The sequence below is a fragment of the Suricata suricatta genome, chromosome 7 (genome assembly GCF_006229205.1).
Source record: "Suricata suricatta isolate VVHF042 chromosome 7, meerkat_22Aug2017_6uvM2_HiC, whole genome shotgun sequence".
In the NCBI taxonomy this organism is placed as follows: Eukaryota; Metazoa; Chordata; class Mammalia; order Carnivora; family Herpestidae; genus Suricata; species Suricata suricatta.
The window spans coordinates 38512558-38582295 of NC_043706.1; the positions used below are offsets into that span (position 1 = coordinate 38512558).

The 69738-nt window shown below is 53.8% G+C and overlaps 1 protein-coding gene across 4 annotated transcripts; it reads left to right on the top strand.

Moving 5' to 3' along the window:
* The first annotated feature begins 17044 nt into the window (after positions 1-17044).
* Positions 17045-50613, top strand: FOXP4 (forkhead box P4). Of its 4 annotated transcripts, none has more exons than XM_029944426.1 (16): positions 17045-17270; positions 29874-29969; positions 35981-36103; positions 36695-36781; positions 38096-38243; positions 38396-38609; positions 38886-38990; positions 39790-39877; positions 40816-40899; positions 41000-41207; positions 41301-41377; positions 42335-42436; positions 45905-46026; positions 47543-47609; positions 48091-48260; positions 48707-50613. In XM_029944426.1, the coding sequence occupies exons 1-16, from the start codon at positions 17058-17060 to the stop codon at positions 48852-48854; spliced, it is 2052 nt and encodes a 683-aa protein (XP_029800286.1). In that variant the 5' UTR covers positions 17045-17057; the 3' UTR covers positions 48855-50613. The 4 variants fall into 4 exon arrangements, with proteins under 4 accessions (XP_029800286.1, XP_029800288.1, XP_029800287.1 ...); XM_029944428.1 differs by having other exon boundaries at positions 41036-41207; XM_029944427.1 differs by having other exon boundaries at positions 38399-38609.
* Positions 50614-69738: the final 19125 nt, after the last annotated feature.

Sequence of the window (69738 nt, forward strand, 5' to 3'; positions counted from 1 at the left end):
AGGACGATGTGATTTCGCGGGACGCGGATTCTGAAACAGAGGCCCTAACGGCTGCGGATTCCTTCTCTACAATTGGGGCACCTCGTGAACACGGCCGCGTCTCACCCAGACTCTATAGGTTGGGGGAAGATGATAGGGGAATGCGGAGCCCCCGAGCCTGCAGAGCGCCCAGCTCCATCCCTTTGCACCCCTGCTTCTCTTGCCAACCCCTGCCTGGTGTATCTCTTCGCTCATCGGGCGCTTGGGGTTTAAGGAATCTGGGGATCACCGCGTGCCTCGCACCCTGGCACCGGGTCTCCCTGCGGATTGGCCTTGGAGCCTGGAGCAGGGGTTCTGGTGGGGAGCCTGAAAGAGCAAACCGAGTCTGAAGCTGTCATGCAGGCGGGTGGGGGGTTCCTGAGAAGGCCCAGGAGCATTTTGGCCAATGCGGGTTTTTACTTGAACTTCACATCATCCCCCATTTTAAGGCATCACCTGGATTGTCCCAGGATGAACTCTGTTGGGTCTGGGATTAAGGCCTCAGGAGTGAAGTTTGCAGGGCAACCTTGGCTGAGAATGGCCAGGGTGCTGCCATCACTCACTCGGGAAGAAGAAGGGGCAGCGGACAGTCTATATAGCCTATAGCTGTTGGAGGGTCTGACCAGTCCCACTGGGCAAACGTAATGAGTGACCCAGGCTTGAACCCAGAAACTCACTTTCAGCAGAGTCCCGGGACTGAATGCTTCCGGTGCTGGGTATTTCAATCCCCTGACTCTCCTGGTGAGCTAGCGGGTGGTTGTAGGAGCCAGAAGACAGGCAAGGATGACAGTGTCTCCGATGCCCCCCACAGAGAAACACTGGCTTCAGACAGCCCCTACCCCAGACAAGCCTCGCGTGCAACCCGGCAGAAAATTGCTTTGGCGAAGGGGGAGGTCTTCAGGCTTGCTTTGTTTTGTTTTAAACTTGAGAAACTTTGTCTTGCCGAGGATTCTGGGGCTCTTTGTCACCTGGCAGGGTGGAGGGAGGGTCCTGGGACTGTTGTAGGCACTAGGACAGCTTATTTGCTCTGGCTACCTTAGATCTGAGTCTCTCAAAAGCAGAAATGTGCTGGGGGGGTTGGGGGGGCGTGCAATTCCTTATGGGTGTTGCTCCCACTCTTGTCAACGGGGCAAGGTTGCATGGGGAAGAAGGGGTGCTGTGGGTCCCCTGTCCCCCAGACATACTCAGGATCCAAGAGGATCTGAATCTCTTTTTCCAGACCCTCTGGCCACTACCTTACTCTGGTCCCAGACTTAGCACTAACTTAAGGGAGACCACAGGAACCTTCTCTTTTGGCAGTAAGCCATTGGGTCTGGGTGGGATTTTCTATCCTTCTTCCAGTCCTGGGCAGGTTTCCCAGGAGTTCTAGAATTGGGGAGCCCCTGAGCCCTGGGGAGAAAAAAGTCTGACCCAGTGCTGCAGGACCTGCCCCTGTCCCTTTCAGTGGGGTGCCCTTCTCACACCTAGACACCAGCACCCCCGCCCCCTTCCCTCTGCCTTTGGCCAGAAACTTCCTTTCTGGCTGCTGGCAGGTAGGTCCCTTCTTGCCAGGAATGTGCATATCCTGCTGGGCCCCTACTCCAAACACACCTCTTCCTTAGGGGGAAGAAAGAGGGAGGATGTAGGGGTGGGGGGCTTCCTTTGATGCAGTAATTCCCTAAGTATTTGCTGAGTCCCTACTCTGTCTGGGCAGGCCCCAGGCTGGGCACTAGAGTGCCCAAGCAGTGAAGGGCTGAGGTCTGCTCTCTGATCCTCATACTGCCAGGGTAGGAGAGACAGGTAAGATATCACATCAGGGAGAGGAGAACGGGAGTAGGGTGTCTGTTTCAGAGCAGAGGTGTGAGTGGTGGGGGAAGGACGGGTCCTTTCCTCAAGAAGATTCCCTGCATCCTCCTTTCCTACATCCTAACCCATCTCTGCGCCACAACCACCGCCTTGGTGGTTTGCCTGTCTGCCCACCTGAAATCCAGACCCTTCCACGCCTATCACAAGCACAGTGTCTTTACTTCCCTACTAGCCCAGACTGTGCAAAAGACCAATTTCTTCTACCCGAGGAGCTCCACGCACCGTCCCTCCATGATCTTACAACTCTCCCAGTTTCCCTAGACCAAGGTCAGGCAGATGCCACTTTTGACTGAAATGGTTTCCTTGGACTTGGTTCCAAAACTCCGGAGCCCAGGGCAAGGAACTTGGGGCCAGCCCAGGGCAGACTATGGGTAGAAAAGGCTTTGGAACTCGCCAGCAGTGGCGGGACTATGGGGAACTCAGTTAAGCTCTTAGAACCTCAGTTTGCTTATGTGTAAAGTGGGTCAATAACACCCACCTTAGAGGATCCTTTTGGGAGTTGAGTGGGAGAGTGTATGTAAACTATCTAGCACGGTGCTTGGCACATGGTAGTGCTGACCAATGGGTGGCTTTTATTATTATTATTATTATTATTATTATTATTAGATTTCCAGCACTGCCAGCCTGCAACGTTGGACAGAATGCTGGAAATCCTTGGCTTTTAACCTCCATTCCTTTTTTAAAAATTTTTAAAAAAGTTTTTATTTATTATTTTGAGAAAGAGAGACAGAGTATGAGCAGGGAAGGAGCAGAGAGAGAGGGAGACACAGATCTGAAGCAGGCTCCAGGCTCTGAGCTGTCAGCCCAGAGCCTAATGCAGGGCTTGAACTCCCAGACAGAGAGATCATGACCTGAGCCGAAGTTGGACGCTTAACTGACTGAGCTACCCAGGCGCCCCTTAACTTCCATTTCATGGGCTGGGAAAATGAAGCCCAGAGAGAAGCAGCAACTTGTCTGGTGTTCTCTCATCAGAAGGGAGGAAGGAGGGGATGCAGAGGGCCTATCAATGCCCCCCCCCACCCTCCCTCCTTTACAAACTCGGGCCTGGGCCGCCCCTCAGCCCTCCAGTGCAAGGCTGTGTTCTCTTCTCCTGCCTTTCCTTTAAGTGGGGAGGGTCTAGGTTCAGAACCTGGTATTTCCCATCCGTACACTACCCTGGAACAGTCCAGTCATACATTACTCACCCCCCCCCCACCATGCCCTTTTAAGGTGCTCATAGAGACCAAAAAAAAAAAAAAATGGGCAGGATAATTCCCCTCGGTGTAGAGGAGGAAAAATGGCTGTCACCATCTCTCTCCAAAAAGGGAGATGTGTGGGGCTTATGGAAGGCAAGTTTGGCCACCCATCCAAGATCAATTTGTGACCTACTATGGATGGGTCATTTCGAAGAAGCCAAAAGAAACTTCAGTCTAAAGCTTCTGGCTTTTTGTACCACCTTTCTGGATTCTGCATGGAAATGCACACCTTCTTCACCCATTGCCAGTCCCACCATGCCAGGATCACAGCCGGAAGGAGCCCTCCAAACCTTGTGACTGCCAATGCAGTGGTCTGAGCAGGCCCCTCACGGAGCCTGAACTCAGGGCATGCCTGCTGGAGCTAGAAATCCAGAGCTCCCAGCACACAAAGTGCACATGTAGACGGGCCACGGGATGTTGGGCTGTGGAGAGAAAGTGTCCTGTACCTTGAGGGGGCCATCCTGGCCTGGGTCTCATGGGTGGCCTTCCTTCCCTTGGTCCTTGTCCCAAGACTCCTCCTTTCCAGGCCTTTGCCAGGCTCTCCCTCATTCCAGTGCCTCCTGGCACCTTCTCCCCACCCTTACCAGAGCCATGCAGCCTGGGCCCAGATTCTCAGTAGCTCTGCTGACCTCACCAGTTACCATCCCCTGCCCAGCTGGAGCCTCTAGAGCTGGGACCTGAGGGCCATTGGGCTCACTGGTAGTGCTGGACAGAAGTGAATAATGTTTTTTCTCCTACTCAGAACTGATTCCAATGGCACCTGACCTGGGCTACATTGCAAATGGGGCGAGGTGGGGCAAGACGGTGGGTTTTTCCTCATACAGTAAAGGTGGAGTCTCCATTCCCCAAACATTGTGGAGAGCTTACTGTGTGCAGCTGCAAGCTAGAGGGTCAAAGGGAAGAGGGTTAATGAGAGGTGACCCCGTGGCAACTTGGAAAATCAGAAATGGAGCAAGTGCCCCAGGGCTGATCTTTCAGATAGGGACTGGCGAGCTCTGGTCCCCTATGCTCCCCAGAGACAGCAAGATGCCTACGTTGGCCTTCAAGAGCCCTTACTTAGGAGGGCTGCACCGTGTGAGGGGAAACTGGAGTGGGGGTGGGTGGGAGGGGGCGCTCCCAGTCTTATTTCCTCAACCCAGTGAGCGGCCTCCAATTGGGTTTCCCAGCTCTGGAGCCCACACTTCCGGGAGACACAGACTGAAAGAAATGGGTCCAAAAAAGGGTAGCGGTGTACTTCCTCTTTTCCTACAAAAGTTCCCCGGGCAGACGTGCGTCCGCACCCTGCGAGGAAGGGCATGCGCAGCTGGGGAGAATTTGGGAGAGAGATTGAATGGCAGGATTTTCGGGACACCCAGGGAGTGGCTGCAGCTGTAAACGCTTAGGGAGCAAAGCGGGAGGGAGGAGAAGCTCCCTATCTTCTCAAGGTTCCCCCATCACTGGATGGGAGCAGGAAGCGCTGGCGAAGATCGGGTCTTGTTAAGGACGTAGAGTTGGTCCTGTTGGGAAAATCCTTAAGAAGCCTCTGGGACATCCCCCTCCACCCCCGAGAGTCTGGGCTACTGGTCTCCCCAGCTCAGCGCTCGTGCTTTTTTGGGCTGCTTGCCTCTCCAGCCTTTTCCTGAGCGTCTGCGAGCGCATCCGTGCAAGTTGCAGGAAGCTTCTTAATCTCAGACCTGAGCTCCGGGATGCAGGGCGGAGAAGGAGCCTGCGGCGCGGGACCGCTCCGCCCGGTGCCTGGGAGTCTAGGGAATGTTGGAAGCGGGGCTGCTTGTCTGTTAGCCACTGGGAGGGCCGCCTGTGCCCCGCGTGCTGCACTCCGCTCTTTTGGAGATGACTTCGCAGGTCTGGGTGGTAAACAAGGTCTGGATTCACCAGTAGGCACGCTGTTACCAGCTTTCTCATTCCCTGTAGGACCTTAGGCATGGCCAACTTCTCTGTGGGTCTCGGCTTTCCTAACGGCAGAGACTACGAGGGAACACCGAAGTCTCCTCTCCCGGGCCTCCGCAGGCCAAAACTGCGGGTTGGGCATCAAGCAGAGATGAGACCGGAAGGTCTCAGTGCACTCCCCCTTTGTTCCCCGCGTCCGGAGCCTACTGCCTCTGGCGCTCTTTCCCGAAAGGGGCGCTGTGGAGCGCGGGGCAGGCGACCTGCGACCCAGCCAGGTCTCCTCCTTCCCAATTAGGCAGCGGAGCCTGATTAAAAGGGGGTGCTGCCCGCCCCCTCCTGCCTGATCTCCATCACTGAGATTTCCCTTCATCAGAATCTCACATCCTCCAGAAATTAATTTGATGCCTCTTGTTATCAATTAATTGAATCTCGTTGGGAGAGAGAGCTCAGCAAGGCAGGCTGCGGCTTGGCCCTTGTGCGCCGCCGTTCTGCCCTCCCCCTCACATCAGGACAGCCTCACCCACTCCCCATTTCTCTGTTCCTACCTTGCTTTTATTCCACTTATTTTTAAAAATAAAACCACCGCTGGGAACCCTTTCGTCCAGTTTGGCTTGGATGGGTACCCATGGACTAGGCTTCACCCTTTCTGAGCTGGGGAGGGGGGTAGCTCCTCTCCCCTGGGCCCTGTTCCATTCCTCCTTCAGTCAGCAGACCCTCACCCTTTGGGAATTTGGCCCTGACCCTGTACACTCAAGGGGCTGCTGGTAAGAAACTTGGAGAGGAGGACTCAGGGAGGGAGAGCTAGGGACAGACTCCAAGGAGCCCCTCCCACTAGACACACACACCCTAGATGGGGGAGAGGACACTGGAGGACCAGGCTAGGGACATGTCAGCCATCAGGATTTTGTTCCTTCATCTTTTTTTAGAAGAGGCATTTAGGAGCTATTGCCCCTGCCAGGGCTGATCTGTCCACTGTAGGGGCAGAGGGCACAGATGTGTGCTACCTCCTAACTGCCCCAAAGCTAAGTCAGGCAGCTGCAGGAACAAAAAAGTAAATGGAAGATGAAGGAGGAAGGCTCTAGAAGACATCCCAATCTGGGAGGGGGTTGTAGCAGGTAGAGGGTACAACTAGGTGGCCAGTAGACCCTGAAGGAGGAGCTGTGCCTTGCCATTTCACACACCTTGTTCTGATCCACATAACAAGCCTGAGAGATTCCCCAGGTATTGATACGTCTTCCTCTCAATTGACAAGTGAGGGACCCAGGGCTAGAGAGGAAATGTAACTTGCCCAGAGCCACATAGTTACGTGGAAGCTGCCTTTCTGGAATGCTGACCATAAGGGCTGAGGTCACAAATTGACTAACTTTACCTCCTATGAGTTTTTTGTTGGCCCACACAAAGTTTATTACAACGGCGCGTTTCACATAAATATCCCCACTTTGGCTTCTTTTGAAAAACCCAAACCCTGTCAACAGTCAGTTTGCATTTCTGTGTGTGTAAGGACAGACTGGGATTGAGTGCTCCGCACTTTTCACCTGCCCTCCTAGGTGACCAGCCCAAGCCCCCCCAAGGCATTTTGGTTAGTGGTTCTGTCTTGGAGATTTCACCTGTCTTGAGTATTCTTCAGGGAAGAGCTGGGGGAAGGGGGCTGGTCTCAGAGACTCTGCAAGCTCTTTACTAGATAGAGCTCAGAGAAGACCTTTAAGGACACCCTGACCCCACTCGGATTCCCACACAGCTGTTAAAAACTGATGGTGGTGGGTAATTTTCCTGTTTTCTACCATGGTGGGAATTCTAGGGTCTTGTGTCTCCAGGAGCCTGTTCCAAGCTAAAACCAGCCCATCCCTGCCCAGGTGAGCCTGTCTGTGAAGGTCATCATCACCCTCTTACCTGTCCCCCAAACTTTTTTTAGTTTTTGTTAGGGAAGAGGGGACCCTTTCTTCCAAGAATGGAATCTCAGGGGGGGACTAGAGAAGAACTAGGCATGAGTCACCTTTCTGGAACTCGTTTGGAACAGAGAAAGAGATGAGGAAGGATGCTGAATCTTACATATTTGGATGTGGATGTGTTTTTTTTTTATTTTTTTAATGTTTTATTTATTTTTGATACAGAGAGAGACAGAGCATGAGAGGGGGAGGGTCAGAGAGAGAAGGAGACACAGAACCGGAAGCAGGCTTCAGGCTCCGAGCTAGCTGTCAGCACAGAGCCCAACGCGGGGCTCGAACCCACCAACATGAGATCTGACCTGAGCTGAAGTCGGAGGCCCAGCCGACTGAGCCACCCAGGTGCCCCGATGTGGATGTGTTTTGGATGCCCCTTGAGTTGGTACCCAAGATCCCTGTAACTGCCACACCTAAATATCTTAGGGAGAGACAGAGAGAGGGCCCAGGGCATGTCAGGGGCAGGTTGGGCATGAAGCAGTCAAAGCCCCAGGAAGGGCCAGACCAGCGAACTGTCCTAGGCTGGCTAGAGCCCCTCCTTTGCTCACGGGAGCCCCCTGGTGCCAAGGGCACTACCAGAACCAGGCTCCAGATGGCCACTCAGGCCCTGGATGAGTCGCCCCCACCCCTTAACCAGCAGGGCCCCCCACGTAAGACGTCACTATTTAATTAGCCATCTCTGATTAACCAAACTTGGCATTCGGCTTCTCTTGCCCTCATCTTTCCCAGCTCCGAATCAATGGCTTTGATATGCTAATTAGGGAGTAATTTAATTTCAAAAGGCCGCAATTAACAAGGGTGTTGTGGACATGCTGTAGTTAAGCGGAGTAATCTAATTTGCATTAGTAACAAGCAGGGACTAATTAGAAGCTTAATTAGACACTTAGATGGCTCTTATGTTTACTTTCTTAATGAGATGGAGTGGGATCTTTGGTTCGCTTTCTTTTTTTCTTTCTTTCTTTTTTTTTTTTTTAATTGTTAATGCTTCCTCGTGGTCTGGTTCTAGGATGGACTGTTGAATGAGGCCACCTTGCTAGGGGTTGGTGGGAGCATTTTAGGGCCAGAGCCAGGGGAAATAGTTCACTGTGCAGGGAGGCAGGTGGCAGTGTCCAGGAAAGGTTCAGATTCCAGGGAGATTGTAGAGTGACTGCCCTCTGGGGCTTGCCGCTTCTGGGGTGGGAGTCAGGAGAAGAGCCCTGATTTGGGAGTCAGAAGAGCTATAGGGTTTCAGTTTGGCTCAGACTTCTAGCAGCCAGGTGATCTTGTCAAGTCACTAGGCAGTCTTCAAAGAATAGTTCCTTCATCTGTCAAATGCTTGCCAGATTGTATGCAGAAGAGGGGAGACAACAGGGGTATGGGAAAGGGCTTTCAAGGACTCTGTGAGTGGAATGGTAGTTATTAAAATAAAACAGAGTCACAAATTGTGTGCCCAGGCTTCACTTCCTTGTGACTCCGCTCAGAAGTCACCTCCCACCCGGAAAGCCTTCCCAGAGTATCCCCATTCCCTCCAGGCACCCATAGCCAGCCCCCAGTGTCAATTTAACATAGCATTTTAAAGTTGAGTGTGGTATAGAGCAGAGGTTCTCAACCCTGGCTGCAGTTGAAATTTAGAATACTTGGAAAAGATTTTAAAATTATCCATGCCTGGGTCCTACACCCCAGAGTCCAATGTAATTGATCCAGAGTGGACCTTGGTACTGTTTTCCTTCTTTCTTTTTTTTAAAACTCTGTTTGCCTGCATGGCTCCTGCATGGCTTCCACCAAATTGTAAGCCCCCCAAAAGCAAGGGCTATGTTTTATCCCCTCCATATGTCCAGACCCCACCCAGTACCTACTGTGTTCAGAGGGCCACCAGCTAGCTGTACCTTATAAACTCACCCCGACTTGACAGTCTTGCGTTTTGAGTGCTTTATGCAGGATCTGAGAGTCTTCTGGAGACAGACCTGAGGAGAGTGGAGGGAAAATGTTAAAAAGGGCTTATAAATCCTCCAGGATATGGATGCATTGCTGAAGGGAGGATAAAATTGGTACACATGTTTTGGACATCAAGTAGGGAGTACATGTATTAACAGCCGTAAAAAGAGGCAGTTCTGCCTAAACATGTATCGTAAGCAAATAGTTAGAAATGTAGAGTATTATGTTCACAGAAGGGTGTTTATTGCAGATGCATAGTAAAAAAAAAATTGGTAACGGTCTGGACGTCCAACTCTGGGCGATTGGCTAACTACGTTCTGGAACACGCAGCCCATTCGAGCAACTACGTGGCCACTAAAAACTGTTGCTTAAAATATTTGATGTCATGTGGAAATGGTTATGATAGTAAGTGGTGAATGGAAAAATAGGAAAATTCAAACCATGTACAGATTATGACCCCAATTTCACTTTTTCAATGTTTATGTGCCGAAGAGGGTGAACACGAATCCCTACAGGCCAGCTCTCCGGGTGGCAGAATTATGGGTACGGCTTTTTTTTCTTTGTACTCTTTTTTCGTGTGTTTTGTCTTTGGTTTCCCACCTTAAAAATTTTCTACCAAGGTGTCTGTTACTTTCACGATTGGAAACAAAGTTATTTGAAACTTGGGGGAGAACTTGGAACTGCACAGGACAGCGGCTCACTTTCCAAATCACAGAGGCTCCTTGTCACCTTTTTAGAGAGGCATGCCCTCACCCTGCCACCTGCATGAAGTTCCTCAGGCCCTGAAGTTTTGTGCTGAGAGGTCTTGAATGGTCCCTAACATCGGGGCCGGTGGCTGCTAGTATATTTAGGGCAAAGCTTGGACAGAAATTGGAGTGTTGCTTAGGGTGCCTGCCTCTGACCCACACAGGGAGGTCCCAAACTACAGGCAGGACATGGGCTTGGCGAGGGATTAAGCCTTTTCTGGAACCCAGGAGAGCCCCATCTTCTTGGGGGGGATTGGCCGAATCAGAAAGCCATGCAGGGATGAGACTCACATCATCCTTCTCTGGTTTGGGGACCTACTTTGGAACTGTAGAGACATTCTGACCCCTGGGCCCTACCTCCCTTTCCTCAAATGCTGAGCCAGGAGTTGTGGTAAGGGGATGGGCTCATAATGCATACATAGCCCACTTGGAGTTGAGTTGTAGCAGGTCCTTCTGGGCCCCCATAATTATACTAACTACTCTCTCTGAATGCCTTCTCCATGCAGTGTATTTTATTTGATATCAGAGCAACCCTGAAAGGAAGATTTAGTGGTATTAGCCCCAAATCAGGAAACCAGGGCTCAGACTGGTGACCTCACTGCTCAGTGCTCTCATTACAGAGATCCTGAGAGACCAGAAAAGGGTCAGCAGGTAGGATGGCGAATGAATTAGTGGCTGGCGAAGGAGGGCCAAGGCCAAAAGTGGCTGCTGCCTGAACCCTCAGGTCTTCTGGCTGCCCGAGCCAGAACACCTTGGGGGCCTGAGCTGAATGAGGGAGGGGGATCCCGGGGCCTCTGTGGATAACAAATTGAGAAGCATCCTTCAGTTACTTGTAAGGTCAGTGCTTATGGCTCTGAAAAGCCCTCTGCTTTTTATGTCCCTGACACAAGTAAGATCTGATAGTAGGACAGCTAGAAAAAAAGGGAAAGAAGGAAATATAAGGCGTCTTCATGCCCTGTTCCGTGTGGTACCCACGTCTTTTTATGTAATCTAGCAGTGTGTCCATTTCAAGGACTTTGACCTCTGGAGAAGTCTGAAACTGGCAACCTCTCTTATAAAATAAGGGCCTTTGCATATATGCCGTTTCGCCTGCATTCAGTGTACACTTCGCCTGGCCAACACCTACTCATCTTTCATTTCTGAGCATAAATGCCATTTCCTTAAAAAGAAGGCCTTCCCTGTGCCACCCCCGCCCCGTTTAAATTAGATTCCCCTGTTTATTCCCTGTACCCAACATTTGATAGAACCTACTTTATTTGAGCTTATCTATTTATCTGTGTCCTTACTTATCATCTGCGTCCCCTCATGGGAACCATAAACCCAGCGTGGCAGGGCCTGTGCCTGGTTTTGTGCAGGTTCGCATCCTCAGAGCACACTGTAGGTGCTTATGTATGTGTTGAACCAGGGAATGGATGGAGGGTCATTGCTGGTGAAATATGCTCCGGGCCATCCACTGGTGGAGAGTGAAGAAGAACGTCGTTCATGGCCAAAAGTCTACTAGTGGCTAAACGTTCAAAAAGACAAATGCATGGGGCACCTGAGTCCCTCAGTCAGTTAAGTGTCCAACTCTTACTTTTGGCTCAGGTCATGGTCTCATGCATGCGTGCTCTCTCTCAAACTTAATTTTAAAGTTAATTTTAAAAATAAGGGGAAATTTTGTGAAAAAAAGACAGATGTCAGATTTAAGGAGCATGAGGGGGGCAGTAGGACCCCTGTTATTACAAGTTGCCCTCAAAGCATCTAGGACACTACTGCACTGGCTTGTTCAAGATTTTTAAACCCGCAAAGGGCAGGGGCCAAATTCCAGGTTCCTTCCTGCAGGATAGATCCTCATTGTTTGTCTTTTCTTCTTCTTCTTCTTCTTTCTTCCTTTTTTTTTTTGAAAGTAAGCTCTACACCTATTTTGGGGCTCGAACTCACCACCCTGAGATCAAGACTCATGTGCTCTACCAACTGAGCCAGCCAGGTGCTGCCCTCAGTGTCTGAATCAGGCACTTAAATCCATATTGAATGAATAAATGGCCTTGGAGATAGAGCATCTTTTTGGCCACCAGGCAGCTCATAAACTAAAGTCAGTGGCCATCATCGGGGATGCCTGTCATCTTGGATGAGCAGCCTCAACATTAAGTGGGAACTTTTTATTTTTTTATTTTTATTTTTTGATGTTTTATTTATTTTTGAAAGAGAGAGAGAGAGACAGACAGAGCATGATGAGCAGGGGAGGGGCAGAGAGAGAGAGAGGGAGACACAGAATCCGAAGCAGGCTCCAGGCTCCAAGTTGTCAGTAACAGCCCAGTACGGGGCTCTTACTCATGAACAGTGAGATCATGACCTGAGCTGAAGTCGGTCTCTTAACCCACGGAGCCACCAGGCGCCCCAAGTGGCAACTTTTTAGAAATGAAAAATTTCAGGCCCACTCCAGACCTACTGAATAAGAAACTCTGGGCCTGAGGTCCAGTAATATGTGTTCTAACAAGCCCTCCAAGGTAATTCTGATGTGTTCAAGTTTGAGATCCTCTGGCTTAAGGTTTGGTCCATTTGTTCTCCCTTTTCTACTACCTCATGATGTTATATTTTAAGAAGCTTCCTCCGTCTTTTATTGCAGTCTGTTTCCTGATCTTTCTTGGAAGCTGATAGGAGTGTACATTGTAAGTAGATAGCTGTTCTAGCCTAGTTTTCCCCATTATACAGAGGAAAAAAGAGGGGAATGAACTTGATCCAAGTCACACAGCAAGTTGGTGATAGAGACTTGGGGCTAGACGCCAGGTTTCCCAACTAACAGTCTCAGGTTTTCAGCTATCTCCCTGACTAGATTACGGGTTTGCCGAGCGCTGGAAACCCTGTCTACTTATTTCAACTCAAACCGCCACCATTGCTATGGGTACAGGTTACCTGTGGTCACGCCCCCACTGTCTTTGCTCTGGTTAGAGCCCGAAGTGCCTCCACCAGCTGTCCAGCTGCGCACAAGCACGTGTGCGCTGAGGGCCGCCCCGCCCCTTCCCTCCCTCCCTCCCTCGCGGGTAAACTCCGGGCATCCATCAGTCTGTTAATTGCACTAATTAGAGATCGTGGAGGTGTTAATTGGAAAACCCTGGTATTGTGCCTGTTTGGGGAAGAAAACGTCAATAAAAATTAATTGATGAGTTGGCAGGGCGGGCGGCGCGGGTTCACGGTGAGGCGCAGGGTGTCATGGCAAATGTTACCGCTCAGATTAAGCGATTGTTAATTAAAAAGCTACGGTAATTAATACTCCCTTCACCATATGTGCCCGCGGGAAAGGCACAAAGGTTTCTCCACATGGGGGGCTCCCTGTCCCTCTTCCTCTCACCCAAAAGCACCCTAGTCCTCTGGTTCTCCTTTTAGCCGCAAGGCGGGTAGAACTCGTCACTTCCGGCCTGGGAGGGGACCAGGCGGACCATGAAAGTTACAAGGATGCGCCCCTTGTTGAATGCCCTCTCGGGTTCTTCGAAGGCAGGAGCCTCAGGGGAAGTGGGAGCCCCCAGCAGCCTGCAGCCTCCCCCAGAGAGGAAGAGGAGGCTGCCGCTTTGACCCAGTTTCCTTCCTTCCTTCCTTCTACAGTGTCTGGGGGAGCCTTGGGGCCTGGCCAAAGGCGGAAGTGCCCGGGTTCCCCAAGGGGTTCCCTGAGAGATAGGAGACTGGGAGCTGTCTAAGGGTGGGACTAGATCCCCAGAGAGAAATCCTAGATCACCTAAAACAGCCCGGCCTTAGTCACTTTCCCCTGTCCCCTACATGTGGTAGAAGAGGGGTCAGGGAAGTGGGGGGGGGGAAGGCCTCAAGTTTAGGGAATCCTCGAAAGATCTCATCTCCCCCTCACTTGCTGTAGGAAGGAAGAAAGACCAACCCAGTGACTCCCGGCAAGGGGCAGTGACTTGTCCATGGTCACAGATCTGGCCTTTGAAACCAGATGGTCTGCTTCCCAGAGCTTCTCTCCTCATTTGTGGGTATCAGCTGCTCTTTGTTGAGGAAATGGGTGACTGGGGGAGGTGTGGAGAGAGGGGAAGGGCCAGAGTGAAAGGAGGGGGGGCCTTGGAGGGGGCCCCCTACCCCCACCCCAGTACCAGAGGAGGAAGCTCAGGTCGACACTGGGTGGAGTCTTTCTTCGGGCTGTACTTTAGATGGACCCTTGGTGGCACCCGCTGGCTCTTGAACACTGTGGCTTCATGTGCACATGCTGGAAGAGGGAGTTTTACTCCTGGAGCTTCCAAGTTAGAGAAGACCTTCAAGACCACCTCTCCATGTGGAGAGGGGGAAATTGAGGCCCAAAGGAGGAAGGCAAAGGATTCACAGCTGGTTGTGGCTGAGCCCAGGCCCCTGCCTTCTCCTTAGCCAGGGTCCGGGTTCTCCTAGCATTGCTATAAAGGCCTGCCTCTGTGCCCTGCCACGGTCCTGGCTGCCCCAGCCCCCTGAGCCCACTCACCCACAGTGCAGGGAACACCCCAGTGCTATTGCAACACCCAGCGGAGAGATGGGCAGGAGGCAGGAGGCATGAGGCTGCTGGTGTGCTCATCTTCAGAGAGCAGGGTGTCCCAGGGTAGAGAAGGTGAGGATGCGGAGATGCCAGGGAGCATGTGCAGGTTTGGGTGCGTGTTGGTGGGTGGGCGGGAGCATGGAAGGAGGTGAAAGCCCCAGGAGAGGGCAGAGCGTGCCACATGGGAATTAATGCCATTCATACACCCTGCGGAAATGACTTTTCAAATGCATATAATCTCAAGCATGCAAATGAGAGGCTTGCTTCACCCTGTTTAATATGAATGATCGGCCCCTGAATAGCTATTATTACACGCCACATTGCAGCAATTATGTTGTTCACTGGGTGTCACTCTGTACCCCCCCTCAATAAAAAGAAAGGGACACCTCTGTTAGCAACCTCCTTCCTTTTTCCTCCCTTTTTCCAAACTTGCTGTCTGATCTACAACTTTACAGTGTGTGTGTGTGTGTGTGTGTGTGTGTGTGTGTGAGTGTTGGAAGGGGGCATTCTCCCTTACCCCAGGGAAAGTAACTGCTGGATTTTCTTTCCTTTCTCCTATGCATACACACACCCCTGAGGCTCTAGTCTTTGTCCCCTGGGGCCCAGGAGTTCTCAGATCTCAGAGAAGCCAGACTTGGAATCAAGGCAGGCAGCTGCTCTCAGGATAGGGGAGAGGGAGCAAAGTGGGCCCCTGCTGTCTCCCCATCCCCCTCACGTGGAGCTGGGGCCCAGGCCTGAGTGGGGGAAGGTGCTCTGTAGGCTGCTGGCAGGGATCAGGGTGGGTGGCTCAGAGGAGGGGGCTGGGGGCCCTGTGCTCTGACGGGTGGAGGATGGCGCCCACCCCATCCATCATTCGGCAGCCACTGGCCCTCGGGCTGACATGGCCATTAAGGCCTGGGACCAAGTGCTCAATCTCTTCCGAACCATCGCCCCCAACCTCACCCTCGCCCCTGGCCCACCTCCTTTCAGGAGTGGGAGCGGTCGCTGGGGGTGGGCATAGGGAGACAAGTCCTTGGAAACATACAGAAACACACAAACGTGGGACACTGCAGCAGCATAGGGTCACTCAGGAAGCCACATAGATCCATCCACTAGGACAAAGAAACCTAGAGTCACAGATGGAGAGGGGCCACAGGAGCACCAATGTGGCACACGTGACCAGTGGGACCCTTAGCACCTCTCTGTCCCCGCTCCCTCCATGCCCTCCAGTACCCTCACACTGCTCCCAACTCTGCTTCCAGCGGGGACAAAAACAGCAAGTGGCCTAGCAGAGTGAGGGAAAAGAGTTCTGGAGTGAAGAGAGAGAATTTTCAGGCAGAAGGGAAATGTAGGGAAATACTCCAGTCTCTCCTATCAGTTATTTGATTTGATTCCTTTAAAGGCCCTCCATCCACCTACCTGTGGGGAGACCCAGGTGATTGTGGGTCTGTATAGGCCAAAAAGGGATCAAGAAGGGAAGAAAGAACACTGGCAGACTTCCATAGGCCCCTCAAACTCTGTGTGATCTGGGTCACGTCCTGGGCCTCTCAGAGCCTAAGAGTCTTCACCCTTACAAATAGGGCAGATGGAGAAGGGATGAATTGGAACGGACACTGAGGGGTGGTTTACGTGTGCTGTTGTATCTACTCCTCACAGAACTCTTAAGAGGCTGAAATTAATTACTTTTACAGAATAAGGGGGGGGGGGAAGCCAAGGAGTTTTTAAAAAATTTCTTTAAGTAATCTCTATACCCACCATGGGGCCCGTTGAGATCAGAAGTCACATGCTCTTCTGACTGAGCCAGCCAGGAGCCTGAGGTTTAGGGAATTTAAGACATGAATCAAAGATCAGGGATGGATACCAACCGGGTCTCTTTTAACTGCAATTCATGTTCCTCTCAAGGGGTTTGGGCTTTGGCTTTGGGGATGGCCACCGGCTAGGAACTGGGGACCCTCCAGACTTTGAGAGGAGCCACGCATGCTAAAGTCCCCCATCTGCATCACAGTGTGAGCCTACATGCCCCCTGCCAGTGCCCCAAAGATGTGGGAACCTCCTTGAGGGGTAGAAGGAAGCTCAGGGCCTCCTCTTCCTCCTGGCTACCTTTGAGCACTCCAAACATTCCTTCTCTTCCCAAGAATGTTTCCACCACTCACTCAGAAGCAGCTGGGGAAGGGAAATCAGGATGCTAATAACTGTCTCTCACAATCTTTGTAAGAAGGAATCATGGTGTTTGTAGAGACAGGAAATGTTACTGGGTTTCTGCTTTGGGCCAGGTGCTGGGCTGAGGGCTTTAGAATGGAAGGTCAGAGACATGGGACCACTGGCTGCCTTCCCTGCACACCTCCAGGCCCCGCTGAGTGCCTCCCAGTAGGTGCTGGGCAAAGGGCAACCATTTTTGCTGTGGAACAAACAGATTAGAGCCTTTCTGGGTCCTGGGGAAGGAGGCTCTGCCCTGGGAAACCTCTCTATATGGGAAAACACAGAGGTCATTCAGGTTAGTGGGGCTGGGGTGCAGCAGTATATTTGGTCCCTGTGAATAGGTCCTCTCCTCTGCTATCCTAGCTGGACCCTAGCTTCCCCTAAGGCCCTGTCCTTTTCAGGTTTCTGATGCTCCCCTCCTCCCCAGGGACAGGCAGGTCCTCCCCTTCCCTGCCAAGCTCTCCTAGGGAGGTCTAGGAAATGTGGGGGAGGAGGGCAGTGGGCAGTGTCAGCCTGAAGCTGCCCCTTCCCTAGGGCTGAGCAGAGAGGGTGACATAGGGAAGGGCTGCACCCCAAGAGGGCTCCCAGGATCTGCTTGCAGAAAGTTGACTAGGAGGAGATGCCCTAGGACAGGGGAGGATGGGGGTGTAGGGGGTGGTGGTGTGATGTTGGGGGGGTTTAGGGGCTTTCTGTTGGTGTTAAGGGGCTTTGGTTGCTGCCCCCTCCAACCCCTGAACCCATCCAGCCCTGAGTCTCAGCCCCTCCCCCATGTCTCTCCTCCCCCTCCAGGTCCCGCTAGAGCGACATGATGGTGGAATCCGCCTCGGAGACAATCAGGTCAGCTCCGTCTGGTCAGAACGGCGTGGGCAGCATCTCCGGGCAGGCCGATGGCGCCGGTGGTGGCGGGGCCGGGGCTGCGGGCACCGGAGGAGGTGGCGCGGGCAGGGACGTGGCCACCGGCACGGACAGCAACGGTGAGATGAGCCCCGCAGAGCTGCTGCACTTCCAGCAGCAACAGGTAGGAGCAGGCGCCCCTTCCCAGGCCCAGGGAGGAGGAGGAGGAGAGGGGCTTGCCCCACCTCTTCCCTCTCCATCCTGAAGATGCAGTGGGCCCCAGGCTTCCTGCCAACCAGCCTCACTTTCAACCTTCTTGAAAAGATCCAGCCCTTCCAGGGACTCCTGCGCCCGCCCTCGCACTGTAGTGGCCACCCTGGGGCAGGCAAGGGGCGAGTGGGGGCTCCCAGGAGAAGTGGGACCCGGGAGGCTCAGAGGTCAGGGAGCTTAGGACAGTCTCAGGAAGGCCCACAAAGACAGACTCCTGGGTGGTAGGCTGGAGAGTGGGCGCCTGGGCTCACCAGCTGCGTTAACAGGGCTGGGAGAGGGAGACCCCGCTCTAGGTGCATGCTCCCTGGAGGGAAGGGGCTGTGTACACACTATCCTCACTTTATTTGTATTGTAAAACATTCCCCACTTCCATCTCTGTCTGGGCCTCTGACCCAAGCTGTGAAGAAATTAAAATTCCAGGCACCAGAGTCCAAAGCAGCTAGGAAAAGGCCAAGAGCAAAAGGCAAAGGGCAGGCCTCCATTTTTAGGGCTCAGACTAGGAATCCCTATCTGCATCCCCCTTCCCTCCTCCCTCCCCTTCATTCCCACCCTCAACTGCAGAGTTCAGGAGTTCAAGACCAGCTGCTGAAGTTTGAGAGGCCCTGGGGTGGGGAGCTTGGTTGGGTGATGACAAAGCAGGGGCCCCAGGTCCTGGCCCCATGGTCCCACCCCTGGAAAAAAGGAGAATCATGCTTGACAAGTTCAGGAGAACCGGCCCAGCCAGCCTCAGCCTTGGGATTCTCCTCCCATTTGACTGTTCCTCCAGGCACGCTGGTGGCACTGCCCCTCGGGGGCTCTGCTGGGAACATGGAAAAGTCAGGTCCTGCATGTAGTCCCCACCCGTACCCCTGCCCAGGCCTCAAGTGTGCACAGGTGTGTACCCATATTGCCCTCACACTCTCTCCCAGGCTCACGCTGGGGCTCCTCCTTCTACTCCGTGGCCCCTGGGGGGCCTTTTCCCACCACACTGGTGGGACTCGAGGTCAGACTGGAAGCAGAGCTGTCAGAAGCCCGGCATCGTGTACTGAGGCGCTCAGCCACCACTAACACAAATTGCACCAACCCGGGTTCAGTCCCAGCCAGCCTCTTACCAGCAGGGTGACTTGGCGGAGTCACGGGCCCTCCCCGAGCCTTGGCCTCCTTGACACCTACAGTACAGGGTCTGAAGGATCAGGTGCAATTTGAGTGTGAGATTCCTGCCCACGCTGAGTGGTTGATGTGGATACTAACAGAACCGAGAACTTTAGAAATCGCTTCTTCTTGCGAACTGTGGACACGGGAACAGGAAGGACCGGTCACCTTTCCCTGGGGAGATAGCCCTGGGGCGTTTGCCAGCAACTCCCAAGCCTTCCTAAGCAGGATCTCTGTGGAAGAGACCCTCAGAGTCTGTGCCACCTACTGGGGACAGAAGTCAAAGGGCAAAATCCTACGCCTTAGGAAAATACCAAACACACCCCACTGGAGGTCTCCAGGGCCACCCATTTTATACAGCCACCTCTCTGCCCCCCCCCACCTCTGTGCACACAGAGCTAGGAAAGATTCCAGTGTGGTGGGGGATGGGATGTGGGGGGAATACTGAAACTGGAAAGTGTCTTTTATTTATTTAGACATAAAAAATTTTTTTACACTTATTCATTTTGCGGGGCGTGGGGAAGAGAGAGAGAGAAAGACGGAGCACACGTGGGTGAGGGACAGAGAATGAGACACAAAATCCAAAGATAGGCTCCAGGCTCTGAGCTGTCAGCACAGAGCCTGACACGGGGCTCCAACTCACAAACCGTGAGATCATGGCCTGAGCTGAAGTCAGTGCTTAACCCACTGAGCCACCCAGGTACCCCTGGAAAGCGTCTTTTAAAACAATCACTTAAAACTGCAGCGTAAACACAGATACTGCTATAAAGGGGGAGATGTGTGGGGTAGGGAGAGGCAGAACCGTCTGCACTGCACACAAGCCGTGGCTCACTATCCATATTCCTCATTCTAGTTATTCCTGTTTGTTTTGGGGACCGTCCCAAAGTCCTGGAAAATTCTATATCTGCTTCACAAATAAACTGGGGTATAGCTTTGGAGGCAGGCAGACGGCTGTTTTATCCATTCGGGCCCACTGTGGGCTGGGGGCCAAGGAAAATATTTGAGACTTTAAAAAGGTTCTCTTGGCTCCAAACTGTGAGAGAACCCTGCAAAATTAAAATGATCACCATTTCAATTAAAAGGGAAGCCTGTGGACGGCCCTTCTACCCCGATGTATGAGCAAGGCTTTGGAGGAAGCTTCGGGGGTACCACTCTCTGGTTCCCCCAACAACAAATGTTGCTGATAATTTGTGGAGTAGAATAATTGTAGGAAAGAAAGCCTGGCCCAGCGGGCTCCTCCTCCCTCTCCTCCATCCCATCCAGGAAGTCCTTCGAGGACAAACCAACAAATACCTTGCCTCTGTTTGGTGCTTTGGGTCTTTCTCATACATGGTGTCATCTGATTGCCTGCCAGCCCTGGAAAGTGGGTATTATTATTCCCATTTCACAGGTGAGGGGGCACCGGCAGGTCCCGGTGACACAGGACCAGCTGCAACTAGACCTCAGGTCTCCCAGTTCTTAGTTCAGGCCTCAACACAGGCTCCTTTTGGCCACTACCACTCTCACACAGTCCCGTGTAGGAAATGGAGGGAGTGAGGCCCAGAACATAGTAGGTGCTAAATTAAACGTCTGTTGGTGAGTGCATGAGAGCATTCCCATTCCCCACCCTGAAGGCTCTTTTTTGTAATTTTTTTTTTTTTTTTACTGCTTATATTTTGAGAGAGAGAGTGTGTGAGTAGGGGAGGTACAGGGAGATAGGGAGACGCATAATCTGAAGCAGACTTCAGGCTCCAAGCTGCCAGCACAGAGCCTGACTCGGGGCTTGAACCCACAAGCTGTGAGATATGACTTGAGCTGAAGTGACTGAGCCACCCAGGCACCTCCTGAAGGCTCTTAAAAAAACAAAGGCAACACTGCCAGCCCTAAGTAGCCACCGTAGACAGAGATTAGGGGTGGGTGCACAGGCTGTGCACTGGTCCTGGCCTGCCTCCTTGGGCCTTCAAGCCCCTCTCCCTCTTTCCATCTGCCTGTTGGCCTCTGTCCCTTTACTCTGGGTAAACAAGCCCTGGAAATGCAGTCTTAGCCTTTGGGAGTAAATAGGTTGACAGAGGAGAGAGGGATAAACAGGGCAAGTCAGAAGTCAGGCCAGTGACAGGACTTGAGGCTGAAACAAACAGTGCTGATGAGGGCGGCTGCATCACTTTGGAACAAGAGCAGACACTCGTTTCCATGCAACAGCAGGCCGGGAGCTTGTTTAAACAGAGGCTGGGGGGTGGGGGGCGCCTGGGTGGCTCAGTCTGTTGAGCCTCCGACTTCGGCTTAGGTAGGATCTCACGTTGGTGGGTTCGAGCCCCGCGTCAGCCTCTGTGCTGACAGCTAGCTCAGAGCCTGGAGCCTGCTTCGTGTTCCATGCCTCCTTCTCTCTCTGCCCCTCCCCCTCTCATGCTCTGTCTCTCTCTGTATCAAAAATAAATAAAACATTAAAAAAAATTAAACAGAGGCTGGGGGTGGGGGGGGTGATGTGGCGTGGCTGCCAGGCCCCATCTGACTAGAGAGAGGGTCCCTGGCTGGCTGCCCCATTTCAGCAGTCAGGGCCCCAGCTTCCAGCTCCCTCCGCTCAGCCCCCTTAAAGATGAGTGATAGAACCACACCACCTCCACTCTGTCCTCAGGGCTTTCACGGGGTCTCCAGTCTCACCCCCTTATGGAGAATGTACCCTTAGAAAGGCCGGAGTGCAGTAGGCCTTGGAGAGTACATTCATTCAGCAAACAAGCATCGAACCTTATTTATACCGGGCACCCTGCTGGCCAGCTGGAGTTGATGGTCTCCAGCTGCTACTAAAGAGGACCCTGGACCCACCAGACCCGCCAGCTGCCTGCGCTTCCGTCCGCTTCCTTCACCAAGGCAAAGCCTCCTTCCTCATCGCTCCTTCCTCCCTTATTTCCCCTCCGATGGCTTTGTTGTTTGAAGTTGCCCTTGCATTTTCTCCTAATCTGATGTCACCGGTATGAAATGCTGCCAGTGTGGGGGGGGGGTGCTTTCCCCAGGGACTGGACGGATACCCTTTGAGCTCTGTGATGGGGGGACAGTGAGCGCTGGGATGAGCGTGGGAGGTGGAGGGCCCACAGAGGCCTTGGGGACCAGGCGAGCTGGACTTGGGGGCCCGGAGGGCTGGGCCGGGCGGGGTGGGGGCTGGCAGGGCTGCTGGCAGCCACGCTGAAAGGCGTCCTGGGCCTCCGGAGCCTGCACTCCCATTGTCCTCAGGTTTCGGGGGTGACAGGTCAGCGAGGGTCACAGGAGGGTTGCCTAGCGTCTGGGAACTCCCACCGCAGTTGCTGTGGCAACCGAGGCCAAATCCCACCCTGTTCACATCCTGTGAGGAGATTCAAAGAGGTTGGGGGGCTCTGCACATTAGTGGGCTTTTAACTCACCCCCTCCTAAGAGATGGTGGGGAGGTTAGGGCAAGGAGGAAAACAAGAATGGAAGACATTTTTGTTGCCCTCCCCCATCTGGCTCTCCTCTGCCCAGGCTACTTAGGGGGATGGGGTGGAAAGGGGGACCTTCTAGGGTGAATTAGCATACACACCCCCACCTCACATATAGTCAACAAGGGTCTTTAGTCTTCAGGTCTGGAGCCCATGTCTCTTTGGGACTCATGCCCCAGATTCTACTCTTCCTCTCTGGTCCCACACCTTCTGGACGCTTTGGTAGAATGAGCTCCTCCCCACAAGGTGCTGGGGGCCTGAAGGGCGAGCTGGGACCCCAAAGCCCCAGAGCGGTGACTTAGGAACTTGTCAATGAAGCCCTTGACCCTCTGACAGCTGTAGCATAGCACATGGAAACTACTTTGCACCACTGCCAGGGAATAAATAGAGGGCTGATGAGTGGGGCCCGGTAGGAAGGCAGCCTGTGAGGTTGTACCGGGAGAGGGCCTTCATCCTTTTCTTATACCCTTCCTGGGTTACTAAACCAAAGCCCACCCTGTTTTATGTGTCTGCCTCCGAGTCTCCCAGGAGGGTGCTAGGGCAAGAAGGGTGGAAAAGGCAGAGGAGCGGCCCCGGGCCCAGAGAAAGGGTCCCAGGTCCCTGCTTTGCTGGGACTAGGAGGGAGCCAGCCCACTCTACTGCTAGCCTTCCCTGCTGGCATGGAATTCTGAGACCCCCTCTTTCCTGCCAGCCCCCTTTCAGGCCAGGGTTCTTGTCCTTCCTGATTGGGAAATTGGAGACACGGGAGAATTTGGGGGAGGGGTGGCTGGATGTTTTCTGAGAGTGAAAGATTAAAGCCAGGAAGGCCACATCCGAGGGCCACCCCTTGGCAGGTCAGCTAGTTTTGCACCAGCAGGGAGCCCCTTTATTCTGAGAAGCCCCAGTGGGAGCCCTTGGCACGGGCCTCCCATGCCCCTACATGCCCCACTCTGCGCCCCACACTTGAGCCCCTGTAGAAGCACTAGCGTGAGGGTAGGGTAGTGGCTGGGTGCAGTGGCTCTGAACGCAGACCTGGAAGGATACCCACTTCCAGAGACCCCACAGCTGCTGCAGGTCTGGGAGGCGTCCCAAGGGTTCTATCTAGCATCCCCGCAGAGCAAGGAGGGATGGAGGGAGCCACAGAGGAGCCCCTTCACTGCTTCTGAGCTGTTGGGGTCACTTGTTAATTCTCCTCTCCTGGAGGTGGAAGGCCCGTTCCTGGCGCTGGTGGGGAAGGGGGCCTGAAACCCAGCTGTGTACCCAGCCTCTGAGTCTCCCACCTACGTGGGTCTGCTTGTATCAGTGCGTTGCTGGTTTTCATTTTAATGGTTCTAATTTGAGAATGCGCCGATGTCATTTTTACGAGGTTGGTGTAAAAAAAATTTACAGCCTTTCCAAAAAGCTTTTTTTTTTTTTCTCCAAGGGAAAAAAGTGTAGAATCACTTCGGGGGTTTTATGGTCCCCTCTTCCCCATCCTCCTTGCCCCCCTTCTCTATGTCATTTCATTTTTATGTCTCTGCTGGAGGACAAAGCAGGGCTGGTGGAGAACCTGGACCTCCCTAGGTCAGTACCTTTAGTGGTTGGAGCCACTGACCTCTGACCCTTCTCCCTGGGCCCCTTCCCTCCACTCTCTGGCCTCAGAGGACTTGCATTGCAAGCAGTGGACCAAAAAACATTTCCTGTTTAATTCAAATGAAGTTTTTATTAAGCACCTACTGTTTACGAGGAGTGGGTAATGTATCTACCCTCAGAGATTCTATCACTTCCTACTTAAAATCCTTTAGCAGTTTTTCCTCAAGCATACAATGAAAGAGAAAACTGTTGTCAGGGCTCCTGGGTGTCTCAGTCCATTGAGCATCTGACCCTTGATTTTGGTTCAGGTCATGATCCCAGGGTCGTGGGATCGAGCCCTCATGTAGGGCTCCACACTGAGCGTGGAACCTGCTGGGGATTCTCTCCCTTCCTCCCTCTCTCTCTCTGTCCCTCTCTCTCTCTCTCTCTCTCTCTCTCTCTCTCTCTCTCTCTCTCACACACACACACACACACACACACACACACAACTGTCTTTCTCTAAAATAAAAAAATTTTTAATAAATAAAGACGGGGCGCCTGGGTGGCTCAGTCGGTTGACCGTCCAACTTCAGCTCAAGTCATGATCTCACAGTTCATGGGTTTGAGCCTGGTGTCGGGCTCAGAGTCTGGATCCAGTCTCCCCTCCCCCGCCCCGTACCCCTCCCCTGCTTATACGTTTTCTCTCTCTCTCTCAAAAATAAATACGTAAACATTTAAAAAATTGTTTTAAAAGAGAGAAAGAGGACCATCGTCCCTCTGTGATCCGGTTCCTGCTCACCTCTGGGACTTGCTCCCATGGCACTCAGCACGGCCCCACCGGCCTTCATGGTACATACTGCTCCGTGCTGGGTCCCACATCAGGGCTCCTGCACCAGCTCCTTTGTCCACCTCGAAGACGGTGCCCTGAAAGAGTTCCCTCCTCATCCCTACAGAGGCCTTCCCTGGCCCCAGGACCTAAGTAGCCAGCCAGCCATCCTCTGTGTGATGCTGGCCCCCCTCTCTTTACCCGCTTGTCTTTGCTTTAGTGTATGTTTCATCCCATTAGAATGTAAATCCCTGTTAAAGGAAATACCTCATGTCCCCAGTGTCTAGGACAGTGCGAGTGCCCCATGGGGCTTCACAAATACTTGCTGAATTATTGGTAAGTGAATAGTCATACTGTGGCCATGCATGGGGACAGGTGATGGGCCTTCCTGGAGCTCTTTTTAGGTTTGGGATAGGCTAACCCTCTCCCAAACCTCCTCATGCCCCTTCCCCTAAATCTAGCCATCCTCAGTCACAATTAACTATCAAGATAATTTCTATCTCGATTTTGCCAAAATTAGCTATACGCAGACAAAAGAAGTTTGGATTTTATTTTGGCTGCCCCTCACCATAATCCAAATGAACCCAGAATTTACCAGAAGGTCCTCCATCTTGCCTGGCCACTCCTGGCTCCTCTTCCCTGCACTGAGCCCATTCAGGTTCTGCTTCTGCTCCGGTGTGACTTCGGCTACGTCACTGCCCCTCTCTGTATCTCCATTTCCACCTCTGTGAAGTGAACCACAGCTATGCTTTCCAAACCATTTAGCTTAAGATCTACCGTAAGAGATACATTTTACATGGAGCCCTAGCGCACACGCAGCTTCACGAAACAGTACTTTAAACTCTGATGCTTTCTTATGTGCGAGCAGATGCACCCTTAGTTTTTGGACCCACTAAATTGATATTATGACCCACCATTAGCTCATGACCAGCAATTTAGAAAACACGAAACCAGATTGCTCTAACACTTCAGCCTACCAGGTCTGGGTGATTCTGCGGCTCCATTCTCAAAGTTCAGCCCTTCAAACTTGTCTGGAGCACCACATCCCCACCCTCCTAGTCCTCAGCCTGGGGAAGGGGCCAGAGAACGGCCCTGCACCTGGCTCCCATCGAGAGGATGTCTGTCCCTCTCCCCTGAATTCCCAGAGACAGAAATGAGGGTGTGGTCTCATCCTGCAGAGCAGAACAGAGAGACCCTGCTGTTCAGAGACTTATTTTTCTTTTCATAGAGGCCCCCTGCGGCCCTCAGCGCTCTGGCTTCATTCCCCTCCGTCCTAGCCGCCCTCCCTGGATGCCATCCGTTATAAGCCATTTGTTCCTAATTGTGGAGATCCTGCTAATGACTTCTGAATGGGCGGTGTGGGGAGGAGAGTTCGCCTTCGTTAGCAAGACAGTTCTTAGGCTTGAGGGGGGAGGGGGTGAGTGTTGTCTGGAGGAGGGTCAGGTTAACAAGTCCTGCTGGGTGGCACTGGACAAATGACCAGGAACTGCCTGGAAAGGTGGCAGATTAATAGTAACGACAAAAGTTGATGTCCATTCAGGGCCCGCTGGGCTCCAGGCACTGTGCTAAGTACTACATGCTTCACAACAACCCCGGGGACTAAGGACAGGGTTATTCCTACTTTGCAGAGGAAGAAGCTGAGGCTCAGGGAGGTGAAGTGACTTACCCAAGGTCGCTCAGTGTATGGTGGAGCCAGGATTTCCATCTAGAGGTCTGATCAGCGTCCGCGAACTGAATGGGCCTGCACTGCCTCCTTTTAAGGAAAACTATACCTTATCCCCCAAACCACAGAACTGAAGATCAAGTTTTAAGTCCAAAGGGTGGAGAGAGGGGATTTAAGAAGCCAGATGACTCCCAGTTTTCTATTCTGCCCCTGAGCCCCCTCTCCCTTTCCCTCTCCCTCCTTCCCTCCCTCCTAGGTTTTCCATCATGGCTTCTCCTTGGCATGGGATTTAGATGCCTTTTCCCAGCCAAGGCTGTATTTGAATATCTCTGGCCCTTAGGGAAGGGATATTGAGCCCAGCTTTCTGAAGATTCCTGTCTTGGTCTTGTCTATTGGCCTGAACCAGTTTTACCTCCTCTTCATACGTAGTACACAGGCACAGGGGGAAGAGATTCACAGGCCCTGAGGGACCATGCACAAGATCACAAAGGCCCTCCAGTGGGTGAAGGGGGGGGCTGGGCCCTCAGAGGTGTCCAGAACTCCATTTCCTGGCCATGGGACCTTGGGTCTCAGTTTCCTTGTCTAACTCTGTCCACCTGCCCTGCCAACCCTGTTCAGCCTAGACCAAAGTGAATTTAGCATGTGTGTCTGCTGCTGGGGAGGGGGCTCACAGGTACATTTCACAACATCTGTGTTTTCAAGGGGGCTATGATGTCGGCATCATCGGAGAAGGTAGGGCTGGATCTGTCCGGGGCTGGGGGCCATCACTGCCCGTGGACGGCTCTCAGCAGTAGGCAGTTTGGTGATGTCATCAGGCCTCAGGGTCAGCAGCCAGTGTAGAGGATGCCTAGTGTGTTCGAGTGGAGGCTGGGACTCAGGTGGGGCTTCAGAAAGTCTCAAACCTACCTAATCCCTTGGGTGGCCACCCTGGAGGAGGGAATCCTGGGACAGAAGGGCCCCCTAGCCTCCAGAGCGCTCTCCCCAGCTGGGGGTCCGGATGTGTGGACAGTGGTGGGGAGTGGGGAATGGAGGACACAGCAGTCAGGGCCTTGTCCAGGACATCTGGGGAGGGAGCTTGGGGCCCAAGTCCAGGGTCTGCTGTCACCCTTGATCCTGGGTACGTACAGCGTGATTTTGGGGTGGTACCACATCACTCTAAATTCGGTCTAAATTGCTCTGTAAGCAAACTACAGGAAATGACCTTGTGTACCATCATCTCCCTGTCTCCTCTGAGCACAGGACTGGTGCATGGTGGGTGGCCATGAGTATAAGAAACTGAATGAATGAATGAATGAAGTGCTAGCAGGCACTCTGACCCTAATGACCTGAGGGGCCCTGTGGGCCCCTCCAGCCTTACCTGCTGCCAGCCCAGGAATGGTTTCAAGGTCCCTGGACTGGCTGGGCCATTTCACTCCTCTGTGTGGTGGGGTCGCTGTGCCAGCCTCCTGGTCTGCCTGAGGAACCCGCCCTTCGAGACTTGAGGCAGGGCAGCCACTGCCACTGCCTTCTCTGGGCTGTGGTGCCCTGTACTCACCTTTGCTCAGGCTCTGAGGGGTGGCCATTGTCACAGCCCCACAGCCATGAGTCCTGGGGCAGGCCCGCTTCTGGCTCTGTGTGTCACAGCCCTTTGCACATAGCAGGCACCCAGTAACGTGAAAGAAGAAGTGAGTGGGGCTGGCCATGGCTGGGCTCCCTGTCCCCTGGGCTATAGGGGAGGCCCAGAGTGGGAGGAGGGCAGGAGGGGGAGTGAAGGGCCTGTCACAGATTGAGACTGTAAGGTCTGTCATTTTTCCCTATAAATCTTGTAATTTCGTGCTCCAGGAGACCACAAAGCAAGAGAGTCAGTGGGGAGTGAATCCAGCTCCCCCCAACTTCCCCTGATATCCCCTCCCGTGCAGCTCCCTTTCCCCACTCTGACGAGCTTCCCCTCCAGGTTGCCTGGGCTGGCCAGCTTCTGCAAGCCTTCCCCTGCTCCTGGCTTGCCCCCTGACTCCTGACCTCCTACCTCTCTAACCCACCTCTACTTCTGGAGGACAAAGAACATTTGTCTGACTCTGTGGACCTGGAGGGTGTCCCTGAGGCAGACAGAGGCTGGGGCTCCTTCCTGATGACCACGTGGCCCCCTCCCTTCCTTCACCCCATTGCCCCTTTTTCAAAGCTCCTCAGAGCCTTTTGACTCAGGAAGGTCAGATTTTGATTTTCTAAAGTAAATCTTAGAGAAGAAAAAGCCTGGGGCAGGGGGAGGGGGTTCTTCTCTAAGAAGTGGGGGGAGGGGCTGAGGAGGACGTCTGAACCCCAGGTGTGCTGGGGCCCATGTGCCCAGAGATATACAAGAGAGTATTTGGAGACCATGCTAAGGGGAGCCAGGTTTAAGCCTGGGGGTGGCTGGGCTGTTCAGGGGCAGTAAAGAAGGGGCCGTGAAGGATATGTGTGGACAGGCGGGGGGCCCCCGTGAGCGTCTGCTGGGTGCTGAGTGTGTATGCGTGCATCCATATTGCACTGCCCAAGGTTGGCCTCGATGGCGGTGGGGTCAGAGAGCAGAAGTCCACGTGAGAAACAAGTGTGTGTGTGGACAGAGGTGAGGGAGCTGCAGTGAGCATGCTTCGTTGCACTGGGCAGGAGGCCGAGCCAGGCAGGGACTGGCCTGAGGAGCCAAGGGGGAGAGCCCAGGAGCAGAACCGAGACTCCCGAGAAGGGACGGGAGCGAACTCTTTGCAATGCCACTTTGGTGCCCTGGTGTTTCAGAGATGGGCAGTGTCCCATTTTCAGTTTCGCAGAAGAGACTGAAGCACAGGGAGAGAGTAATTTGCCCAAGGTCATGCTTCTGGGAAGCAGCACAGGGGGGTTCAAACCCAGGGCTCTCTGATGTCAGAACACTATCAGAGGCCTGGACACAAGTGCCTGGGGTGTCCCAGGAGATCTTCGTGGAATGTGGGGAAGACCTGTGTTATGCTCCTGGAATGTGGATTCAGGACAGGTCTCCACATCCCCTGCCTCTGAACACCCCCCCCCCCCCCGAGTGACCCAGAGTTGGTTGATGGAGGGGCTGGCTGTCCTTATGGATGGAAAACTTCCTGGACCTGCCTCCCTCACCCCTGCCAACTCCACACCCTGCTGGCCCATAGTCCTGTCCAAGCCTCCAGGGCCTCTGAGCCGGGACAGCCACAGTGAGGTCGAAGCTACTCCCTGGTAGTTCAGACACTCCCTTGAGGATCTGACCAAATTCCCCCATACCATGAGGGCCTGTCTCCAGATCCCTGGACTCAGAGAGCCTCACAGTGCTCAGACCCTGAGATCCCACCCTCATCCCCTCAACTCTGTGCAGTAACTCCAAGGAAATGCTCCTCCTACAGCATCCAGACCCGGCCACCCAGCGGAGGCTTCCTGGGCTCAGAGCCTCCCTCTGACACCTGGCAGTGTGCTCCTGGGCAAGTTACCTTTCCTCCCGGAGACTCCATTTCCTCCGCTGTAGAATGGAGCTGATAATCCCTGGCTAACAGCCTCACAGGCAGGATTCCATGAGATCTTTCTTGTGTCTAAAGGGCCTGACACGCAGTAGACGTGCAGCGTGCAGCGATTAGTACCTGCTGTTAGTACCTGGAGTCTGTCCGCTGCGCTTTCCCCTGGGGTCCTTTCGTGGCCACTGTCCCTTCCATTTGCTGATTCCCGATAAAAGCTCTCCAGTCCCAGAGTAAGGACCTAAAGGCCTGGCCCTCTGGGCACTCAGGGATTCCTACCTTGAGCTTTACCTCCAAGCCTCAGTGGACCCTGGGACCTGTTCTCTCCCCCAGGACCTCCCACCTTAGCCTGACTTCTCCCCTTTGCTGCCACCAACTCTCCCTGAATCCTGGGTCCTGCACTGACCCCGGAGCACCCACTCTGGGCCCTTTAGGCCCTTGTGGGAGCAGATGAACCTTGCACTGACAGGCCCCTATCTTGCAGGCCCTCCAGGTGGCCCGGCAGTTCCTGCTGCAGCAGGCTTCCAGCCTGAGCTCCCCCGGCAGCAATGACAGCAAGCAGTCGGCCTCTGCGGTGCAGGTAAGGAGGAGGAGGAGAAGGAGGGTGTGGGCTGGGGCCAGGTCAGGAGGGGGGCACTGGGTCCCAGGGGGAGGAGGGGGAGGGCCAGTGGGCAGATTGCTCTTGCCAGCCCCCACTGCCACAGAGGGGGCTGCTTTCCAGAAGCAAATGCAGCCAGTGCAGCGTGGGGTGGAAGAACTTCTCTGTCCCTTGTCCCCACCTGATCACCCAGGCCTTCCTCTGCTCAGCCTCTTTGTGTCTGTGGCTCAGAGTTTGTGTCTGCACTCAGCCCTCTCTGCTGCTTCCCTTCCCTGGCTCTGCCCTCTGGGTCCCCATGTCTTCTCAGCTTTCTGCTTTTCCTGTCCTTGTGGGTCACTCAGCCTGTCCCTCTCTCCTCAGCTCTTTCTTAGATGCTGACGTCCCCATGTGCCCCCCCATCTCTCACCCACCACCTCTCTCTCCCCTAGTTTCCTGTCTCTTGGTGTCTCTCTGTCTCTTTTGTTTTCCTTTGCACAATCTGCCCTTTTTTCCCCCCTCTCCCTTCCCCCAGCTTGCCGGCCCATCTGGCTGGCTGGGGGAGGGGAGATCTGTGGGAGGTGGGAGGCTGGGGGGGAGGGAAGCTGGGCCTTCTGTTTACCTTTTGTGTCACAAAGAACTTGGGAGAATTGCGGTTGGAGTCGGGTGGGTCACGATTCGGGCAGCCAGCTCCCCTCCCCCGGCCCTGCAGCCTTGTTTCCCTGCTCCCCCACCCCTCCCCACAGCAGCAGGGGAGGCTTGGAATTGGGGAGAGGATTAAGCAGGGCTTTGAAAGGAAGTTTATCCAGGGGAGGAAGGGTGAGTCTGATCCTGAGGAGAAGCTCTGGGGTTTGGGGAGGGGGCTGCTAAGGAAGGAGGGAAGTGAGGAGGTAAGCAGGGATGGGGTACAGGGTGCCTGGAGGACCCAGGACAAGGCTTTGTTGGGGTTGGGGGGGATGGGTGGGTGTGGGGGAAGATCCTGGTGCTCTGAGGAGTATCTGAGCTTTATGTCAAACAAGCTTAGGTTCTGGAAAACGCTTTGAAGAAGTTCAAGGTGACCGACAAATGTGGGACCTGAGCAGTGGCCCTCTTTTAATGAGACAGCTCTCAAGGGGGAGGAGTTGGGTCTGGATGGGCTGCCCTCTGGGTGGAGAGGCAAGAGCAAAACCTGGAAGATCAGTAAAGGGCAGAGGAGAAAGTTCTCACACTGGAATGATGTAGAAGGTTCTCATGCTCATGTGGTATCCGGATGGGGTTTCTTTGAGTAAGGGATCCCCTGAGCCCCCACACATTCCCTGGGTCTGAAGTGGTCTTCTGGTTACTGCTCTGGGTTGTCCTGACCCTGGGCCCCGCCTCCCACCTCCTTCTAAGGACAGACAGGGGTGGGCTGGGGCGCAGGAATGTTCCCCCAGCCAGAGGAGGCTTGCTGACCCAAAGGCAAGAGGGAAGGAGCTAGCTGGTAGCTGGAGGGACTGAGGTCAAGCATTAAGAGGGGAACAGAGACCATGGAACCTTCCTGAGGAGAGCCCCCTCCCCAAATAAGAGCAACCCTGGGTGGCTTAATGTAAGAGGTGGACGTTTTGGTCAGAGGGACAGACCAAATGATCCTTTTCTCAGGCTTCCTCCCTCCATGTCCCCTCCTCCTCCTCCTCCTAATCACCTACTGAGTCATCCATTCACCGAATACTTACTCAGTGCTGAGGAAACTAACAACTTTTACAGAGTGCTTACCATGGGGGCAGACACTACATGCTCTCTTGCTTTCGAGTGTCCTCAGTCTCCCTCTATCCTCACAATCCTGTGGGGGCTGTAGATGCTATTATTATTAGCCTTATCTTGCAGATGAGGAAACCTTGGCCCAGATAGGTTAAGTAACATGTCCAAAGTCACACACCTAATAAGGGATGGAGCCAGGATTTGACCCCAAACAACTAGCTCCAGAATCTAAATTTAAAAACCAACATTGTGTGTGCTTTGCACAGTAGTGAACACCAGATTCTCTGGGCTCAGGGAGATGGGGTGCCTGGGGCCATGTCTGTGCTTCCCCAGAAGCCTGGAGCTCTGACTGTTGGTCCTGCTTCTCCTCCAACCCTAGTTACCTCCCTTGCCTCTTTCTCTACCCTTAGGTTCATCGTCTCTAAGGAGGTGAAGCTTCTGGCCCTGATGGGTCTCAGGGCCTAGAAATAGCTTTTCTGTGAGTGATGTGCTAAACGAAGGGAGATAGATGCAGCCCTTTTCCAGTGGCCCCCACATGACAGTGCTCTGTCCCCCATCTCGAGACAGGATTGGCTGTCCACTTACCTCCCCGCCATGTTCACGACCCTTCTCCAATAGCCAGCTTCAGAAGGTTCTAGAACCATAGGAGTCTCTAGCTCTAGGCTAGAGATGGCCTGGTTTGTGCCCTGGCCTGGGTCCAGGCAGGGAGGGGTCAGTTATAGAAGGCAGCAAAGGTAGCTGGGAGTTTTGGGAGGCGGAGGGGATGGTAGGCTAGGGGCAGGCCCCTTTGGTCTGCCCATCTTCTCAGCATCCCCTCCCCCAACCCCAAGGCTGACCCTTCTGGAATTTCTGGAGGTTCATCTTGCTGCCCCACCAATTCTTTCTTGCTGCAGCTCCAACCCAGAACTAGCCTGTGGACTTCCTGCTGGTCATTTGCAAGAGAGTTTAACCTAAAACCAAGCTCTGGCCTGTCTGGCCTGGTCCTACACTGAGCCAAGAACCTTAGACCCCACTAAAGAGGGTGAATCTAGGTCCTTGATTCTGGCACCAAATTGCATCCATGGGGTTCACAGCCTCCCAAACCCTCAGGCCCCAGAGAAGCTACCTCTATCTCAGGCACCCCAGCCCAGCACGCTGTAGTCGTGGTGGGTAGGGGGCTCAGGGGCCTGGGCAGGGTCCCTGAGGGAGGGGCTGGAGGCAGCTGTCGGCGTTTCGCCCAGGGCTCACACTGCCAGGGCTTTAGTAAGCATTTAGCTGTCCTGGCCACTCTCCAGGTAGTGACTCACGGGCCTTGCTGAGCTGACAAGCTGACAGTGCCTATCCTGACACATCCTAGCCTGGTTAGGGGTCAGCGGGGACACCAGGGGAGCTCCATCGCAGTCCTCAGAATCCTAAGGGGCCTGGGGGGTTGGGTGGACCGGGTCAGGCAGCTCAGGAGCTCAGCGTGCAGCAGCCACTTCACTGACCTTTCTTGACCCCTCAGCCCCACTGGACAAGTACACACAAGGTTATCCATCCACATCTCTGCAGCCACCGCTCTGGCCAGCTGTTGGCCCAATTGGCAGGAATGGCAAAGGCCAGGGAGGCCTTCCAAGGTCATCTCTTCCATTCCCCTGCATCCAAGTAGGAAAGCCCCAAGGAAGGAAATCCACATCCTTTCTTGCATGCCACTCACCGTGACTCACAGCCTTAGTGGCTGGAAAGATCCCCGGTGTCTGGTCTGTGTCCCTGCCTGGACCACGTCCATCCCTCATTGAGTCTTCCCTGGGAACGACAGGCCCCAGACTCTGGTCCTCGGGGACCCTTGCCATACAGTACCCCTCTGGGGCCCCTGGCAGGCTTAAGGGACGGTCATGGAGAAGAGAAGCGAGTAGAGGAAAAGCCCAAATGTTTTTAAAAGTAGTTTTCTCTACATTCATATGGAATTTGATGGCCTACAAATCACTTTCACTTCCCCCTTCTCACATTGTGCCTTTGAGGACAGGGCAGGTGATTTAACTCCTCTAGGCCTTGGTTTCTTCATCTATAAAATAGTATGAGGATTAGGCCCTCCTCCCTGGGGGTGCTGTGAAGATTTATGAGATAATACACACAAAGGAGCCAGCTTCCGAAGTTTCTAGAACTTACGGTTTGGGTGCCTAAAGGCATGTAATGAGCAATTGGAGGTCTGGGAGGAGACGGTGAGATGGGGTGATTTCAAAGGATGGTCAAGTGTCAGGCACAGGAACTTAGGTCACCTGCCCCAGAAATCCAGAACTGAGCTCAATTCCACCATGGTGGGCACCCCTATGGGAAGAGGGGACAAAAGGACAGCTGAGTCACCTCCCAGCTTTGAGGACACCTGGCAAGGGGTGTGGGTCTGTGCCATTATCTGCCTCTTCAGCCCCAGCCCCTTCTAGAGTGAGGACCAGAAAACCCCTACCGCCTGGCTTTCTAGAGTCGCCTCCAGATACAGTTGTAAAAAGGGAGGTCTGCCTTTGGGTCTCCAGCCTCATCGACCCCTCAACTCTCTGGATACGTTCAGTTTCCACACCCTCTTCCACAACTTCCTCAAGACCTCCTCTGGGGTAGGGAAGGCAGTGTGGCATGTGGAGACACCAGGAGCTGTGGAGTGCACTGACCTGGGCGTGAATCCCCCACCCTGCCATTTAAGGATCCTGGTTAGAGGCCCTTGGGAGCCTTCATTCACACAGAGCCTCACAGCTAAAGAGCTAGGGTGAGCCCCTCCCCGGGCTGTTGGCACAGAGATGGCTGGGATGAAGGAGAAGAGCCCAGGGGCGGCGGGGGGGGGGGGGGGGGGGGGGGGGGCTGGAATTGGGGCCACTGGGACTTCCCCCATGTCCATGGATCCACCACGCTTCCCCTGCTGCTCCTCTGCCAGGGGATTCCCTAATTGGTGGCTTGAGGCTGAGTCCTGCCCCTGCCAGGGATCTGCAAAGGAACCAACTCTTCTCCCCCGCCCCACACTTGAGGCTAGGGGGAGGTGACAGGGCCACAAGTCCCCTGAGGACATAACCTGTCATGTCCTGCCCAGGACAAGTCCCTGCAGGATACTCCTCCCCGACGGGGCTGCCCTAACCCCACCCTCCCCACCCATAGGCTGGCAGGGGCCTCTGATCTGCTGGGAAAGGTATTTCAGCTCAGGGGTGCAAACACTCAGTGGGTGCCTGCTGTGTGGGGGAAAGTGGGGGTTGGGGAGTACTTCTAGGGCTTGGCAGTGTGAGGGGAGATTAGACAAGCTGGGCTCAGAGTGGTGGGGTTGGCAGAGAGCCCCATCAGGGCACCTGTCCTGCCAAAACAGCAGGACAAGACACCGTTGCAATTTGGGCGCCCCTGGCGAGATGACTGCCTAAGCCTGGGGATTTCAGGGAGGTGGGGCTGGGAAAAGAAGGATGTTACTGCTTTTCCAGTAACTGCTTGCTGGTGGCTAGGTCCCCAAGCCCCCCACAGAGGCCTAGCCCAGGGCAGGGGATAGAAGGCGGCTCCACTTTGAGAATCCTGCGCATTCCTGCTAGGAGGAGTCATCTCTTGTTGTCCAATCCCTATTTCACATTTGAGGAAACTGATGCCCCAGAGATGGGAAGTGACTGGCCTGCAGGTCACACAGCAAATTCATTCCAGGGCTAGGAGTAGCAGCAGTAGTGCCTCCTAACTCCCTTCCTGGTGTTCATTCCACCCCACTTTGGCTTAATGACACCCATCTGCACCAAGAATGGCCCTCCCTGGGCTTCAGCTCTGGGCTTCTGTGTGTGACATCTAGACAGGTGTGCAAGAGTGTGTGACGTGCATGTGATCAGAGCCAGAGGCCCCATGCCATGCAGGCCACTTTCTGAGTCCCTCCCCCACTGCGGACTGCCCTCCTGGCCAGGCCCACCTTGTAGACAGTGTTGTCAGATTAGACTGAGCAAAACCTGGGAATGGCTCAGTGTGGCCTGTCCCCAGGGGGAGAAGCACTGTAACGCGTGGGTGTGTGTTCTCCTGACCGCCAACACTAGGGTCTACTCTTCCTTCTCTGGAGACGGCACATCCTGCAATAATAGCCAGCCCTTTGGAGTGCCTGCCGTGTGCCAGGTCTGTCCTAAGCATCACCTCGTTAATCCTCATGATAGCCATGAGGAGTAGGCACTGTCACTGCTTCCTGGTTCAGTGACCAGAGAACAGGGAGCTAAGTCACGTGCTGCAAGACACAAGCTGGCAGGTGGCGGAGCCAGAATTCGAACCCAGGCCATCTCACTCAGGTCCATGCCACCATACTGTGGGTGAGATGGAGGTGAGCAGGCTAATGGGGCCAAATCCCACAGGTGCCCGTGTCGGTGGCCATGATGTCGCCGCAGATGCTTACCCCCCAACAGATGCAGCAGATCCTGTCACCCCCACAGCTGCAGGCCTTGCTCCAGCAGCAGCAAGCCCTCATGCTCCAGCAGGTGAGTCTGGCCCCAGGGCAGCTGAGAAGTCCAGGAGGGGAAGGTGGGGCAGGACAGGCGCACAGACTTCCCATCTCTCACTCTGTTTACTGCCAACATCACTGCAGCCAAAGCAGTGGTGAAACCAGAGAGACTGCTTGGGCTGGACTGATCTGCATTACCCCTGGGCAGCCGGGGAGAGGTCAGATGTCAGGCCTCTCCCACCTCAGCGCCCCCAGACTCCTCCTTGGGCCAGCCCCACCTCTGTACCCATAACCCCAGGGAAGGGCGGAGTACTGGAACATCCTGGCACCTTGTGGTGACCTGTTCAGTAGAGCCACCAAGAGGCAGGGAGGGCTCGCAGCTGTGGGGTGAAACCCCCTCTCTCTTCCCCACTGCCTCTCCATCCAGGCCCAGCTAGGGACCTTCAGAGCAGACTAGGGAGAGCAGACCTCTCCCTGCAGGGTGTGTGTTTCACCACCCCAGTGAGACTCCCTCCTTCTGCCTTCAGGAGCCCAGTTAACAGCAGGCTGGGGTTGTGCTAGGGTCAGCAGTCTCCTGCCCGTGGTAACCCAGTCCCACCTCTGCCTCCCCCCCCAACCCCCTACTTAGCTGCAGGAATATTACAAGAAGCAGCAAGAGCAGCTCCACTTACAGCTCCTCACCCAACAGCAGGCTGGGAAGCAGCAACCCAAAGAGGTAAGGGGCTCGGGCGGGGCTGATGTGCCCTTGTGTTGTTGGGTTAATGAGAGCAGAAGGCTAAGCCCTGGGTTCCCTGCGCACAGGCGTGTAGATGCACATAGATGCATGTCTGTGAGCATCCCATAGGCCTTGTTCATGACCAGTTGCTTTGTTGTGGGGAACCTTCCTGCCCACTTGCTCCCCGCCCCCAGCCCTGCCCCAACCTTGGCCACTTTTGATATCCTGCCCTCCGCCTCCAGAGAACTCCCCAGCCTGCATCCCCTCACCTCATCTGGGCCACTGCATCTCCACCAGGTTCCTTGGCTCACCCTTCATGTCCTAGACATGTGCCTCCCTCCTGCTGACCAAACCACAGCCAAGTCCTGAGTTGCCTCTTCCCAGAAGGCCGCCCTGCTGATGCCTAGTCTTTGCCCAAGGCCCCACAGCCTCCCCCTCAATGGGGAGGCTCATAATCGTTGCATTCTCTGCATTATCTCTAGGCTGGAGTTATTGAATAGCCAGCCCCGCCCCCCCCCCCCCCCAGGGAAGGCAGGCAGGCAGAGACGTCCTTGGTCCCTGCCCTCCCAAGCACTCAGGACATGCTTGGCTCCTGGGACTCAGAAAAGACTTGCTGCAGGCCTGACTTGTCAGTGCCTGTGTGAAAAACTGAAAGGGGGGGTGGACAGAGAGAGAGGGCGAGAGTAGAGCTCCCGTTCAGCAAGCAAGTGTGCGCCTGAGCAGTAACGATGTGGTTTTTCCCTGGGCCTGGGTCCCAGTGACCAGCTGATGCTGATCTTTGGAAGTCTCGTCAGACTCTTTGATTCCCTGTATCTAAGAAGCAGGAGAGGAGAGGAGCTGGAGGGGGTAGGCCCCCTCCTCAGCGCAGAAGGGGGGTACCCGGGCATGTGGGAAGGGTGCCCGCCAGGCGGGAGTGGCCCCCGAAGTCTGACAGGCTCATCGATCATTGTGATGAGAGCCCCCCCCTTTCCAGGCGAGCACAGCTGCGGTGCGGGAGCTGAGGCAGCGGAAGGAGGGGAGCGGGAGTAGAGAGGGTGTCGTGCTGCGTGTCTGGGTCTGCTGTGTGTGTGTGTTTGCGCGCGCGTGCGTGTGTGCGTGCGTGCGTGTGCGTGCGTGTGTGTGTGTTTACTGCGAGGAGGCATGCAGCCCTATGGAAGCTGGGCCGGGAGCAGAGAGGCGGCAGCCGCTGACGCTGCTCCCACAGCTCCGGGAGCTGACAGGCCCTGGGACGGGGTGGCCGCAGGGTGGGGGCCAGACAGCTCGCCCTCGGCTGATGGCACCCCTCTCTGCCCTCCTCCTCGGGCCCCCCACCAGGCACTGGGGAACAAGCAGCTGGCCTTCCAGCAGCAGCTCCTGCAAATGCAACAGTTGCAGCAGCAGCACCTGCTCAACCTGCAGAGACAGGGGCTGGTCAGCCTGCAGCCCAGCCAAGCCTCAGGGCCCCTCCAGACCCTCCCGCAAGGTGAGTGCCCCTCATTCCCCGACCTGTCCCCCACCCTCCCAGCTGCCACTGCACTCCCGCTCCCCAGGGGTGAGGTGGGAGGCTCCATGGGTTCCCAGGGGCGGGGGGGGGGGGGGGGCCCTGCCAGCCTCCCATCTTTCTGTCTCCCACAGCAGCCGTGTGCCCGACGGACTTGCCCCAGCTGTGGAAGGGCGAGGGTGCCCCTGGGCAGCCCGCCGAGGACAGCGTCAAGCAGGAGGGGCTGGACCTCACCGGCTCAGCCACCACCGCTACCTCGTTTGCCGCCCCCCCCAAAGTCTCACCCCCCCTCTCCCACCATGCCCTGCCCAACGGACAACCCACTGTGCTCACACCTCGTCGAGACAGGTGCGGGGGCCCAGGTTGGGAGAGGGTGCTGCACACCTGCCCCCCCCCGCCCCCCCCCGCTCCCCCCAGGGCCCCTGGAGCCCCAGGGATTGTGGGAGGCGGAGCTCAGGACCAGAGGTTCATCATTCTCCCAGAGCACACAGAAATCTTCTCAGCCTCTGAGAAGCCCATAGCAGGGACAGAAACATCAACAGTGGGGGAACGGGGTGCTGAGCTGGGCCCAGAGCTGCTGGAGTCCTTAAGTCCCTGACCACTGCCTCCATCCTGCTCTCCCAGCTCCTCCCATGAGGAGACGCCAGCCTCCCACCCCCTGTACGGACATGGAGAGTGTAAGTGGCCTGGCTGTGAGACCCTGTGTGAAGACCTCGGCCAGTTTATCAAGTAGGTGTCACCCCCACTCTCCGTGTCCCCCCCCCCCCCAGCAGCCTTTCCATGGGGCCTCTCACCCCCCAGTCTGCCACCTAGCTTGCCCCTTCTTGGGCCTCTAGCCACCAGCTGTCCTGCTATCCTCACCCCTGGGGTGCCTAGCTCCTTCCCTGCCCCTGCCACCTCCCTGATCACTCTCCCCCACCCTCCCAATATGTTGCAGGGCCTGCAGCCTCTGTGTACCCGATCCCCAGGCTGTCAGAGCCCGGCAGGGTGGGGGTGTAAGGAGCAGGAGCCGAGTCCCCCCACCACCCTCCCCAGCTTTCCCCAGACTCAGTCCCGGAGACTGATGGCCTGGTGACAGGCCGGAAGGCCGGTGGACAAGCAGGGTGGGAGGCGGACAGGCGGCTGGCAGCAGGCGGCCAGCTGCCACAGCCGTGCCAGGCTCTGTCACTGACTGATTAACTCCGCTGTCTCCCAGACCCTTGCAGCATCAGGGTCAAACAAATTGTTTTCACGCTTCGTCAGAGGTTTACTTAATTAGTTCATTTGCAATTAGATCTCTCTGTAGCTGCGATTTTAGCAAAGACATCAAAGGAGGCTGACGGAGAAGGCGGCTTCCTTCGTTGTCCCATTGCCCCGTTTTTTGTTTTTTGGTTTTTTTTTTTTTTTTCTTTCCCACCTCTTTCTTGTATCCCTTGGTCTGTCTGCTTTACCGGCCATGGGCGGGATTAGAGCATGGGATGGGAGGGTGAAAGCAGCCTGAAAGCCAGGGCCAACTTTCTCTGCTCTGTCCCCTCCTGCCCCCCGGAAGACACCTCAACACGGAGCACGCGCTGGACGACCGGAGCACAGCCCAGTGCCGAGTGCAGATGCAGGTGGTGCAGCAACTGGAGATCCAGGTGTGCACTGTGGGGACATGGGGACTTTCCAGGAGGGGGTAGAGGGTCTCGGGGAAGGGTCATCTTCTCCTTTCTTGTGCCCAGTAACCAAGGTCATGAGGTGATCGCAGCCAAATTCTGAGCAAAGAGAATAAAGACAGTAAAATATTAACAGCTACCATATTGAGCATGCCCTTTGTGCTGATTTAAATACCTTCCTTGTGAATTCAAGGGATCTTCTCAACCACCTTATATGCCAGGTACTGTTGTCAGCCCCACTCTACAGATTCGGAAGACTGAGGCCCAGAGAGGTGAAGAAACTTGCCTCTGGTCACTCACCCAGTGGCTGGCCGAGCAGGGATAAGAACCTAGGCAGGCAGGCTGTCTCCTGAGTCCGCACCCTGAAGGACACTCAAGACAGACCGTCAGGCAGCCAGTCAACATTCACCCGTTTCCCTCTGGAGCCTAGCAGAGCGCCCTGCCATGAGAGGGCAGTTGTGAAAGACCTATTGAATTTATGAATGGGGGTGAATGAATCATTCATCCATTCCTGCCTCTCCATTCATCACGAGAGGACCCTCTCACACACGAGTGCCACTGAACTTGGGTGTTGTTCAACCACAGCCTCTGCCTTCGATGGGGAGAAAAGGCCTGTGCCTCGAGGAAGGAGGCCCCTGACTTGTAGCGGCTTGCTGAGCTCCAGCCTGGGACACACAGTGTGGAGAAATGGGGAAGGCTATACGGAGCCATGGCCCCGGGCCCTGGCCTTAAGGATGTGAGGGGGCAGGGCAGAGCTGAGACCTTCCAGGAGCAGGGGACAGTGGGAGCCAGCCGCAGAGGTGTGAAGCAGACGGATGGTGGATGGTGGGAATAGGGGTTCTCCTGGGTGTCTGGTGGAGGAGGAAGAGGACCGGACGCCCCTGGGGCTCAGCTCCTGCCCACCTCCTTCCTCTCCACAGCTCGCCAAGGAGAGTGAGAGGCTGCAGGCCATGATGGCCCATCTGCACATGCGGCCCTCCGAGCCCAAACCCTTCAGCCAGCCAGTGAGTGACTCTCCCCTCCGAGAGGCCCTCCCAGGACCCTCGGGACCCCCGGGACCCCCACCCTTGGCACTGGTCTCAGCAGCCTCCCCGTTGCTCACAGCTGAACCCGGTCCCTGGCTCCTCCTCATTCTCCAAGGTGACCGTCTCTGCAGCAGACTCGTTCCCAGATGGTCTCGTGCACCCCCCCACCTCGGCTGCTGCCCCTGTCACTCCCCTGCGGCCCCCTGGCCTCAGCTCTGCCTCCTTGCACAGCGGGGGCCCCACCCGGCGGAGAAGCAGTGACAAGTTCTGCTCCCCCATCTCCTCAGGTAAGGACTGCCAGGGTGGGGTGTTATTTCCCGCCCCCACCAGCAAGCCGGACCCCCCATCTGGCTACCTCACCCTCTGCCTGTCTCCCCCAGAGCTGGCCCAGAATCACGAGTTCTACAAGAACGCCGACGTCAGGCCCCCCTTCACCTACGCCTCCCTCATCCGCCAGGTGAGTGTGGACGGTAGAGGGGGTGGTAAGGGCAAACGGGCCGCACCCCCACCTCAGCGCCCCAGCGGCCAGGAGGGTCCTGGGGCCAGAAAGACTCATGCCCCCCCCCCACCTATCCTGTCCCAGCACCTGGGTTTCCCTTCCCAGCCGTGTGGCCTCGGGCACAGCCTGAGCCTTGGCGAGGGGCTGATGTAGATGTGTCTCCAGGGGCACGGTGCTATTTTTTGCTGCTCACGCCCACTGTCATTCATTTTCTCACTCCCATGTGCATACACTCCTAGGAGATTATTTTCTCACAGACTTGCCCTCTGTCTGCCTGTCTCTCTGTCTCTCTCTCTCTGTCTCTGACCCCCTCCCTCTCTCTCCTTACCACCCTCCCCCCCCCCCAACCCTCTTACACACACACACACACACACACACACACACACACACACACACACCTACCTGTTCCCTCCCTCATGTCATTAATGCTTAATGTACATTTATACATACGTCCACTTGCTCTGATCTGCACACACAGGCACACATGTCCTCACACTTACTCTTGTACATGCCCACATACCCCATCTCTTGCTTAGGGTGTCCTTTGCCAAAATTAGGATGAATTCCAAACGGCCCCCACCCTGAGGACATCTCTCTCCAGATAACACCGCCTCATTCGCACTCCAGAGCGGGGCACTTAAAACCAGTTTCCCTCCAGAAGGGAGTCCTGTGCTGCTTGTACAAGTGCATATAGCCCTTGAGGCTTGTGTTTCCTTTGGCCCCTGGCTGGGCTATAACCAGCCTGCTCCCCTGGGAGCCAACCAGCACCCACCAGTCCTCTTGTCCCACAGCATTCTGTAGTGGGTGTCCTCTCTCCTCAGGGTGAGAGTCGGGAGCTGGCAGAAGGAGAGAACACAGGCCTGTGACCCTTCAAGGCCCAGACTGAGGGTCCCTTTGCTTCTCTCTTGCCCATAGGCCATTCTGGAAACCCCCGACAGGCAGCTGACCCTGAATGAGATCTATAACTGGTTCACCAGGATGTTCGCCTATTTCCGGAGAAACACTGCCACCTGGAAGGTGAGGCACGCTCCTTCCTCCTTGCCAACGGCCCCAGTCACCCTCGGACGTCTCCATGTCCCTTCGAGACCAAGGACCATATCCCTTTAGTCCCCTCAGAGGGGTAGTTCTACAGAAATGGTCCCAGCAGGGCCCAGGCTGCGCTGTGGGCCCCTCCACTGCCACCTCAGCATGGGCTATGGAATGTTCTCTAACTACCTCTTAACAGCCCCTCCTTTCCAGCTTTGTGCTGCCTTCTTCCTGGGAAGAAATCCTCCTCTTCTCTGGAGTGCTCCCCGATAGGCCCCAAAGGCTTCAGCCCCATAAAATAGGGCCTCGGGGAATCTGTAATGCCCAAACCTGTTAGGGAGGCCCAGGTTACACCCCCAAGACACCCTAAGGGTCCGGAACCTTGGCTAAAGGGGCATGTTCTGAAGCCCGAAGCCTGGGGTAGGTGGGCAGTGTGCAGGCCCGGACACGTGGATGGACCGAGCGAGTCCCGGGGACTGTGCTGGGCCGCAAACAGCGGCGCTCGCGAGGCCCGCTCCCCAGCTCTGCTGTGGCGGCAGGGAGATAATTGTCTCCATCCAATTAGTCATTTCAACACCTTCAGCCATAGAGTGTTCTCAGGGGACCAGAGGCAGGGAAGGGAGGGACCCTAGAAAAATGGGACACCATGTGGAGTGGGGCACTCAGCTGTTTTTTTCCATAGCCAAGATGGGATGGGTGTGTGTGTGCGTGCCTGTGTCTGTCTGTCTGATGGACGAGCATATGAGGGTCTGTGCAGCAGAGTGGGAAGCTGCTATCTAAATTGGGAAGGGGGAGAGGAGAGGGAGAAGGGATTGTTGGCACCCTGCGGGAAAGGTTAGACACCAGGGAAGGAGTCCCTATGCAGAACCTTGACTGGATCCCTGGCTCTTGAGTCCCCCTGCTGGCCAGCTCACAAAGTGCAGCAAAACAGGCCACCTCCCCACACCCCTCCAGGTTTCAACAAGTGTCATCGAGGCCCCCTCCCCACTAGTGCCCGATCCGGGGGGATCTGCACAGGGCCCGGTCTCCTCTGACCCGAAATGTGCTCGCTGCAGCAGGAGACCCTGCTCCATGACCTTCCATATTGCTGTGCCCAATTCCCAAAGCTTAGGAAAGAGGCTGTGGGGCTGGGACAGCTGCTCTGATTGGCTGTGAGTGATGTCATTTCCTGCCAACCACAGTCCTGCCCTCTCCCTGAGCCAGCAGGGCCTTGTGGGGACCACCTAGTCCAGTCTCCAAGCCAGTTTGGATACCAGGGCTTATAAATGAGAAGAGTTCTATACAAACAGAAAGGATCATTACAGTGTTTATCTAATGTTTATGTTAATAATGCAGATTAATCTTCTATCTTTAGGGGGGAGACCATAGAGCTTCACTTCATCAGACAGCCTCCTCCTTGGGGGCAGAGGATCCCTCAGCCACCCGCCCTCCTTTCCTGTTCTCCTAACTGTGCCACCCCACCGTCCTTTCTTGAGATCAGAAGTTAGCTGGTCTGGGGGACTTGCTGCAACCCCTCGATGGCCATCTTGAAGCCCCTCCCCTCTAGCCCAGTGCCTTTGGCCTCCCATGCCACCTTCAGTCATCACCCAGCCGGGGTCATCCCGGTGGTGTGTCTCTGGCTCCTGGTTCTCACCTCTACCCCCTCACCTAGTGTAGGTCCCAGTGTAGCACCAGCTTGGGGAGCAGATGACCTTCCTAGTTAGTTCCCTGCTGCTGTTCCTGCCACTTAGGGCACTGCCTGTGCCTGCCCTCCCTGTGCCACAGCAGAATCGGTCTCCGCTCGAGGTCCACTTTGACCTTCAGGATTTTTGCAGCCAAGCTTCACTCATGTTCCTTGGGAAATGTACCCTGTCCACACCCAACTGTTTCCCTTCCACTTTCCACCCATTTGTCTGCCCCTTGAGGCCCCCCCTCTTCTCCTCAGCTGTTTCTCCTCACCTCCTCCCTCTTCACCCTTTCTGGCCCACACCCTTGGTTACCGTCCACTTCAGACCAGGGCAGAAGGGTCGGGGGCCAGCATGGGCCAGGCCAGCTGCTGTTCATCCGAGGACAGAGCTGCCATCTGCCAAGCCGATGGTCCTCACCAGCCCGCCCCCGGTGTCCAGCCCCTCCCAGGGCCCATGTTGTGGGCTCGTCCTTTTGTTTACGCAGCCCCCCGCCAGACCCCTTAAATTGCCGTTAATGTTTCAGCGTAACGAATTAGTCTCTCATCACGAATCAGGCTTCGAAATGAGGGAAAAAAGCCCCGGTGAGGCCATCCTCGGAAATTGGGGTCATTCTCATTTGCAAAGCGGAGGATCGGAGCCCCGTAATGCGGGCAAATTTATTCTGAGGCAGGAGCCCCGGCGTGATTAGGCCCTTTGTAATTATCGCTCCAAGAGATTCCACTCCAGCCGCCCGCCTCCCTCGTGGATTAGCAAGCGAGTCGGAAAAATACACAGGATTTAATTAGAGGCAAATTAAAATTGGTAATGAAATCGGGCCAGTTGCAAGTGGCAAGAGTTGGAAGGGAGAGAGGGAGAGGGGATCTCCAGGGGCATGGGCTGCCCGCCCTGCCGGCTTTCTTCCCCGTTTAGAAATGTAAAGAGGAGACAAGGATGGGGACAAGGCGGGGGAAGCTGAGGGAGGACAGGTAACAGGGACAGGGATGGATGGGGTGAAGCTGAGAAAGGAGAGCCACAGGGACATGCGGGGAGTGGGTGGACTAGGACTCGCCGAGGCCCCCTGGGGGGGAATTGGGCCAAGCACCCCCGCCCTCACCCAAGTGTCCTACAATTCAGATGGCCTCAATTCCTGAAGTTACCCTGCCAGGAGGAGGTGGGAGCAACAAGGTGACTTTTCCTCTTTTCTCTCTCCTCTTCTTGCCTCCCAGCTACTAAACCTGTGCTCTTCTCTCTCCCCATATATTTCAACAAGTTTGCATTAGGCCTGCTATCTACCTCATGCTCTCAACAAGCTGTCTCTTCTCCCCGTCATGGCTCCCATACTCCTAGAGGCTGAGGAAAGTTGCAGTGAGGGTTCCTGATTTATGTCCAGAACTTTTAAAGCCTAGTGGAAATTCTGCATGCACCTGAGATGGGTCACTGACGTGCCAGGGCTTGAGTATGATCTCCTGGCCATCCGGACCTCCAAGTGACAGCTCCGTGTGTCTGATCAGTGCTGCCAGGAAGACAGATGATTACTATCGTTTAGTTGGCAGACAGGGTTTTCCAAATTGTGGCAGGGAGAAGGGAGCAGATCATTAAACAGGGTTGTGGGCTGTGAAGACCCTGGCAGTCCCTGGGTCCAGGGCGGGAGAGAGGCCTGCCGTCGTGCCTGGCTGGACTCCTCGCTGGGGCAGCCTGCTTGTCCCTGGGCCAGGGCAGGTGGGACACGGCAGCCGGACAGGGACTTTGCCATGTGTGCTTGCCTGAGCGGGGCAGGGGCTTCTGAGCTCCTGCCCTGTCCCTACACCCCCAGAACGCCGTGCGGCACAACCTCAGCCTGCACAAGTGCTTCGTGCGTGTGGAGAACGTCAAGGGCGCCGTGTGGACCGTGGACGAGCGCGAGTATCAGAAGCGGAGGCCGCCAAAGATGACAGGGTATGTGGGCCCTGCCCCGAGCGGAGGCATCCACCTGGGGCATGGACCGGGTCATACACACCCCCTCCCGTTTCTCTCCAGAACACCCATGTGAGCCCAGTCCTTCCCACTCTGGGGGTGGGGTAGAGGAACCCAGGGGAGCCTAGAATCTGGAGGTGACAAGTGATCAGAAAGAGGATGCATTTGTCTTATTCTGTCCCTATTTCTAAATGAGGGAAGGAGCCCAGGGGGACCTGGCACCAGAGAAAGAGAGAGACCCGAAGTAGCTATGGCCAGAGCTGGGACATGGGGAGATGCCAGCCAGGTGACCATTGGTGAGGGGGCAGCTAGCCTCAGAGCCCTACTCCCCTGCCTCATCACAGGATGAGCTGATCTCTGAGGACCCCAGGCCCCACCTCTGTGTGTTATAGGGAAAGGAGACCCAGAGAGGGCAAGGGGCAGGGGAAGGTCACACCGCACTGTAGATTCATGGCAGAGCAGGGTCTCTGAACTCCTACCTTTTGCGTTCGCTCTAGCCTGTAACATTTTCAGTGGAAACTGAAGGACCTGGGGGTGGGTTGAAATCTCCCCTTGGCTTCCCTCCAAATACCCAGTGGCCCTCCCACCCTAAATGTCCCTCACACAGGCCACCCTTTGCCCATGCTTCTTGGGCCGGAGGCCTGTTGGGAGAGAGAGAGAGAAGCAAGGCAAGTAGGTAGATATCTATTTGTATGGATGCCTTTCCACCTCAAAGATCCTTCTCCTGGGAAAAGAGCCTCTCCACCCCACGCAGCTGGGGAGAGGGAAGGAAAGCCATCTCCTTCTGAGGGCCCCCTCTCCGACATGGGGAAGTATCTTTATATCTCTTTCCCGATTTGGCCAGAAGACCTGGATTCAGTTGCACTTCTGCTTCTCACTGCCTCGGTGCCCTTGGGCCAGTTCCTTAATCTCTCTTAGATGCTCTGTAAATGGCAGATAAGGGGTCAATTGCTATGGAAGAGGGACAGCCTTGAGCCACTGTTTTTCCTGATCCAACTCCTGAATACCTTCCTGTGCAGATGAGCCTCTGGTGTGGAGCACATGGGGATAGGCTGAGCCCGTGGCTTCTTAGATGTCCCACAATCCCGGATGGCAAGAGAGGATGGGTATTACAGACGGGACCATTAGGCTCTAGCTTGGGCCTGCCGAGCCCCGCGAAATCTAGGCAGCAGAGAAAACCTGCTGGGGCAGCATGATGTGAAGACAGGCATTGGGAGGGACCCCCGTTCCCACCGGCTGGCTCTGAGACCCTGCGCACGTTCCAGAGCCCGAGAGCCAGGGACCCGGACCTGGGAAGGGGCTGTCAGCACACACCAAGGCTGTGTCAGCGTGAGGGTTGAGGGAGTTGGAGCACATGGGGGGCTCAGCCAGCGGTGCTGACCGTGCCCCAGCCTCCTAGCAGCAGGGATGGAATATTGCCTCGCACCACACCTGCCGGGGCCTTGTCCGGGTCAAGGCCTGAATGAATGAATGGAGCACTGCCTTCCCTGTCTTCCAGAAGCCCCACCCTGGTGAAGAACATGATCTCGGGCCTCAGTTATGGAGCACTTAATGCCAGCTACCAGGTGAGTGCGCCCTTTTCCCACTTGCCCCCTTGCTGTCCTGCCCACACACACTGACCTTGGTCTGCTCTCCCCTACAGAGGGCCCATCTGTCCGAGGAGGGGGAGGAGGGTGAACTCCACTCTGGGTGGCCCAAACGCCACCAGCCCTCTTCCCGGCCCCTACCTGGGGCACTAAGAGCAGGGAGGAAGGTTGGCCTGACCAGTGGTGCTCCCTTCTCTGGCTCATCAGTCTGGGGGCCCGCTGCCTCCTGGGAAGGGATGGATCCGGTGCAGGTCCCCAGGAAAGTTGTGAGGCAGGGGGTCAGGGTCACAGTCTGGTCTTGGCAGGGGAGGGGTGTTACCAATGTGGGGAAAGTCTGAATCTGGGCTGGGGACTTGCCCAGATCAACCTGCCTTCAGGGACACCCTGGAGGCTCTCTGGGGGTGGGGAGGGGACAGCACTGGATGGAGCTGGCTGACGGAGCCACCCCTGTGCCCTCTAGGCCGCCCTGGCCGAGAGCAGCTTCCCCCTCCTCAACAGCCCTGGCATGCTGAACCCTGGCTCTGCCAGCAGCCTCCTGCCCCTCAGCCATGACGATGTGGGCGCATCCGTGGAGCCGCTGCCCAGCAATGGTAGCAGCAGCCCCCCTCGCCTCTCCCCTCCCCAGTACAGGTGAGCACATGGCATGGATCCCCATCTCCCTCGCCCTCAGCCACCCCTGCAGGTGGGGTGGGATCTCCATCTTCTCACCCCCCTACCCACCTGTCTTCCCAGACATGGGACTTCTCTTTCTTCCTTCTCATGGTGCCTCTCCCTTCTTGTTCTCCTTTCTCTTCCTCTTTATTTCCCTCCTTCCTACCTTCTTCCTCTTCCCCTTCCTCCTCTCCCCCTGTTCTGCCTTCTCCCCAAGCAGAGGCAACCTCTGCCCAGCCCAGCATCCCCCTTCCAGGGAGGTGGGCTCTGGGGGAGATCAGACCTAAGACGTCAGGCCCCAGTGGCTCCAGGAAGATGCAGTCCTAGGGAAGTGAGCTGTGGACACCCCACTGCACCCCCAAATTCTGGGGCCCCCCCCTTCCCCCCAACCCCACCGGGTGCTCACATGATCCCTTGTGTCACAGTCACCAGGTGCAGGTCAAAGAGGAGCCTGCAGAGGCAGAGGAAGACCGGCGGCCAGGCCCTCCCCTGGGCCCCTCCAACCCCAGCACTGCGGGGCCTCCAGAAGACCGGGACCTGGAGGAGGAGCTGCCGGGGGAGGAACTGTCCTAAGGGCCTTGAGGGGCTGGCGGCAGGGGTGAGACCCCTCCCTCCGGAACCCAGGCCCCACCTACCCCACTCCTCAGCCCCGCCCAAACCTCAAGGCACTTCCAGGACTCAGATGGGGGTAGGGGGGGCTGGAAATAGCAACTCCCAACACGACCTGACTGACAGACGCTCGGAGGCAGGGACGGTCCTGCCCCCGAGGGGACACAGAACCCCTGGTCTGGGACCGGCGGAGGAATCGGAGGGCCCAGACTCTTCCTTAGACCCTCCCCTACATCTGAATACCGCCTTCCCCAACCACCAGCAGCAACGGGGCCCTCCTCCCCCACCAGCTCTCCCTACAGGGCCCCTCAGCGCCATGGAGACCCGCAGGCGGGGCAAAGCCACCCCTCTCAAACCCAGGGCCCCTCGCACCTGGCTCTGGCAGTGTTTTCCGGCCTGAGCCTTCCCCCCCCCCCACCCACCCCGACTTGGCCTAATTTGTGCTCCCTTCCACCTTCTTTTCCGTACTGTGAAGAAATCCCCCCAGCCCCCAACTCTGACCCCCTGCCCCTGCCCCGGCCTGGGCTGGGCGGGCAAGCTGCCGTTCCAGACCTTACCCAGAAGAAACCCGCCCCCTCAGCGGTGCCCACTGAGAGCCACGACTGGGGTGGGACAAGTTGCGTGCCCTGTGGGGGTCTGGGGGAGCTAGGCCGCCCGGCTGCAGGGCAGAACCGGGCTGAACTGGGCCTGGGCCCCCATTCACGGGGTGCTCCCCCGCTGCCCCCACACCAGGGAGCAGAGGAAGGGGCCCAGCGCCGGCCTCCTCACCGAGGTCTGTGCCCGGTGGCCTACGAAGTGGGAGCCGCACTGCCCTTGAGGCGGAAGCTGCCAGCGCCACCAGGAAGCATTCTGCCTCTGTCACCGGAAAGGCCGGGCGACACCAGGCTTGAGGGGCAGGTGGCCGCTGTGACTAAGCAGGTCACCCCCAGCCTGCAGGTCCCCCACTGCAGTCCTCCCTCACCCTCTCTCAGCCCCCCACCCCCAGTTAAACCGATGACCAAAGACCTTTCTTATGCCGGAAGCAAAAACCAAAACTTTTTGTTGGCTTTTTCCTTTGTCGCCTCCCCACCCCCACCCTCCTTGCTCCCCCGCCCTGGCCCCAGGCTGGAAGCCCTCCCTCCACTTAAGTTATTGTTTTAAACCAAAGTTTACAGTGTCTGTTGGTGGCCCAGACCCTCTGCGCCCTTCGTCCCCCCACCCCGAGGACCCTGGGACTCAGCAGAGGCTGGGGGCCTTGCTCACCCCCACTCTGCTCTTGGCCAGCCAGGAGGAAAGAACAGGGCAGAGGGAAGGAGGCGCGCTGCCCCCAATGGCCCGAGGGGTTCTCCTCCTCTTGGGCAGCGGGCCTTTCGCCCCGGTCCCAACCCCGGGCTGCGATTCCTGGGGGGCTCTGCAGACCCTAGCTAGGACCAAGTCCCCCCATCACACTGGGAGTGTGGATTCCAGCAAAGGAGCTGGAAAAGAAGTGAGACTCCACAGACCCCCTATGGGGGACCCCAACTTAGGCCACGGACTGGGTGTGTTGGATGCTCGTGATATCCCAGGCCAGGCCCCTTTGCTGAGAAGACTCCTTGGACTATTTCCCAAGAACCCCCCGACATACACCCCTTCACAAGCCACCCCTCCTGAGAGGCAGGGGGCCCTCCGCCCCCTCCCCTATGTACTCCCCACCTGTGTTCTGTTTGACCAGCACAGAAATATTAAACGTCCTCTATTCACCGGGCCCTGTGTGCGTCACCAGGGTGAGGGGGGAAAGGCATGGAAGTGGAAAGGTTCCTCTGGGGGCTGGGGAAAGGAGGCCCCATGGACAGTGGGGACGCCTTAGGGGTGCTTTCTGGAAGGGCACCAGAGGGATGGGGGGTGGGTACCGGTCTCCAGCTCCTGCCTGCCTCTTCCACTGTCAACCTGGTGTTCTCTGGTATTTTCTTTCAAACCAGGTCTCTCCATCATTCTGCTTTCTCCCAAAGTCTTAATTCCTTCTTGTTGGCCCCCGCCCCCACCCCTTCCTTCAAGGGTGGGTTCAGCAGGGAGATTTCCTCCAGGGATGGAGAGGATCCCTGCTGCAGGACCACTATCCCTGGTGACGGGTGCCTGCAGGCCCAGGTGCCTTTCTGGGCCCATCACCCTGCTTCCGTGGGGGCCACCTGGCTGGGGGTGTGTATGTGCACATGCATGTGGGGGTGGGGCTGTCCGTGGGTGCCCCCCCCCCCCAGAGCCTGCCACTGTGTGCCCTGTCAGTCTCTAGTGCTGGTGGGCTCAGGGTCAGGAAAGGGGGTTAGTCTGACCCACTCGTAAGGGCACCCTCGATTGTTAGAGGAGGGAGGGAAGGAACTCTAACCTGTTAAACCAAACTTGTGTCCTGACTCCTCCCTCAGCCTTCCATCCCCCAGCAACTTCTGGCCCTTTGCCAACAGGGGAGCCTCTCTGGCCTTACTCCCCAGTGCCCACCACCCACCAGTGTCATCTACTAGTTCCCTTCCTCCAGCATCTTGAGCACCTTCCAAACGCTTCCTTCTTGAGGGTATGGACCCCTGACCTCTGTCCTGGGGCAGGCGCCCCCAGAAAGAATGTATGTACTTGGGGGGATCCAGGAGGTAGAGGAGTGGGTGTGAAGAAAGCAACCCAGTTGGAATCTGTTACCTGTCCCACCAGACTGCTAGAACTTTCCAAAAACCAAGCTGGGGGTTGGGGAGCAAAGTGGGGTTGGAAAGGAGAAGGATCTGGAAATCTGGAAGTCAGTCTTCGCTGACTTCTCTGTCTCAGGACCAACTTGTCCTTTCCTACTGCTTTCGACCATGGTCTGTTGCCTTCTGTCTCTTTCTCCTCCCATTTCTTCTCTGTTTCACTGCTGTCCATGACACCCTCCCCGTCGTGCCCTCATCCCCTGGCCACCTGCATGGAGCCTGGGGTGAATTCCCAGAACCTCATCTGAGCATCGCAAGATGGCCTGGCCAGGTCAGGCCAGGGGAGCTCAGCCTGGAGTCTGAATCGCCCCAAACCCTCCACCCACAGGCTTGTCCACCAGCATTAGATTAAGAAGCCGCAGTGCGACATTGTCGCCCGGCCCTCCCTGCCCTCTGGAGGCTGCCAGCCCAGGAGAACTGTCCATCTGTGCTGCCAGCAGTCCCCTGCAATGTAATAAAACTCCCCTACAATGTCACTGCAGAAACTTCGCCTCTGGGACCCACCAACCCCCCCTAGAAATTCCCGGAGCATTTGGGGTATCTGCTGCCAAGCTCCCAGCTCCCTTACTCCATCCATCCCAGCAGAAGGTCTCTGTTCTCTAAACCCACCCCAGAGGTGTCCTTCCTGCACCAGAGACTAAAGGGACAAGACTACACCCAGCCTCACTCAGGACAGTCCTTCCCGCAGTCTAATTTCTGTTCCTCCTGCTTCAGCTAGAGTTTTGTTCTTTGATTTTGTTTTCAATTCCTCCCCCCAGAGGTACAGCGAATGTCTGCTCAGTGCACTTGGACGTGGAGGGAGGATCTAGCTCGGGCTTTGAGGAGGAGGGGCTTGCAAATATGAGCAAGAGGAGACAGCAGAGGGCCACCACCTGAGAGCACTGGGCTTACAACCCAATAACCCATTTTCTCACTAGTCTTTCAGGTTCCATGTGGGGCCCTCTCTCAGTACCTTCTTCAAATAAGAACCACCCCCCCTAAGCCCTTGGTTGTGATTGGCTGTCAGGAAGCCCCATGGACGTTCTTATCTCTCCTTCCTCCTGTTCAGAGAGGTGGGGGCAAGTGGTCAGTCCTGGCTGGCACTGGTCCTAGTGTTTCTGCCCTGATGGGGAGAGGGAGGCTCTCTGCTGAGACTGTTCCCAAGCTGGCCAGAAAAAAAAAGAAAAGAAAAGAAAAGAAAAAAATCCAAGCCGGATATTTTGGAGATGAGAAGGTATAGCTCTGGACTCTGCTTGGGCAGAAGTGCCCCTCACATTCAGAAAGCTCTTCTCTCCCCCTCCCTCTACCATTAACTGTCCACCCCTGCTCAAGGTCTTTTGCCAACGGCCAGCAGAGGGCGCTTCAGACAAAGCCGACCTTGGGCTCCAGCTTTGGGCAAACTTGTGGGTCTGAGGAGATTGGGAGATGGAGGTGGTGAGGAGGGGTGTGGGGAGGAGGGGCTGGCCCTCGGGTGAGAACAACAACCCTCCACCCCTCTGGCCCAGGGCAGAAGAGGGTTCCTTCCTCTGAGTGAGGACTTCGCGAACCTCTCCAACTTGGTGACCTATGCAGTCTCCTGAACAGAAATGGAAGAAGGCAAGAGAAATACTGAGTGATCTAGAAGGAAGTGGTCTCTAAAGACTAGTTAGTATACCAGGCAGACAGGCTCAATAAAGACGTTTAATGGTAATAATTACTAACATTTAATGAGCTCTCATTATGTGCCAGACACAATTCTAGACACCTTATGTTTCCTGTAATCCCCCCACAACAACTTTGAATTACCTGCCGTTATTATCCCTGTTTCACAGATGAGGACATCGAGACCCAGAGACAAAGAGATTAACAGACAAAGCACTAAGAATGAGGAATACCGTGGTCGACAGTGTGGAAAGGGAAGAGGGAGGATCAGTGGCTTAGTCTCAGCAGTTTAGTGACATTATTTGCTTTGCCTTTTCCCCCCACCCCTTCTTGGAGATTCCCAAGGGGGAAACTGAGCTAAGAGCGGCTCAGAGGCAGGAGTTAGGCACTGGCTTCAGAGTTCCCCAGCTGCTGTTCTCTTCTGGGCAGAATGAGGTAAGTCGGGACTTGGAATAGCCACTGTGGGACAGAGGGAACGGGAGAGAGAAGGAGCCTATAAAAATAAGCAAGCGGGGGCCTTCCAATGGAGCAGTCTGAGCAGGGAAGACAAAGAGGCCCTTGTCTGAGGTGGGGAATTCACAACGACCACACACAAGGGTTCACCTGAGCACGTGTGCAAACACGGGCACTCACACGTGCCCCTCACTACCCAGCTATGTTTACACCGAGAGGTCCCTTCCATCCTGAAAGCCCGCTGTTAAGCCCTGCGGATGCTCAAGGCAGGGACACATACCACTCGGTAGTCACAGAGACCTCCTCACACGGGCCCAGGACCTCTCCACACCTGCAGTCTGCCTCCATACCAGGGTCAAAAGTTTGGAAAGACAGCCCCTCCTGACAAGGTGGTCATGGTGGCAGCGGGGGCTGAAAAGCCCTATGTCCTAGGCCCAGGGGCCGGGGGAGGGGGGGGCGGGGTGGTGCAGAGGTGGGACAGGCACTCTGGAGCTTCTGGCGCAGACTAGAAGGCTTGTAGCTGCACTAGGGGTCAGTGCCCCTCCTGCTCTTGAACCTGGAGCTCAGATTGTCTACATTAGGCCACTGCCTGGGCTTTAGGATGGGCCAAGCATGTGGGGTGGGTCGGAGTGGGTGAACACCAGAGAACTATGGGAGGGGTCTCTGCTCTCAGAGAGCTGGTTCTCTGGTCGAGAACCTGATGGAGGTGGGCTGAGCACCCAGCGCTCCAAGGAGGAAAGCTCAAGTCCTGTGGGACTCAGCCCAACGAGAAGAGGAAACGGAGGAGGAGAGGAGAGACGTTTTAGGTCTGTAGAGGAGCTTTGCTGGAGCTCGAGGCAGGTTCGTGTGGCAGCAAAGGGTTGAACCCGGGCAGGAGGGGCAGGGGCCAGGAGACCAGGGGGCTACCAGCAGCCCAACCCACCACTGTCATTGCCAATGCACATCCACATCCTATGATGCTGGGAAAAGCCCAGGCAGGTGAGTTGCAGCCGGATTTCCTTATCTTTAATGTGGTGAGAAGCCCTGACCACGCAGAAGGTTAAGGGGAGAATTAAGAGGAACAGCAGATACAAAGCAGGCACACCAAGCTTGCACCTGTTCGTATCCAGTAAGTCCTGACCCTGCTGAGGTCTGTGAAGAAGCTTCAAGAAACGGCCCAAGTCCTTGAGGAGCTCCCATCAGAGGGCGATAGTCTTGTATTTAAATAAATACATAGCGGTCTGGGCTTCCGAGTGGTTCCAGCACCGCGTGCTTGGTCTTCAAAGATGTTCAGGAAAGGGCTCTCGGAGAGGATTGGGCTTACAAGGAGCCTGGAAGGAAAGACAAGACAGCAGGAGAGCTCACCATGTGGGGCAGTAAGTGAGCGAAGGCTGGAGGGGGGGACCCATTTGGTTTGGGGAAGGGCAGGAGAACCCCAGGGGCTGCGATACTGCAAGATGACACTGGAAAGGTGGGAGCTGGGCTGTGGGGGGTCCCCCAGGCCAAGCTGGGGGGGGGTGTCCAAGCCAGGGCTGTGGGGCAGCGTGCCCAGGGGGAGCTTAGCGCAAAGCAGTGATGGATCCATGTCTGCTTTGGAGAGAAAGTAGGTGTGGGGAGAATAGGCTGGGTGACATGTTGGGGCTCGGGGGCCGATCAGGTGGCCACCCATACCAGCAGGTGACAAGTGACAAAGTCCCAAATAGGGAGGGTGCTCTGGAGAATGATAGCAGGAGGCTCTTTGAACAACAGTGGAACAGAAGATGGGACTGGGTTGCTGCGTGAAAGATGAGTCCAGAATGGCCTCCGCTGGATATGTCCCAAAGGTCTACTCCAAGTGTGGCACACTCTCACATGGAATATTATACTCCAGAGAAAGGGAGTGCATAGAGCTACATGTATCCGCAGGGTGCATTTGAGAGGGAAAACAACGTAAGTGGAAGAAAGACACAGAGGGAGTATTGCCATTTACATAGTGTTTGAAAACAGACATAATGATGCCGTATATCATAAGCGTTTGTGTACATGCAGCAAACATTTAAGTAATTTGTAGAACTGATAGATAGCAAGTTCAGGTCACTGCCTCTCTGGGGAAGGCGGGGAATGAAGTGGGGGGCTCTCAAAGGACTTCAAGTGCATTGATAATTCATTCTAGAGCTGGGGGCTTGAGGGCAAGAGGCGCAGCCATGAAAGAAGGCAGATATCATGGGCAGGCGAGGAGGAAAGTCCCGAGGCGATGAGGGGGCTGCAGCATTCATGGGCTACAAGGCCTGGGAGACACCTACCACCACCACCACCACAGACTTGGCAACGGGAGTCCTCTGGCCCTCTAGGACAGCAGTTTCCAAGGACAGGGATGAGCTAAGGAGTCAGTGTGTGGAGTGCAGGTGGAGGCAGAGGTGTGCTCTCTTCTTCAATGAGTTTAGTAGCAAGGGGAGACCGGGGACCCCAGAGGTAGAGGGGAGGCGGACCAGCATGGAATGCCAGGAAAAGGTTTTCTTATTGATTTTCTCAATTGTAATGATTTTGTGTATGGTTATGTATTTTTTTTTAATGTTTATTTGAGAGAGAGAGAGAGAGCAGGCAGGGGAGGTGCAGAGAGGGAGACACAGAATTCCAAGCAGACTCCAGGCTCTGAGCTGTCAGCACAGAACCCGATGTGGGGCTCGAACCCACAGACCGCAAGATCATGACCTGAGCCGAAGTCAGACACAACAAATTGAGCCACCTAGGTGCCCCAGTTTTGTATTTTGTTAATGTTTTTTTTTTTTTTTTGAGAGAGTGAGAGAGGGGTGAGAAGGGCAGAGAGAAGGAGAGGTTGAGAGAGAGAGAGAATCCCAAGCACATTCTGTGCTTTGAGTGTAGAACTCGACATGGGGCTCGATCTCACAAACTGTAAGATCATGACCTCAGCCGAAATCGAAAGTTGGACTCAACCGACTGAGCCACCCAGGGTCCCTGTATAGTTTTGTATTTTTAAGTGGGGGGAGAAGCAGGAGAGGACCAAGCTGGATACTCCATGAGTATGTGTGAGAGAGCACCTTCCCTCCTCCACCAGACTCATCGATACTCACTGTCCCTCTTCAGTAGCTCCCCAAGGACTCAGGCCCAGCTGTTCAGGAAGAGAGGGGAGTCTGGAAAAGTCATGGGGCTTACATCCGGCCTGGAGAAGGAGCCATCCCATCCTGGAGCACAGATCTGGGTCCGGACTGAAGATGCTCAGCAGGGAAGGGAAGACTGGGTGGGTCTCACACACACACTACAAGGTGTGAGATCCCGAGAAACGGGAGGGAGGCAAGTGGGAGGGCTGGGGCCAGGCAGCCATTGGAGGGAGGCCTTCCCACCTACTTCAACCCTCCCTTCATTGCACTCGCCACTCCCACCCACCTGCCACTCACCTTCTTTTCTCTCTGTCAGTCCCCATCTAATACCTTCCTCATCCCCGTGCTTCCTGCTTCCCAAAGAACCCATGTCCGTGACTGGCTGTTCCCAGATGTCCTCTCCCACATGCTGCTCTGGTCCTCACTGCCGCACACTCACCACCGCCTACCCCCCTGCCAGATCCAGGCCTGACCTGAGTCTGCCTCCATACCAGAGTCGCCCCAAACCGGCCCACTGCCCTTCCCATCCCCAGGGCACATGCAGTCAGTCTACAACTCTTTACTGAGCGCCTCTATGCCCAGTCCTAGATGCTGAATTGCCAGGCATGGGCCCTGCCCTCAGGGGGGTGACAGAAGTAAAATAAAAAATCGGGACAAGGCAACCCACAAAAAAGCATACTCTTATCCCCCCTTGCTGCCAGCAATCCTTGATATGGAGAAGGTCCTCCTTATGACACTTTCAAGGAGTTCAATTACTAAAAATTGAAATCAATAAAATTGTTATTAATATGGTGACAGACCACCTGGGTGGCTCAGTCGGTTAAGCGTCCAACTTTGGCTCAGGTCATGATCTCACAGTTTGTGAGTTCGAGTCCCACATCAGGCTCCATGCTGACAGTGCAGCTTGGGATTCTCTCTCTCTCTCTGTGTCTCTCTCTCTCCCCCTTTCTGGTGCTCCCTGACTTGCTGTTTCTCTCTCTCTCAAAATAAATGAATAAACTTTTTTAAAAAGTATAAAAAATAAAATATTAAAAAAATATATGGTGACAGTGAAATCAAAATCATAGACAGGCATAGATAACTGATGAAGTCCAGTTATAAAGCCAATCATTCAGTCAGTGATTACTAAGAGCTTACAAGTCCCCAAGCTGGGCCCTGAAAGTACAAAATGAACAAGACACAGTCCCACCCCCAACCCCAAAAGGAGCCCAAAGAGAGACAGATATGTAAGCAGATACAACATTCTGTTTGAGTTTGGGAGCCCAGAAAGTGGGGGCACGACTTCCCCAGGGTAACTTGGGGATCGGTGTGTCGGAGGCACCATTTCAACCGGGTCTTGACAGGTGCAAGGGCCAAGTGAAGAGAGTCAAAGAGGGGCCAGTGATTTCACAGTGACCACACCCAGCAGAAGTGGCCGGAGAATTAGGCCCAGAGGGGCAGACCGGAGTCCTATTGTGGAAACTCAGAAATATGGACGTTGGACTCTAGACAAAATCTGAGCGGGAAGTGACAAGGCCTTGACAGGTTTCGCTTTGTTCATTCATTTGCTCAGGACTGGGTGTGAGAAGACCACCTGGGGGGTGGCTGGCTCCCTCCTCCAGAAGAGGAAGTAGGGCCGGCAGAGATCAGGAGAGATGGATGAGGAGTTCACCCAGGGGTGGAAGGTGACGGATGGGTCCGGGCCACGCTGAATTTGAGGTAGAAACAGAAAATCCAGTGGGGGCGACTTGTAATGAAAGGTGATAGACTGAGCTCTTGCTTTTCCTTCAAGCCCACCTGAAGCCTTGCTAAACTATAGTAGAGGGACTTTTTTTTTTTAAGGTGTGGACTTGTAGAAACAAATAGAATGAGGCAGAAGAGGGCAGCAACAAGTTTTGGAGGTTGGAGAGAGGATGGCAGAGGAATGCTGAGTCCTGAGCCAGCACAGAGGAGGGCCAAGACCACCCAGCCCCCATCAGGGGCCTCCCCACTCAGGCCCAGGATCAGTGGCTGGCATGGTTACCTCTAGAAGTAGGAGTAAAGGTACAGTTTTTAAAATGTAAGTGGGAGGTGGAGGTGTAGCTCAGTGGTAGAGCACATGCTTAAAATGTAAGTGGGGGGCACCTGGGTGGCTCAGTCGGTTGAGCGTCCAACTTCGGCTCAGGTCATGATCTCACGGTTCATGGGTTTGAGCCCTGCGTCAAGCTCTGTGCTGACAGCTTGGAACCTAGAGCCTGCTTCGGATTCTGTGTCCCTTTCTCTCTCTGCTCCTCCCTTGTTCGTGCTCTGTCTCTATCTGTCTCTCAAAAATAAATAAATGTAAAAAAAAAATTTTTTTTTAAAGTGAGTGGCTCCGAGGGGGCAGGGAGGGAGAAGAGATGAACAGGCAGAGCGCCAAGGATGTTTAAGGCAGTGAAACTACTCCGTATGAGACTCTAATGGTGGATGCACATCTTTACACATCTGCCCAAACTCGGAAAACATATCATACCAGGAGTGAGCTCTCACATACACTGTGGACTCAGGGTGACTGTGATATGACAGCATAGGTTCGCTGATAGCAACAAATATACCACTCTAGTGAGGGGTGTTGATAGTGGGGAGGTTGTGTGTGTTGGGGGGCAGGGGAGTCTTTGGGCGGGAGGACACTGATGTCATTGAGGCAGGTACACCACAGGTGGAATAAGTATAAGACTCTGACTCTGACATTGGAGTTTCTAAAGACCAGGGCAGGAAAGGCCCACCCCCCGCACAGGGCTTTGAGAATCACATTCTTCAATAGAAATCCAAGGATCAATAGACTTATGAGGAAAGTATCTAGTATGAAAAAGAGGGGGAGGGGATGGAAACAAGCAGACAGGGGCCCCTGGGGGGCTCAGTCGGTTAAGTTTCAGACTCTTGATTTTGGCTCAGGTCATGATTTCACGATTTGTGAGATCAAGTTCTGTGTTGGGCTCTGCCCTGACAGTATAGAGCCTGCTTGGGATTCTCTCCTTCCCTCTCTCGGTCCCTCCTCTGCTCATGTGCTCGAGCACTCTCTCTCTCTCTCTCTTTCTCTCTCTCAAAAATAAATACATATACCTTAAAGAAAGCAGACAAAAGCAATTTGAAGGACTCTACTCTGCAGAGAGAAGAAAAAAATTTTAAGTCACTTATTCTTTTTTTTTTAATGTTTTATTTATTTTTTGAGAGAGAGAGAAACAACTTGAGCGGGAGGGTCAGAGAGAGGGGAGGCACAGAATCTGAAGATGGGTTCCAGGCTCTGAACTATCTGTCAGCACAGAGCCTGACACGGGGCTTGAACCCACAAACCGCGAGATCATGACCTGAGCCAAAGCCAGACACGCAACCGACTGAGCCACCCAGGCGCCCCCTTAAGTCACTTATTCTAAGAGAAATATGCATCCATGCATTTAAAATGATAATGCATCCATGAAATTAAAAAAAAAACATGCTATAAAAGTAAATGTTCAGAGAACAAAATGAGGTCTTAGAAATTAAAAATATTACAGAGGGGCACTTGGGTGGCTCAATCTGTTGAGTGACTGACTTCAGCTCAGGCCAGGATCTCAAGATTCATGAGTTCAAGCCCCACATTGGGCTGCTGCTCTCATTGCAGAGCCTGCTTTGGATCCTCTGTCCCTCCTCTGCCCCCACCCCTGCTCATGCTGTCAAGAAAGAAAGAAAGAGAGAGAGAGACAGAGAGAGAGACAGGAAGGAAGGAAGGAAGGAAGGAAGGAAGGAAGGAAGGAAGGAAGGAAGAAAAAAAGTAGAAAGAGAAAGAAAGAAAAAGAGAGGAAGGAAGGAAGAAAAAGAGAAAAAGAAAGAAATAGAGAAGGGAAAGAAGGAAGAAAAGAGTAGAAAGAAAAAAGAAAGAAAAAGAGAAAGAAATGGAGAGAGAGGAAGAAAGAAAAAAGAAAAGAGAAAGAGAAAGAAAGAAGAAAGAGGAAAGAGAGAGAAAGGAAGGAAGGAAGAAAAGAAGGAAGGAAGAAAAAAAGAAGAAAGGAAGGAAGGAAGATACATATCAGAAATGAAAACAGACGGGAAAGCTGGAAGTTGATGATACCCTCTCCAAACTATAGCAAGCAAAACAACAAAGGAAAACAGAAACGAAGATGAACAGAGGACCGGTTCAGGTGGATCATCATCTAACCAAAAGGAAACCTGGAAAGAGAGAAGCTGAAAGCAGAGGAGAGAAAAATCCCTAAAAAGGTAAGTGAAGAGCATTCCCCACGATTGAATGACATGAGTTTCAAACAGGCCAACAGCGCATACAAGCGTGCCCTCACCAAAGCACATTGCCATGGAATGTCAGAACGCAGGAGACAAAGGGAAGATCTAACAGACTTTTAGAGAGAAAACCGAGCCACGTTAAAGGACCAGAACTCAACATAGCATTCGTTGTTCAGCAGTAGAAGCTAATGGAGTGTCTATTGCCTTTGAAGTTCTAAGAGAAAATTATTTCCAACCTAAAACTCCATACCCTGCCAGACTATTAATTAAGTGTAGGATAAAAATGTGTTGAGACATGCAAATTATCCAGAAGCGGCAACTCTGGTTTACCACTCGCCACGGTGTGAGGGGGGGAGGGTGTGTTCCACCAAAAACAAGGAAAAGGAGCAGAAGGGCAGCAGCAGAGAGCGGTCAGGGGCCCATCCCAGGAGCAGAGGGCAGCCGGATCATCTGGGATGAGTCAAAGGGTCTGGCAGATGTTTCTTCAAGAAGATAAAGCGTACAGGATGCCTGGAGTTTGAACATACTGTGATAAAATCTATGCTCCTGGGAAAGATTTGGGAGGGGGTGAATCACCTATATGTATAAAGAAAACTAAGCAAACAGTTAAGCATCCAACTTTGGCTCAGGTCATGATCTTGCAGTTCGTGGGTTTGAGCCCCATGTAGGGTTCTGTGCTGACAGCTCAGAGCCTGGAGCCTGCTTTGGATTCTGTGTCCCCCACTCCCTCTCTCTCTGCACCCCTTTCCCCCTGTACCTGAAAGAGAATTTAGTCTACACCTTACAGTGAGAACTTAACTGGTACTTAACACTAAAAACCCCAGAAATAGCAATGCACGATCTTTCCTAAAGATATGATGACTCAGAGGAATCATCTAGAAGAATTCAGAGCGGCCATGCCTGAAGAGTGGAAAGGGAGGCCCAGAGGCCAGAAGATCACCGCTTTTCATAATGAGGCTGCTACAACTAGGTGATTCTTCCATCTACAGCACATCGCCCTCTGTGTGAAATCCCACGCCTCTCCGTCTGCCTGTCTTCTAGATGGGGACTTCTGTAAGGACAGGGACAGGCCCCACTCATCCTGCTGCCCCAGCACCTAGCCCAGTACCTGTCAGACAGCAAGCCCTCAACTACATGCTCATGGAATGAATCACGGTAGGTTGCAGCTGGGAGGGACCTTTCATTTCGAGTCTATCATTTTGCAGGTTAGAAAACGGAAGCCCCCAGAGAAGAAATGATGCGTTCCCCAGGGTTCTGGTGTGAGTGGCAGCTCCAGGGCGATGGTGTCCCCCTCTGGACGCTCTGTCCATTGCTCTGGCAGTACCAGAGGCTGCCTTATCTGTATAGAAGCGACAGTTCTGGGAGCTGACAGCTCTCTAGGGGAGAGGCTTTGAAGAGAGAGGAGGGGGCATGTGCAGAGGGGAGACCAACCACCCAGGAGAAGGAGATGGTAGACGGGTAGGCGTGGCTCCTACTGGAATCCTGTAATGTTGCCAAGCAGGAAGAAAAGCATCTGCCAGAAGAGGAGGTGGCCGCTAGAAACCCACCAGGGGGCTACTCCCCCTGAGGCCCCACGGGCACTCAGAGTTCAAGCCCACACCTCATGGCTGCCATCCAGGGATCAGGAAGCGGCCACTGCTGGGGCCAGAGCTGGTTGTCAACAGGCAGGACGCTAAAGGAAGCCGCCTGAAACAGTGTTGCCAGAAAACGCACATTCCTACCACCTCATCTGTGAGCGAAAGCAACCACAAAGGGTGCTCGGTGCTGCCTTGCAAATAGTACCAAGTGCATCAATATATGGCCGAAATGAATTTGCACCTGGATCGCTATTGCCTGGGTGCATTTGAGAAATGTGGCCTTCACTCTCTGCAGCCTCCAGAGAAGGTTGGGCCAGAGACTGAGAGCGACACTCCACAGCTTCCTCTGTTATTCTGTCCGCCCTCTTGTCCTTCCCTTTGTCCAGGGCAACTGCTCCAGAAATGTCCCTTCCTTCTCAGGCCTCTGAAGGAGTGCCCACCGGGGTGTTAGTAAACTCAGACAATCAGATTTCCTGGGGTGGGGGCTGGTAGGGGGTGCCCGAGCACCCGGTTCTGCCCCTTAGCCTGACCCAGGATCCCAGTGTGGGCTTATCCAGGACACCCCGCTCCCCATGCCCCAGGAAATGTTAGTGTCACCACTGGGCACCTTGTCCTACCCCTCTCATCCATCGAGGACAGCACTCAGGTTTAACTTGTGACCCAAGGAGAATGTTCGCCAGGGTACCAGAGTGTGATATAAAGAGGCAGGAGGGAGAGTGGGTTCAAGAGAAAGGAAGCAGCTGATGTTCTCGCCAAGGGGACTCTGATGTGATCCCCGTGCTCGTGGGCTCTAGTTCTGCGCCGGAGATGTGTGCGGTGCAGGCAGCCTGTCACTGTCACAGCATGGGCCCTGGGCAGCAGGAGGCTGGCCGCATGGGTTTCCCGCTTGGTGAGCTGGACGAGCCCTGAGACCTTTCCAGAGACAGTAACCGCTTGGGACTCTGTGAAGGCTGGTGGCATCCCAGGCAGGATAGGGGGTAAGGTCTGCCTCGGTCAAAGAGCTCCTGACCATGAGGACCCCCCACTCCATGAGCCCTTGGAGTGAACCACCCTTGCAGAGCCCAGTCTCCCCACCACATTCCATCCTGCACTTTCCTCCCTCGTCCTGCTGCACCCCTGCCCTGGCACCAGGACAATCCTGCAGGGAGTGAGGCGGGGGGCCGTGCCAATGCTCCCTCCCTCCTGTCACGAGTGCACCAACGCTGCCTTGGACCCCTGGCCATCCCCTTTCCCTGTCCTCTCTTGGAGTCAGACAGACTTACGTCCAAATCCACATTCCACCACTTCGTGGCTGTGAGACTGGGAGCCAGGTGGTGCCACCCTTCCAAAGCGGGTTTTCTCATCCGCCAAAGGTAACATTCTCCCCGGGGTGTCATGGGGATTGAATAAATAACATGAGTAAGGGTTTCAGCAATGCTTGGCCTGCGCTGCATTATCTGTTGCTGTGTATAACCCACTCCTGAACATAAGTGACTTAAAACAACAGCTGTTGGAGGTCTCATGAGGCTGGGGGCTCAGCTGGGCCATGGTGGTCACTCCTCGCAGTGGTGGCTGGAGTCACTTATTTGGCCGTATTGAGTGGCTTGGGTGGCTTGATCAGGTGGGCTCTGGCTGGGCCTCTTTCTCCAACAGGGTGAGTTTCTTGCACAGTGGCCCAGGGCCGCAAGCATTCAGGCAGAAGTGCCCAGGTAACACCTAGGCTAGAACTTGCCTGGCATTATTACTTCCGGTGCATTCTACCAGTCAAAGCAACTCCCAAGGCCAGCCCAGGAATCCAAGAGGGGGAGAAATAGCTCTCGTTCCCTGCCAGGAGGAACAACATGGCACAAGGATGGGAGAAATGGCTGGGGGGTGTCTTGGGAGACAGTGCACCCAGCACACATCAGAGCAATGGTGGATGGAGATGGTGGGAGGTTGGCATGGCTGGTCAGACAAGCACCCCAGTGGAGTCCAGCCCAGAGCGGTGTTTCTCTGACAACGGGGGCTGTATCCTTGCTGTCCTAGAGGTGACTTAGTGGACCTGGACATGGCAAAAAGTAACTTTGCATTTTGAATTCTTTTGTAATCCTCAGATGCCATCAAAGAGAAAGATCTCTGCCTAGTTAGCCTGTTGGTAACACCTCTTTGACACTGGCCGTCTCTGGCTGGCACTCCCAGGATCTGGAAGGCAACAGTATTTAGCTAGACTGTGATATGCTACTTTCCCCCCCTGTATTTATTTTTGTTATTGCCAACTGATACTGGTTTTCCATTCCTGAGGATAACAGGAAGTTGGCTGAAGAAGAGAGCCAGAGCGGTCAGAATCCAGGGACTTCCTAGTCTAGCCTACAAGCTTTCTCCTCAGAGCCCCCGTTCAGTGAGTCTGTTGTCCTGAGAGGGAAAGTTAGTACCTCTGGGCTCCCATCATTCTTCTGTGTTCCTCGCCTCCCTCACCCATCAAACTTGCCCCCCTCAACATAAATCCCACTCCCTACAGAGGTTCCTCAAGCTCTTTACAGGCTTCTTCCAGAAACTTCTCTGTGCCTTCCTCTTCCCAAACACCCTCCCCATTGTCTACAGCCAGGCAATGTGGTGGAGTAGGCAGCCCTTGGTCCCGGGGCCAGACCGCCTTGGGAAGTCCTGGTCCACCATCTGCCAGACATTGCCCAGCCCCTCAGGTTTGCAGCCCAGGGCGAGAGAGCAAAGGAGGTCCCCAAATTTGACATACTTAAAAGTTATAAATAGGGGCGCCTGGGTGACTCAGTTGGTTGAGCGTCCAGCTTCGGTTCAGGTCATGATCTCACGGTTCGTGGGCTCGAGCCCCACGTCAGGCTCTGTGCTGACAGCCAGCTCAGAGCCTGGAGCCTGCTTCAGATTCTGTGTCTCCCTCTCTCTCTGACCCTCCCCTCCTTGCGCTGTCTCTCTCTGTCTCTCAAAAATAAATTTTAAAAATAATTTTCAAGAGTTATAAATAAAGCTAACAGGACATTACACAAAATAAGTTCCAGCCTCCCACATGACAAATATATTTTCTTTATAACTAAAAGAAATGCACACACACACACACACACACACACACACACACACACTGAGGTATGTTTTTTTTATGATGAAAGACAGAAAAAGGTAAAAATGACTGAATTTAATTAATATTGTAAATGTATGGAAGTTCTTTTGATGGGCTGGCAATGTTTGGATGAGTCATCAATACAAATATTCATAATTCATGAATTATATACTTATTCTGTAACATTTATATTTCTTGCTTTTATTTCATTAAGATCACCAAGTATGTTTTTATAATTGATTCCCATGTAATTGTTTTATTATTTTTAAAGTTATTTATTTTGGTGAGAGTACAAGTGGAGGAAGGGCAGAGAGAGGGGCACAGAGGATCTGAAAGGGGCTCTGTGCTGACAGACTCAGCAGTGAGCCCAACGTGGGCTTGACCTCATGAACAACGAGATCATGACCTCAGCGAAGTCAGATGCTCAAACAACTGCACCACCCAGGTGCCCCTGTAATTGTTTTATTGACAGTAACAGTATGACAGCTTAAAAATAAAATGCAATTGTGCTAAAATTAGATAATGTTTTAATATATTTAATTAAAAATGCATTTAAAATTTTTTGAATATTTATTTATTTTTGAAAGAGAGAACAAGAGAGACAGAGCCTGAGCAGGAGAGAGGCAGAGAGAGGGGGAGACACAGAATCCAAAGCAGGCTCCAGGCTCTGAGCTGTCAGCACAGAGTCTGACACAGGGCTCCAAATCATGAATCTGATCCAAATCAGATCATGACTTGAGCCAAAGTTGGACACTTAACCAACTGACCACCCAGGTGCCCCTATAAATGGATTTTAAAGTAAATGTAAAATATATGAAATTATTTAGACATTTAAAGTAAATGTAAAAAATATGAAATTATTTAGTTTGCTTATTTTTATTATATTTTATTCAACATTATCTATTATAATTAAAACTGGAAATTATAATTGGTGAACACTAACTGATGTGTCTGTACATGAATGCCACACAATAAAGCTTTGAAATCAAATTAGTGTAATTCTTTCTAGTTTACTTCTTTCCAAATTTGCCTTGGCAGTTCTAGATCCTGGGTTTTCTGTTTGCAGGTTGCCTTTGTTTTTGAAAGATATTTTCACGAAGTACAGAATTCTGGGCTGACAATTTCTTTTTTTTTTTATTTTAGAACTTTAAAGATGGCCGTCCATAGTCCTATGGCTTGCATCGTTTCTCCTGAGAAATATGCCGTCATTCTTTTCCTTTGCTCCTCTGTATAAAATGTGCTCTTTTTTCTCTGGATATTTATGCCATCCCCCCCTTTATCACTCCTTTTCACCAGTTTGATTATGATGTGTCTTCATGTGTTTCTTCTTCCTGGGTTCATTGTACCCCTGGAATCTGTTGTTTCTCTCTTTCACCAAATTTGGAAATTTGGGCAGGGGGAAGGAATTCCTTTATTTTGTTTTTTCATCATGATCAGTTACTCTTTCATCCCCATGGCCAATTTCTCCCATCCCTCCACCCACCTCCCCTCTGGTAGCCATCAGTTTGTTCTCTATAGTTAAGATTCTTGGTTTCTCTCTCTCTCTCTCTCTCTCTCTCTCTCTCTCTCTCTCTCACTCTCTCTCTTCTTCTTTGCTTGTTTGTTTTGTTTCTTAAATTCCACAGATCAGTGAAATCATATGGTTTTTGTCTTTCTCTTATTTCACTTAAATTTGAAAAATATTTGTCCATTATTTCTTCAAATATATTTGTTATCTCCCTGCCCCAATCTGGGTCTCCAATTATTCATATGTTTGACTTCTTGATATTACCTCAAATGTCATTGATATTCTATTTATTTTTTTCCCATTCTTATTTTCTCTCCAGGCTTTATTTTGGGTGTTTTATGTTGCTATATCTCCAGATTCACTGATGATTTCTTCTAAGTATCTAAATATGCTTTTAATCACATCCAGTGTGTTTTTTAATTTAAGATATGTCTTTTTCATTTATGGAAATCACTTTTGGATCTTTTTTATAACTTCTATTTTTCTCCTCATAATGTTCATGTGTTTCTCTATCTTCTTGAACACATAAGGCATACAAGGTCTATTTATATTATCTCTTGCAATGTCTTTCTCTAAGCCTAATTCCTTCACATCTCTTCACTTCTGGGTCTTTCTACAGAATGACTTTTCTCCTGACAGTGGGTCATACTTTCTACTTTTTAAAAAATAAGATCCTATTTTTAGGTAATATCTAATTAAGATTAAGATTAAGCCCCAATGTGGGGCTTGAACTCACAACCCCAAGATCAAGAGTTGCATGCTCTATTGACTGAGTCATCCAGACACCCCATCCTTTCTACTTCTTTGCATATATTTTGTTGTTTATTTTTTTGCTCTTTATCATGTTGAGGACATTTCTTTCTATTCCTAGTTTCTTGAAAGTGAATGAATGTTGAATTTTGTCAAATGTTTTTCTATATCTATCAACATGATCATATAGCTTCCTCTTTTTAGTTTGTTGAATATGGTGAATTAAATGGATTGGTTTTCAAATATTAAACCAACTCTGCATTCCTAAGATAATCCTCACTTTGTCACGATGTATTATCTTTTTAACATATTGTTAGGGACACCTGGGTGCTTCAGTGGGTTAAGTGTCTGACTCTTGATTTCAGCTCAGGTCATGATCCCAAGGTCATGGGATTGAGCCCTGTTTCAGGCTAAGAGCTGAGCATGGGCCTGCTTAAGATTCTCTCTCTCTCTCCTCCCCCTGCATGCCATGTTTGCACTCTTTCTCTAAAAATAATTTTTAAAATATTGTTGGATTTTATTTACTAAAATTTGTTTAGAATTTTTGCATCTGGGCACCTGGCTGGCTCAGTCAGTAGAGCTTGCAACTCATAATCTCAGGGTAGTGAGTTTGAGCCCCATGTTGGGCATTGAATCTACTTTAAAAATTTTGTGTGTATCTATGTTGAGGGATATTGCTCTGTAGTTTGACTGGATGTTAGATGTTCTGAATCTCGCATTGCTTGATGTTGGAATATGTCGCGTTCCTGGAAGTAGTGTTGGACTTGGCCCTGGCCGGTAGTTAGCATACTTGGAATACAACGTATCCTTCTGACACTGACTTTTAAGATTTTTAGGACAGATATAGAGTAGCTGTTAGTCTAAGATTAATTTAGACCTTTACTAAGGCAATACCTTTCTGAGGACTCTACTTCATATATTACAAGATCTTTCTACTCTGCCTTTTGGGAACACAAACTAATCCCTTCCCTGCATGAGCTATAGGTGTAGCTCTGACTCCAGTGACTCTTTCACTACCCACCCCTTTCATGCTTGTGGAAATCAGTACTCAGTCAAAGATTCAAAAAGACACCTCTGCAGATCTCTGGAAATATATATATATGTTCAGCTCCCCCTCTCCGGTACTCTGCCCTGTAAATTCTAGCACTCTGGCCTCTTGAACTCTAAATCTGTCATCTCAATCAGCAAGACGCCCAAGCTCTGTTTGGATTCCCTCCTCCCTGCGCTGAAGTCTGGAAACGGCCTCAGGCAGTGAGCTGGGGTAATTACAGGGCTCACCTCATTTGTTTCCCTTTTCAGGGGATCATCGTCCAGAGTCAACTTTGTCCAAAGTCTGAAAATCATTGTTTCATATATTTTGTCTGGAGTCCTAGTATTTAAGGTAGGAGAGTAAATCCAGTCTCCTTCACTTCACCATGGCCAGAAACCCAAGTCTCATTCTGTTAATACATTTGTTTGCTGTGTGGCGATGACATGCAGGGCCTTCTAAGGTACGGATCCTAGGTCAGAGGCCCCTTGGCCTGCATCTAAGAGCAGTACTAACTAGATGTGTTACTTTGGACTCGTTACTAATCCTTTTTGCGCCTCTGTTTAGATTACTGTCCAACAAAGGGGACAAGAACAGTATCATCCTAAGAGCTGTGGTGAGAAATGGCTAAGATGTTATAAGCTTAGCCTCTAAAACAGTGCCAGGCGCACAGCGAGGGGGTGTTCAGTAAGTGGGGATTCTTCCGGGAGCAATCGGGACCACCCGGGCTCCCTCAACCTCCTCTCTCGCCTTTGCTCAGAGAAAGAGGTCATCATGCCCCTGCCCGATGAAGTAAAAAGATGTGTTATGGTTATACTTTCTCTTCATTCACTTTTTTCCCCTGATTTTTTTCACACAGCCCCCTTTCCACAGACTCTTTTCCCTCAGACTAAAA

Bases quoted from the DNA above. Each gene is read 5' to 3' on its own strand.
- FOXP4 (XM_029944426.1), top strand. From the start codon at position 17,058: ATGATGGTGGAATCCGCCTCGGAGACAATCAGGTCAGCTCCGTCTGGT. The intron at 17,271-29,873 runs GTAGGAGCAGGC...CCTATCTTGCAG, and splicing joins TGCACTTCCAGCAGCAACAG to GCCCTCCAGGTGGCCCGGCA. The intron at 38,991-39,789 runs GTAGGTGTCACC...GCCCCCCGGAAG, and splicing joins GACCTCGGCCAGTTTATCAA to ACACCTCAACACGGAGCACG.